At 39.9% G+C, this 71368-nt stretch overlaps 8 protein-coding genes and 1 pseudogene across 8 annotated transcripts; 3 read left to right on the forward strand and 6 right to left on the reverse strand.

Annotated features, from left to right (window-relative positions):
* Nucleotides 1–1759: 1759 nt before the first annotated feature.
* Nucleotides 1760–23219, reverse strand: LOC131679425 (tenascin-like). The gene is made up of 4 exons (XM_058960157.1): nt 23163–23219; nt 3435–4095; nt 1922–3377; nt 1760–1844 (listed from the first exon to the last, which is right to left on the reverse strand). Exons 1-4 carry the CDS (start codon nt 23217–23219, stop codon nt 1760–1762), a joined length of 2259 nt encoding a protein of 752 aa, XP_058816140.1.
* A 1481-nt stretch (nt 23220–24700) lies between these two features.
* On the reverse strand, nt 24701–25872 carry LOC131680738 (uncharacterized). Its single transcript, XM_058961446.1, has 2 exons — nt 25398–25872; nt 24701–25136 (listed from the first exon to the last, which is right to left on the reverse strand). Exons 1-2 carry the CDS (start codon nt 25777–25779, stop codon nt 24964–24966), a joined length of 555 nt encoding a protein of 184 aa, XP_058817429.1. The 5' UTR covers nt 25780–25872; the 3' UTR covers nt 24701–24963.
* Nucleotides 25873–26170: 298 nt separating this feature from the next.
* On the reverse strand, nt 26171–28879 carry LOC131682797 (TBC1 domain family member 15-like). Its single transcript, XM_058964551.1, has 3 exons — nt 28478–28879; nt 27483–28361; nt 26171–27404 (listed from the first exon to the last, which is right to left on the reverse strand). The coding sequence occupies exons 1-3, from the start codon at nt 28496–28498 to the stop codon at nt 26382–26384; spliced, it is 1923 nt and encodes a 640-aa protein (XP_058820534.1). The 5' UTR covers nt 28499–28879; the 3' UTR covers nt 26171–26381.
* Nucleotides 28880–33285: 4406 nt separating this feature from the next.
* Nucleotides 33286–38892, reverse strand: LOC131679426 (uncharacterized). Its single transcript, XM_058960158.1, has one exon. It carries the CDS (start codon nt 38890–38892, stop codon nt 33286–33288), a length of 5607 nt encoding a protein of 1868 aa, XP_058816141.1.
* Nucleotides 38893–41052: 2160 nt separating this feature from the next.
* LOC131681455 (uncharacterized) lies at nt 41053–42216 on the forward strand (annotated as a pseudogene).
* Nucleotides 42217–46678: 4462 nt separating this feature from the next.
* On the forward strand, nt 46679–47887 carry LOC131682807 (KRR1 small subunit processome component homolog). Its single transcript, XM_058964568.1, has one exon. The coding sequence runs from the start codon at nt 46801–46803 to the stop codon at nt 47842–47844; it is 1044 nt and encodes a 347-aa protein (XP_058820551.1). The 5' UTR covers nt 46679–46800; the 3' UTR covers nt 47845–47887.
* LOC131682809 (NEDD8) lies at nt 47871–48523 on the reverse strand. The gene is made up of 3 exons (XM_058964569.1): nt 48376–48523; nt 48188–48318; nt 47871–48131 (listed from the first exon to the last, which is right to left on the reverse strand). The coding sequence occupies exons 1-3, from the start codon at nt 48391–48393 to the stop codon at nt 48044–48046; spliced, it is 237 nt and encodes a 78-aa protein (XP_058820552.1). The 5' UTR covers nt 48394–48523; the 3' UTR covers nt 47871–48043.
* Nucleotides 48524–53363: 4840 nt separating this feature from the next.
* On the forward strand, nt 53364–54832 carry LOC131682826 (uncharacterized). Its single transcript, XM_058964594.1, has 3 exons — nt 53364–53537; nt 53747–54177; nt 54237–54832. The coding sequence occupies exons 1-3, from the start codon at nt 53523–53525 to the stop codon at nt 54586–54588; spliced, it is 798 nt and encodes a 265-aa protein (XP_058820577.1). The 5' UTR covers nt 53364–53522; the 3' UTR covers nt 54589–54832.
* A 12113-nt stretch (nt 54833–66945) lies between these two features.
* On the reverse strand, nt 66946–68676 carry LOC131679427 (uncharacterized protein K02A2.6-like). Its single transcript, XM_058960159.1, has one exon. The coding sequence runs from the start codon at nt 68674–68676 to the stop codon at nt 66946–66948; it is 1731 nt and encodes a 576-aa protein (XP_058816142.1).
* Nucleotides 68677–71368: the final 2692 nt, after the last annotated feature.

Genomic DNA, 71368 nt, shown 5'->3' on the forward strand with positions numbered 1-71368 from the left:
TTCAAGGATCGTTTAATTTTATCCTCGCGCAATTTATAAATGGGGCATGCAGGGAGCTCATGCGAGTTTTCTCCGCACATTAAACATTTTTTTGAATTTTCATTGCATGTATCCTCTTGATGAGAACCTCCACATTTGCCACACCGTGCCTTATTGGAACAGTAAGTGGCTGTGTGGCCAAGCTGTTTGCAATTAAGGCAATTCATTACACGAGGGATAAAAAGGCGAACAGGGAGACGAATCTTATCAATAATGACATAGTTGGGCAGCGCAGACCCAGCGAAAGTCACTCGAAATGAGTCAGACAGTCGATAAACTTTTTATCTCCTTCGTGTGATACTGAATGCAATTGCTTGCATTCAAGTATTTTTACGTCTTTAAGTATGGTGTCTTTGAAACGACCAACCCCATGCTTAATTATGTCATCAACAGTCAAACTCGATTCTGTGATGACCCCATCAATTTCAATTTCCTTTGAAGGAATATACGCTCTATACTCACGCGTAAAAAGCTCGCAAGAAGCAATTGCATTGGCTTGTTTGAGACTACCAACGACAATGCGTATTTTATCTTTATTGACTTTGACGATCTCTTTTACATCCGAGAATCGCGAAGTCAAATCTTTAGAAATTTGAATAATATTTAGCGCCTTTACTTTACGCCTAATAAATACAATCCATGGTCCCGTTGACGACTCTGGGTAAATTTTAATTCTAGTCGGATTTACATTTTCAGCATAAGGCTTAGGGGGAGGGTCTGTTACTCGTTCTCCCATCTCTTCATCCATTTTACCTAGCAAGAAAAACTATCACAAAAAGGAATGAAAAATATACCTGTTATACCTGTAGAACACACCTCATGTGTTACGTTGTAAACTCGGTGCCCGTTGTTTGACAAGGTGACACTTGCTGTCCTTCTTCGTCACGTTGCTTCTTCAGTAGAGAAATAGGCCTACCTGCAACACTTCAAAACTCTCTCCGGTTAAGCTGCTCGTCGGTATCACCACCACAAGCGCGCTCTCTCCGTTTCCACCGCCGCGGTAAACAAATGTGGCTACCTGTGGCTTGCTGCGAAAATCCCACTGTCGATGCGGCACTTTTCGGTGCCACTTGTTTTCCTTATTCGTCGTACCACTTCTGCGGTAGACGAATAGAGCAAATGGGTCTACCTGTGACGCTTCCCCTCTCGTCGATTAGAATTGCCCGACGACACCAATACAATATATTTTTTCTGTGTGTACAGGCACGATCACTGTCGATTTCTGCCACCGCGGTAGGCAAATTCGTCTACCCGCGGTTTGCTGTCAAAACACCGAGGATGCCGTTGACCACGCCTCCGACGTATCAACTGTCGACTCACACTTAACAAACTGGTCTCTCTCTCCCACAAAAACGCATACAGCGTCTCGCACTCCGTCACTCTCTCGAGAACAAAACCTTCCACCTGGAGGCACAACCGTCTCGGCCGGTTGCAAAAACTGTTATGAAGTAAAAGCATTAGAAGGTTACTTGTATGAATTTTGTATCAATAAATTTTACAGCATTGCTCATTAAAGGACGCTGGTTCAGTGGAATTAATCTGGATTAGGATTTCAATTGTATGTTGTGTCGGCTCATGCTACGAACAAGTTACCTATTGGGCTCGCAAAGAACAGTTTTCATCCTTGTGACTATGATTGTCACAATATTGAGCATGTTGTTTGGTCGTATGTGACGCCAGGTCTCAGATAAAAGTTACCTTTGGACTCGAGACCTCTACGTCAGTATACGTAATAAATCGATTTTGAACTAAACTGTGTACTAAGATTTTGATTCTTACAACTGATACGCACCGAATGATGCACACTGTGTAGATATAAGTGTAAAACGCTCAATACAACCTTTAATGATTGATATGGTTTCAATTTGAAACTAGAACTCACCTGTCTACTTTATAGATAATCTCCGGTATTAATTGACAGCTTGTCCCTTCCTCTTCATTCTGCTGATAACCGGCAAAGCATTCACAAACATTTGGAGCAACGCAGTGTCCATTTAGACAACCCTCTTTACCGCAGTCGGCTACGCACATACTTTCGATATCTGTCCTTGCGTAACCTGCTGAGCATTCACACTTTCCTGGTGCACTACAGAATCCATTCACACAATCTTGTTCGCAAATCGGCTCACAGCCATGTTCACTGGTTAATTCATAGCCTTCAGCACACAAACACTCCCCAGGAGCCAAATATTCACCGTTTTCACATCCTTGTGGACACAACGGTTCGCACGTTAGTTTCGATTTGTCCGCATTATGATACCCATCGGAACATTCACATAGTCCTTCGATACAGATACCATTATCACACTTCGTTTTACAAGCCAGCTGTTTCTCATTGGCAATAATTTCCTTTTTCGATAACTCATTTTCACAAACGTTTACACTTCCCGCTTCAAACACATAACCGGGATCACACTTACACTCATTGGGTCCAGCACAATGACCGTTCAAGCATTCATGTTCGCACTCTGGTTCACAAGCGCTACCATTGTCATCATTCCTGTATCCTTCAAAACATCTGCAGCGATTGTTACCAGCACAAACTCCATTCAAGCACGGTCGGTCACAATATGGCTGACAGTTAAATTCGTCACTTGCCGAAGGACGGAAACCCACTATGCAGAAACACTTTCCCTCTTCACAATTACCATTCTGACAGTTTTCTTCACAATGCTCTTGATTCTGCTGTGTCTTAAAGCGTCTAATGTCCTCTTCGTGGATACAAACTGTGCTACTGTGATTGTAAAATTCGTACCCTAAATCACACTCGCAGCGATTGCGTAACACACAACTGGCATTCTGGCACTCAGGTTCACATGCTGGAACGCATCGATGGTTCTGTGCTTTGGGATTCACATAACCCATCGAACACTGACAGTAGCCTTGCTCGCACACTCCGTTACTGCAATCGCTCAAACACAGTTTTTCCTTCAATTGCCTTTCCTTTTCCAGACGAAGTTCTTCAACCGATTGGCACCGCATTCGGCTTCCATCAACGAAGTCATAGCCATCGTCGCACTGGCAGACGTTGGGCTCGATGCATCTGCCATTCAAGCATCCATTCTCGTATTCGTCATCGTCGCCATCATCGCAAATCGGCTCACAAACTGAAGAGTTCGTCTCTGTAAGCCGGTAGTATTCATTACATAAACACTCGCCACCCACACATTCTCCGTGGACACAGCCATCTGGACAGGTCTTTTCACACAAACCAATCATGTTCATGGTGTAGCCGTGATTGCAAACACACTTTGCATCCCCGTTACAGATACCGTTGACACATCTCGCTTGACACACCACAATCGGATCCACACAGGCGTCGTCATCTTTCACGAATCCTTGAATAAAGAGAAAGATTACATCACGTTATAGTCAACTTTGAAAAACGAACTCACCTGGATTACATTCGCACGTGTTTGGCGCGACACAGACCCCATTTTCACAATCATCATCACACACTGGTAAGCATTCAAATAGTGAGTTAATATCCGTATAGTTGAAGCCCGGTAGGCACGTACAGGAGTTCGGTCCGGTACACCGAGCATTTTTACACTCTTCCTCACAAATCGGAACGCAATCGCCATCAATCAGATCATATCCTCGATCGCAAATGCATTCATCTGGACGAACACAGTGTCCTAGGGAGCACCGTTCGCACAGTGGAATGCACTCGTCCGCAATCTTTCCGTAGCCTTTGTGACAAATGCACTTTCTGGGAGCTATACAGTCTCCGTATAAACATCCGTTCGAACAAACCGGCTGGCATAGATGATTCGCTGTAGAGTTAGCATTCGAGTATCCTTCGTAGCATTCGCACTGATTCGGAGCCATACATTCACCGTGAATACATTGTTCGTTACAAATTGGAATACATGTTCCATTGCTCTCCTCGTAGCCTTGTTCACAAGGCTCGGGAGTCGTCGTTGGTGGTTTGTCCACCTCACACTTTCCGGAGTCGGTTTTGATAAACCCTTCCTCGCAGATGCATTCATTGGGTGCAACACATTTTCCGTTCGGGCAACCATCGTCACATTCGGGTTCGCAGATGTCAAAGGGCTATGTACGGAAACTCACAAAGGATGAACTGATGAAAAGTCATGAACGTTCCTGGTACTTGCCAGTGTTCCCAGTCACTAACCCCAATAAGCCTGGAAAATCAGATTAATGTGGGACGCCGCTGCCTCGTCGAATGGAATCTCACTGAATTCTGCCTTATAGGCAGGGCCAGATCTGCTTACTCCATTAACATCGGTCCTGTACAAATTTCGAGAGTTCCGGTTTGCAGTAGCTGGTGACATATGCGAAATGTTTCACCAAGTACGCATTCGCAGTGAAGACCAGCATATCCAGAGGTTCTTGTGGAGAGACCACATTGGCCAAAAGGAACCTAGCATCTACGTGATGGAAGTCATGACCTTCGGCGCATGTTGCTCCCCGGCAAGCGCACAATTCACGTAGAACCTTAATGCGAAACGTTTCAGTGGACAGGCTCCAATGGCTACTACTGCAATAATAAAAAACACGTACGTAGATGACATGTTATGCAGCTTAGAAACTGAAAAGGAAGCGACAGACCTGGTGAAATCGGTTTGCTTCGTTCAAGAACAAGGTGGATTCGAAATCCGCAATTGGATCACCAACTCTGCAGCAGTTCTCTCAGCAATTTGCGGCACCGGAATAGAGGAAAAAAGTCTTGACTTTTCGTCGAATTTAGCCACAGAAAAGGTACTTGGGATGTGGTGGAACACCAATAGCGACTGTTTCACCTTCAAGTTGAATCAGATCAAACTAGGGCAGGACCTGCTGGAAGGGAAACGTTGTCCTACTAAACGGGAGGTTCTACGTACTCTAATGTGTATCTACGATCCACTAGGACTCATCGCACACTATCTCATGTTCCTTCCTTGGTGCTGCTACAGGAGATCTGGCAAACGGCCGTAGGTTGGGACGAGCAGATTAACCAACAATGCTTTGAAAAATGGCAAATGTGTATAAAGCTACTCCCTCAAATCGAAGACTTGAGTATATCTAGATGTTACAGACAGACTACCTCAGCCGATACTGGAACAGAAATCCAACTTCACACCTTCGTCGATGCTGGAGAAAATGGCATGGCAGCAGTAGTGTATCTCGGTTACGTCGACGGAACAACGGTCGAATGTACGCTGGTTGCTACCAAAACGCGGGTAGCACCGCTCAAGTACTTATCAATCCCTAGACTGGAGCTTCAAGCAGCTCTCATCGGAGCAAGACTCGCAGATTCTGTCGTCCGTGGTTTGTCCATCAAAATAAACCGACGTGTCTTCTGGTCAGACTCACGAAACGTGTTATCCTGGCTGCGCTCTGAACACCGTAGGTACAGTCCATTCATGGGAGCACGAGCCAGTGAGATACTAGAGTTGACAAACGCTTCCGAGTGGAGATGGGTTCCAACGAAGTGGAACATCGCCGACGAAGGCACTAAATGGCAACACCAGCCCACCTTAACTAACGACAGCAGGTGGTACAAGGGACTCGGGTTCTTATGGACATCTGAAACTGATTGGCCAGAGATGCCTTCCAAATTGGAGAGTACAGCTGAAGAGCTCCGTGCCACTGTTCATGTACACTTTGAAAGTTCCAACATAGTACTACCAGCGAACAACTACTCAAATTGGAGACATTTGGTTCGCGTTACTGCTTATGTTCTTCGTTTTGCTGACATACGCGGCACGCGAACGGTCGGAGTTCTCACTAGCAAGGAACTTCGCCGAGCAGAACAATTTCACTATCGCACAGCACAGCACGACAGCTACCGTGAAGATCTTGCAATCCTGACAGCTAAAGACCAAAAAAAAACGCTATTTCGAAACGAAGCCCACTCTATAAGTTGAATCCTTTCGTCGATGCGGATGGAATCCTGAGAATGCGCGGTAGAACAATAAATTGCGAGTATGTACCAATGGAAGTGAAATTCCCATAATCCTTCCACGAGATCATGCGGTCACCAAGCTGGTCATCGAGAGTTACCACCAGAAGTTTCACCATCGAAACAACGAGACTGTCATTAACGAGATAAGACAAAGGTTCAGTATTTATAACTTGCGCAGAGTATATTCTAAGGTCAGAACTGACTGCCAACGGTGCAAAATACGGACGGCTCTACCACGTCCACCAGCTATGGCGGACCTTCCCAGATGCAGGCTAGCCACATTCACTCGCCCGTTCACCCACACTGGTGTGGACTATTTCGGACCAATGGAAGTGGCTGTGGGACGACGGCTAGAGAAGAGATGGGGAGTTCTCTTGACATGCCTTACTGTACGCGCTATTCACATAGAAGAAGCAAGGTCTTTGAAAACCGCCTCGTGTATAATGGCTCATGGAAGGCACCTGATACTGTTGATGTTTCTGCTGTACTTCAATGATGTCCATCTAGTACTGAAGACTTCACGACTGTTCTTCGCGGTTTATCTCAAGATATTTCGCTTGATTAGCTTGGTTGAAGATTTCTCCAACATCTGCAGTCATTCGTATTAATATTAATTAATTCTATATAGAAAGAACCGCATGTTTGTAAATCTGAAGTAATGCTAGGTGAGCTCACTCTCACGAAATAAAGATCTGGTTGGTTCAACTATTTGCAGAAATTGAACGCTACCGAAAAGTTAGAAAAAATTTTCCAGGTATGTTCGAGCAGAAAGTACCGTCAAATTGACTTTGCGTCAGCGGAAAGCTGGACTCACGACTGTCCTGGTTTTTTAGTCGTCTGATATGGTCACCCCACTATTGTCTTATATTTTGATTCTTTTCATAAGAAACTACTCAAAATTTCATCAGATCAGAATTAAAGATTGATGCAATAATTTTAAAGCCCGTCCCGATCCTCCTGGCCACGGGCCTTGCTATTGCCATAGACCATTTATACTTCTGCGCACTCCACAAGTGTCATAAAAGACAAGAGATTGTTAGTAAAGACTTGGATAACAATTGTGCTGTGATTCACGAGATATTTCAGAAGTCTTTGAATGTCCGTGCCTAAAATACATTTTAGGGATACAGTAAGGAAAGAAGCATACTTAATCCAAATATTATTTTTACAAAAGACAAACTAGCAAAACGAATAGCACCAAAGAATCTCAAAAAAAATAATTAAATGCAGTAAATAAACTGAGGGTACAACTTAAAAACTATCGGTGGTATTCGCGACGAGAGTTTGAAACAGTTTCAAGCTGCCCAAAATAGGAATTAACTGTACTACCTATAACCTTATTTTGTATGACGGACATACTAGCAATTTCAGGCGCGCCTCGTTTACTCAAGTAGTAGAAGGCGAAACAAGCAGTTTTAGAAAAATTATAAGAACTAATTCACGAATTTAATACAAAAAATAAGAATGTCTTAAAGATGCAGTAAATTAAGAAGAGGGTTCTGCTTTTGTCGATTCTTACGATATGGGAGCAGGAACCCAGTGGATCAATTCTTGGCTTTAGCCGCAAGCAAGATAATGTTATCGAATGTTGTCACCCTACTAGTGGACAGCAGATCCTCCTTTCGAAATTTAATTTTTTTTATTCATATTTATTTTCTGCCAACCTCTGTCTGCACTGACGGCTAGGATTAAACCCAGACCCACTGTAGTGAGAAGCAATCATGCTAGCCAGTCAACAACTGGTGCCATAATTTCGAAATTCCGATCAGTTTTAAAGTAAACTAAACAACTGTCTTATCTACTTCCCAACGATCAAATATGATTCCAACTGGTTCAAATTAGATACCATCAACCCTAGAACAGTTACCGAGCATAAAACAACCGAAAGGACGATGCATTCAGACACATCATTAAAACGCTAGCCAAAGTACCCAGAAAGAGTTCATTAAGTCAAGTTTTAAGTACTACGGTTTGCATTAAATGATTCAATTAAAATCTCAACAAGAATAACATTTTGACCTCTCCCAGACCAAAAAAACGAGACTTCACATCCCACGAACTTGAACTTGTAGATCGACTGCAGCTATTGCCGCATTCAGTTCCCTTCACGATAGTCAAGATGAACTAGAAATCATTGCATCCGGAGCAGACAGTCCCTCCTCTGACTGCACGCTAGCTGTGGCAGGATGAATAACCCCAAACAAGCTTCAATTGCTGTCTTGTTTAATTCCCCCTCATCATCGAATGCGCTATTTTTCCACGAAGCAAATTCTTCTCCGCAGTCGAATGTCACCACGATTTCGCTTCCAAACTATAATTAGCGGTGTGTATGTTTGCTCGTTCGTTTCTGCAGCCTCCCCCATTCGTATGTGCATGCCGTTCGATATAGCCTTCCTCATCCATTAGTTTGCTTAATTTAAATTTTAGCTCTCTCAATTCCGCCTGTCCGTCGTCCGTCTGTCCGTCCGTCCGTCTGCATCTCATTCTACTTGGCTGGATTGTTTTTTTTCTTTCGTTTTTCATCATCAAGTTCATCGGAGTCATTTGTTTTATGTATGATGATAGGGTAGCGGTTCTATTTTCAACCATCACCATCTGCATATCACGCATCTGAAACTGGCTCGATGGGTTTGATCCACAAGAGGAACTGTGACACTAGTGCATCTTCTTCTGTTGAGCTAGGACTTGGTCTATAGAACATGAGAAAAGGCTTTTATATTGCAATAACAGAGCCACGATCGTCAATCGGACAAACGAGCAAATGGGATGTGGCTATGGAGGCGAGGTCTTGGGTATGAAATAAATGGTAATGCCATGGTAAAACAATCCCAGAATCGATGGGGATGAACATCAAAGAGCTACTCATGAGCATTAAAATTGGAAGTGGGTGGGGGGGAGGTAAATGGTGCTGCTGAAGAAATATGTGGTGGTGCGGGTGGCGGCCAGAAACGATGCAAAAATGGAAGGTAAACTTCGTGGTTTGATCTTTTTTCTTGACTGACGAGTGCAAGGTCACGCGCATTGAATTCTGTCCCGGCTCTTGAGGGATTTCTTCCGCTGTTGGCACGATTGATGCTATGGAATCAAGCCGAAGGACTGGGAAAGAACTCTGATGAGATTCTAGATAGGGTAAGGGAGGGTAAAAGGCACCCCGGTACACATTCGACAATCACAGTCAGGATGGGCAAATCGAATTTACTGCATCTTCAATAGTTGAACAATAAAATAAGAAGTAGATGTAGTATTTTATTACACTGATGCAAACCTGCTTAAGGATTTCATAAGTCGCAACTGCACAATTTTGATTCCATTGGACGTTTATGCATGTCATAGGGCATTTTATCATTTTCGTAGTCATATTATTGTGCAAATGGCACAATCTTTCTATATAAAATAATTGAAAATTGAAAACCAGGCAATTTTTGGCGTAGATTAAATTTAGCAAATTTTGTGACAATGAAATTTACATATTTGTTAATCTCCCATTGCCTTATGTTTTATATTTCTTATTTATAGAATTCGATTTAACTTTGAAGATTTTTCCGGCTCATATACCAATCGACTCACCTCGACGATGTCTGTGTGTTTATTTTCTGTCGGTTTAATGTTCCGAAAAAAAACTGTTTTAATCCACCTAGCGGTGCAATTGTGCCTTTCTCAATCATGAACACGAGAATTTTTCAGTTGCTTATATTTATTAAAAGCTTTCAAATGTATACATTACAATTTTATTATACATGACTTGACAAGTTTAAGTTGTTTGACGACTGTTGTTAATTATTCTGAGAATGTTATCGGCTGAATCAGTCAAAATAAAACGGCAAAAACGAAGTATTGCTTCTTAATCCGACAGTTTTGGTGATTTTATTTCACCTTTATCAAGGAGTCTAGAAAATGATGTCGGATTAAGAAAATACTTCGTTTTTGCCGTTTAATTTTGACTGATTCAGTCGATAACATCCTCAGAATGACTTGACAGCTATATACAAGAAAAAAAATCATTATTCGTATTTTAAAATTTTGCAAAAGAAAAAACAGTCACGGTAATATTGAACTGAAAAAGGTGCGGAATCGGCAAAGTCCTAAAAAGTAGATTTTTTTTTTAATTTTTTCGAGATATCATAAAATCTCGACGTTTCATGTATTTTAAAGATGTTTGGCATCAAAAATACGAATTCGATTTCTGAAATTTCATGGGGTCCTCCCTTTGAAAAAAAAAATTGAGTTCCGGCTTATATAAGAATTTCATATGTGACCGGACGGTTTAATTTATATTTCCGGACCCATACGGATCGCTTGTACGAAATTTTATAGACATCTGTGAGGATATTATAGCTATTATTTGGGACTAAGTTTGTGAAACTCGGCCCAACCATTTTCTAGAAACTGATGTGAGTTCGTTAATTTTGAAAGATGGCTTCTCCCGGGCACTTCCCGAACCGTCTATGGTGGTCCATGTGGTCAACGATAGTTTGGTTGGCCGTCGGTGACCTAGAACTGCAAATTTAAGTTGTTTGAGAGACATTTTAGCGAAATTTTTACCTTTTTTGCTTTCATTGGAGTATCGGTTTGAATCGCAATTTGCTATGTGATTGCACCCCACAACCCGTAACTCCAGAACCGGAAGTCGGATATGGATGAAATTCAATAGCCATTTACGGGAGCGCAACACCTTTCATTTGAGACTAAGTTTGGTTGAATCAGTCTAGCCATCTCCGAGAAACCGATGTGACTGTTATTCTGAATTTAGATGCCTCCGCCGGGGCTTCCAGAACCGATGATGGAGGCCAATTTGGCCAAAGAGACTTTGAATGGCTGTTAATGACCTAATACTACAAATCGAAGCAGTTGTGGTCATATTTTGGAAAAAATTCACCTTTATACATTCATTGCAGAATTTATTAAAATCGACATTTTCTGCGTGATCGTTCTCATCACCCTGTAAATCCGGAACCGGAAGTCGGATCCATTAGAAATTCAATAGCAGCCTATGGGAACGTTGTATCTTTCATTTGAGACTAAGTTTGTCAAAATCGGTTCAGCCGTCTCTGAGAAAAATGAGTTTGGTTGCATACACACACATAGACGCACATACACACATATACAGACACACACGCACAGACATTTGCCGAACTCGACGAACTGAATCGAATGGTATACGTCACTCGGCCCTCCGGGTCTCCGTTAAAAAGTCGGTTTTCAGAGCAATTACATTGCATTCTATTGAGAAAAGCAAAAACATTCAAAAACTCACTCATGGACCGGTTAGGGCAGCCATCCCATCCGCTAAACAATCACTCTTACCGCCACCCTTCAGTAGGGTTATAGTACCACTCCTCGACACACCAGCAGTTTTCGACCACCCAGTCAAAAAGGGCAATTAGGGGGCTATTTCAAATGCAACATTTGGGCGATTTACCACCATCATTTTTTGCCGCCCTATCCGCCTCTAAATCGCCCCCAAATCGCCCAGGGAACGCGCCATTTAATCGCCGTTACCAGGTCAAAAAATGCGGACAAATATGGTCAGGCGATTTAAACAGTTTGACGTTTGACTCAACTCGCCTGTGCTAATTGCCCCTAGGAACAAATGCAATTTGCGAATGCGATTTAAAGGCGATTTCAACACTTAGACAAATTTTCTGGCGGCTGAAAAGGACTTGGTTGCTTTTGCGTTTTTCAAACATGGCGGTTCATGTTTGCAATTTGCTGGCAAATTGAAGGGCAATTAGCGCATCCGAGTTGGCCAATAGCCCCCCCTTAGCCAGCAACTTGCCCTTTTTGACTGGGTGGTCAGGCGATTTAAACAGTTTGACGTTTGACTCAACTCGCCTGTGCTAATTGCCCCTAGGAACAAATGCATTTTGCGAATGCGATTTAAAGGCGATTTCAATACTTAGACAAATTTTCTGGCGGCTGAAATGGGCTTGCGCTTGGTTGATTTTAGCGTTTTTCAAACATAGCGGTTCATGTTTGGCTTATACTTAAAATTTTTTAACAATTGGCATGTCCTCGCTTGTATTTTGTTTGTTTAGTGCACTTCATCAAGCCAACGAATGTGGGAAATTGTGCAATCGTGTGTAAGTATAGTAGAACAAGATCTCTGACCTAAAATTTTAATGAACGTCAAATTGTGGTAAGTTTTGGTGTGCAATGCCAATTTCACCATTGATTCTTCCTATAGTTTGGTGGTGATTACCTAGTATACTGATAAGTTTATGTGAGTAGATAATGAATCCGAAAATAAGTATTATTTGTAATTTTCATATTAGGCAATTAAGGGCGATTAAAACTCGAATATTGATCAATTTATTTGGTATAGTTTGAATCGAAATTTTCTTAAAAGCCAATTAAAGAAAACACGTGTGGTCCGAATTGGACCAGGGCTGGGGTAATTCGGACTTTTAGCAATCTTTTGTTCAAGAGCGCATAAACACACTCTAATAAGAGATAGCTTAAACCCGAGCTTAAACCCATCTGAGAAAAAAAATGTGCGCAATCGGTCAAGCTATCAGTTTTCGCAAATTGGTTGACAAGGTTCCATTTTTAGCACAATAACTCTTACTAGGTCCGAATTGACCCAGTTTCCACTATTAAATGCTTGCTATAACTTTTGAAGTAGCATTCGGTAAATTATTGTTTATACCTTTTTTTAGAGGAAACATTCTCAGTATTTGAATGAAGATATTTTTCTTCTATGTTTCTCGAAAAAATGTTAAATCGGAGTTTTGAGGCATTTTGTCCCCAAAACTCCCTATTTTAATAACTTTACTGATCTATTTGCAGTTTTTTCTAATGTGGAAAAATCTCAGAAACCTTGTTGAACATATAAAGTTCTCAGGAACAAAATAGCAACAAATTTCACGCAGAAAAAAATCAGTAAGAATAAACAAATTTTGGTTTTAAATAACAATTTTCCTGTTTGATGTAGTGACACACAAGATTCAGTTTTGATACAATCAATGTAGTGGCTTGAAATTACCAACAAATTCATTTCTTGACTTTTCAATAGTTTCAACAAATATTTCGTTTGAAACAACAAAATCAACGAACAAACAAGTCAGAAGAAACAAAAAAATCTTTAGTATTAATCAAAGGAGAGAACAACTCAAATTTAGGTGAAATTAAACAAAGATTTTGTTAGGTTTTAACAAAAAGAGCATTTCGATCTAACAAATTTTATTTTGTTTCAACACTGCTTCTATTTAAAATGCAAATAGAAGTATTTCTTGAACTAAACCAAATATATGCATTCAAGAAACGCCCATTTCAGTTTGAAACAGTCTTTCGTCAAGTTTGATATTCAATTAAACGTTTCGTTGTTTCAAAAAGGCCCGATTCTTCTGCGTGTATAATGTTCAGAAACATTACATTTTTTGACATTCCTCATTTGGGGTACAAGGGCATTTAATGACAAAAATGTGTTTTCTAGACTAAATGTAAAAAAAAATCGAACGTCTCTGAATTTTCTCGGCAACAAATCAGTTTTTATTTTGTTCCTGAGAGTTTTTCACTTTAAACAAGGTACATTTTAAGAAAATTGATTGAATAATAGTAGAAATAAATGCACGAGAATACAATCAAATTTGACGTGAATGACAAAAGGTGATTATAGTGCCTTTTGTCATTCACATCAAATTTGATCCCATTCTCGTGCGTATATCTCTAATATTTTTCCAATTTCTCGTATCAGGAAAAATGGTCACAAAGGTTCCGTTCCCCAGTTAAGCTCAGCCGGAAACGAACCGGAATTCTGGCTGGTTCAAGTTCGCTTTCCGGCTCGCTCCAGTGACACACCGATTCTAGTTAGAATCGGTTGTGTCACTAGAGCCGGAATGCGCACTGGAACCAGCCAGAATTTCAGTTCATTTCCAGCTGAACTTTACTGGGTCCATTTCTGAGATTTTTTACATTAGACTGGTGCTCCGACGACCCGCGACTGGTGGTGTCTCGTCACGGTCTATTCAGTCTAGTTCCCGGCGCTCAGTGGCACGACTTAGAACAAAAGATGGGCTAAAGTCAAAACTTTGCCGTAGGGGAACATGGGGAGACTTGGCCAGGTTTTCAGCAAAAACTTCATAAATCTCCAAAAAAGCCTTCAATCCCTCAAAATTCGTTGAGATATAATGTGCAAAGTTATTGTGCGTCTTTATGATTTTTTACAGAATTTTCATTTTAATTTTTGAAAAGTTACAAAAGTTTTTCTGTGGTCGTTTTTTTGTCAAGTCTCCCTGCTGCGGGGAGACTTGATCAAGAGAATTTTGAAAAATCATAACAAAAAATATTGACATAAAACATACTGTAATTATTTTTTCCCATATTGTCGAGATCCTTAGGGTAACAGCAAACAGTATAAAAGGATTGTATTTGATAAAATTCGATTTTTTTTTAATGCATTTCTTTTTAAGGATTAACTGTACTGCTTGCATTGCATGTTCACACGTCACGAAATCAGTCCTACTATTGCTAACTTTGTTTACTAATACTAAAATAGAAAGACTTATGTTTGAGGTGGGATTTTTTTATGGCGTGATTAACATTAACAGTAGATACCAAAGCATAATAAATATCAGGAATTTTGTATCTTTCTTCAGCTAATTGCCACTTGGTCAAGTCTCCCCAACATTAGTTATTGCGTTCAATGTCATGCAAATTCTAGTACAGTAGGATTCCGTTTTTGGCAACAATTTTATTTTTTTCAGTTGCCAAAACCGGAACCGTGCCAAAAATGGAACCTTTTTTTTAAACTTTAGATTTTCAAGTTACGATTTTAAAAATGTTTCAAAGATTTTTAATCATATGTTAAATGGAATGAGATGAAAGAAAAAATAAGCGAATTCACTTTTATTCGTGTTTTTATGAAATTCAGTCGTCGTACGGTGGGGCAGAATGCTACTTTCGACGCTCAAAACCTCTAGCACCTTGGGTATATATCCTGGAGGATTAGTGTCTTTAGAAAAAGTATTTTAGATGGAAATGATAATTATTTTGACAACTTTGGTTTTGATCTAGATAAGTAGAAACTGATCAGGATCAGTTCTATCTTTTGACAGAGGTGTTCTATCAAAAAAACTTTCTTCGGCAAAGTTGTTTGTTTGATATTTTTAACAGATGTACTGAAGACATTTATACTTTATAACTTATGTAGATGGCGCTACATGACATTTAAAAAAAATACTTAAGAAAATGAATTTTAACATTTTTTTTATGAAAGATGTACATATCTATAAATAAATGGTTTATTCCTAAATCTTCGCGAAAAATACAATGATAAAAAAAAGCTTCAAAGTGTGATAAATGTTATCATGACATTCGCTCCTGGGATAGTTATCTTTTCTTTCGTGAATATTAATGAAAAGTTTTGTTAAAAAACATAGCTCTTTTCAAAAATACATAAATTTTGTTCTCTATAACTAACCAATCGTCGATCTTCCAATTGGAATTGATAGATTGAAAATCAAATCGCAATGTTTGAAGATAGTTAGGTTTAAAGAAAACCTGTATAAATCACTTGCAACTATCCAAACAAAAGGGATTGAAATATCAGTGCTACTGTGAAAATGTGCTCCAAAAAAAAAAAATCCAAGAATCTCTAGAACAATGCATTTGCGAGAAATTAACACATCAAAAGATAATATAAGCAACCCTATTTTTCAAGAGCCACCCTACCTTAAATCTTTAAAAAAAATCATAACAGATTAACCATTATAGATAGCCTTGTTTATTTAGCAAACTTGCTTCAATTCATTTGTGTTATTATATTGTAGGGCATTTCGCAGGTAAAATTCACACATCTAAACAGTCGATACTTTGAACGCCTCAACCACAAGAACCACCCTAATTCCATTCATTTGAAAAAAAATCGCCAAAAAAACTAACAAATGTTCCAAAGCTAAACCAAACTATTTGGGGGCCATCAGTTTTGTATTCCCAAATAGGTCTTTGGGACGCACCATGGTCAGCTTTCGATATGTACTGAAAATTTAGTGCCAAGTTTTGTATTGATGTCGTAATAATCCAAAGAGAAAGAGGCTCGCAATGTCACTAAGCTTCTATTGAAAATTTTCTCCAGAACTAGTCTTATTATGCAGTGTAGCGCATTCCTCTCTACTTGACTTTAAGTGTTCTGGGTCTTACTACAAAAATTGATTCCGTCAGACACTAGTTACACTGTTACCAGTTATATTATACATAAATAATACATTTCTATACTTATTGTGATCATTAAACACAACACGCATAGTGTACAATATAGTTAACCCTTAAATACATAACACTGTTTCAAAACAACATTGCGAAAAACATCTCAAAATGATCATAGTAATGAATTAAAACTATGAAACAATTTGAACAAAATTTAAAAAAAATAAATGATTTGCCCCTTTGAGGGTTAATATGACTTCCATGTTTGGAAATAAAGTCAAATGTGATGTTAACTGATAAAAAAATATTTATTACACAGTTTTAAAAGACATATTATGTACAACAAGAAGAGGATTTTTCATTCCAAACTTTTAAAATTACCTTAAGGGATCAAAACAAGTATAAAAATATTTTTGAAAAAATTTTAAGAATCGAATAGAAGACGCCATGGCCAAAAATAAAATTTTGCGCTTGGTCAAGTCTCCCCATGTTCCCCTATCGATTCAAATAGGACGGTTTTATGTAGTGTTTGTACACTGATTTAGTTTTTGATATTAAAACATATTAAAAATAAACATTTACTTTTCATTAGGGTGGCTCAAAAATATATATATTTTTTCGAAATCGTTCATAAAATTTTTGTATATTAATTTTAGCGTGCCAAATCGTTTTTGATATTAACACTTGTAAAAAAATCTTCATTAAACATTAGGGTGGTTCAAAAATAATTATTTTGTATTGAAGGTTCAAAAAGCTTTTTAAAGCATTTTTTGTCCGCAGCATTCTTATTTTGGTTATGAAAATAGAAATTAACTTTACTACTTATTAGAGTGGCTCATAAGTAAGTACATATTTTGTCTTTTATAATGATTTTTTCAATAGTAATTATGGTAAACTAAATTTATTTTCCATATTGAAACAAATTGATTTACATCTCATTATGGTGCTTCAGAAATTATTATTTAGTTTTTACGGATCAAATAAGATGTGTTCGAATAATTTTGGAACGTTGAATTCGCTATTGGGTTGCTTGATATGAAAACTACATATCTTCATTTTTAAAACAACTTTTCAGCGTCTTAAAGGAACCTAATTTGGACCCCTACATATTTTGGACCCTGTTAATGTATTTGCCTCTTACACTGCCAAGTTTCTCTGCATTTGTTTGGTTTTAAGCAGGAATTACATTGCTTGGGTTGTCTATTAAGTTTCAATATCATTGGTTTTTCTCTAATTGTTAAAAATTAAACAGAATCCACAGTTTTCAAAAATATCACCGAAAACGTTTCATGTTTCAACGATAGCCAAGAGGAACCGGTGGAAATGATACATTTTTAAAGTGGATTTAAATGCACAATTATAATATTTTTTATCGATTTAATTAGTTTGTCTGATTTGGTATTATGCATGTTACGTGTTTGAAAAGGTTTCTTCCTAATGTTTTATCTAAAAAATCTTAAATAAATGGTGTCCACAATATGTCTTAAAAATTGATATCAACTTATTTTGGACACCCCTCGATTTTCTTTCTTGACAGCTATTTGTTTATCGAGTTAGAATAATCACAAAGTGAAAAATTTCGTAACGGTGGGTCGCCTGCTCTTTTTGGTCAAATTATTTAAAAATGTTCAAACCAATGGATGTCGAAAATTGAGGAACATTTCATTGAAGACCATAATATGACCAAAGAGGAGACTTCTGAAATCCATGTTGAAGAACATTTGTTGAATTCGACGAGCTATATGTTGACAAATCTAAGAGACATATCACAGCTAAATAATGATAATAAGAGTGTGCTTGCTGAATTCCTAGAATCGCCTGAAACACTCACACGAACATCACGATTCAAGCGACGTAGTCCTGCTGTTTTAACATTGCGCCGAACAGTTGAATACCACAAGGCGAAAACTGAAGAAAAACCTGTTTTAATCCACCTAGCGGTGCAATTGTGCCTTTCTCATTTCTCTAAACTATGGCACGGAGGCTTTTTATGTTCAACATAATCGTGGAAATGTCCATTACATTCTTAGTACACTTTGCACTTATACACAATGGCATGCCAGCCACGAACTTGATGAGCTACGTGTCGACGGTGAAACACTTGAAACAAAAAAATATCATACTCCATTAGCCTAATCAGCATTAGATCAATGTTATCTGCTTGCTAACTCATTTTGTCATGCGGGGATGGGTATGTGAGGAGGGCGAAAGTCCCATGAATGAACGACTCCCCAGCTTAAATTGGTATGCTTTGTAATATAGTGGTGGTTTAAAGATGATGGGGTTGAAAGGGAGGGGTATGAGGTGGTGGTCTGAGCGGTGATTTAAGGAGATTTTTAAAGGAGGGGAGTGAACAGTAGAGGGGGGGGGGGTGTAACCCCTCTCCGTAAACCATCAACTACGCCCCTGTTAAAATCCAGAAACCTTATGCGAGTTGAAAAAAAAATTTATTATTAGGTTGACGTTTTTCAGAGTGATTGCATAACCTTTCTATATGAGAAAGGCAAAAATGTGCAAAATCCAAAAACGTGAATCTTCGTCAAATTTTTTTCGTGTTTGCATCAAATCTCGACGTTTTATGCACCTTGAATACATTTAGCCTCAAAAATAAAAATTCTATTTTTAATTTTTCCTATAGTTTTTATGCGAAATTTCTGTGTGGCCGCACTCTGAAACCCGTAATTCCGGAACCAGAATTCCGATCGATCCAAAATTCAATAGCAGCCGATGGGAAGGTTGCACCTTTCATTTGAGACTAAGTTTGGGCAAATCGGTCCAGCCATCTCTGAGAAAAATGAGTGACATTATTTGACACATACGCACATACATACACACACACACATACACACACACATACACACACACATACACACACATACATACACACATACACACACACATACAGACTTTTTCCGATCTCGACGAACTGAGTCGAATGGGATATGACACTCGGCCCTCCGGGCCGGGATTAGGTTGACGTTTTTCAGAGTGATTGCATAACCTTTCTATATGAGAAAGGCAAAAATGTGCAAAATCCAAAAACGTGAATCTTCGTCAAATTTTTTTCGTGTTTGCATCAAATCTCGACGTTTTATGCACCTTGAATACATTTAGCATCAAAAATAAAAATTCTATTTTTAATTTTTCCTATAGTTTTTATGCGAAATTTCTGTGTGGCCGCACTCTGAAACCCGTAATTCCGGAACCAGAATTCCGATCGATCCAAAATTCAATAGCAGCCGATGGGAAGGTTGCACCTTTCATTTGAGACTAAGTTTGGGCAAATCGGTCCAGCCATCTCTGAGAAAAATGAGTGACATTATTTGACACATACGCACATACATACACACACACACACATACACACATACATACACACATACACACACACATACAGACTTTTTCCGATCTCGACGAACTGAGTCGAATGGGATATGACACTCGGCCCTCCGGGCCGGGATTAGGTTGACGTTTTTCAGAGTGATTGCATAACCTTTCTATATGAGAAAGGCAAAAATGTGCAAAATCCAAAAACGTGAATCTTCGTCAAATTTTTTTCGTGTTTGCATCAAATCTCGACGTTTTATGCACCTTGAATACATTTAGCATCAAAAATAAAAATTCTATTTTTAATTTTTCCTATAGTTTTTATGCGAAATTTCTGTGTGGCCGCACTCTGAAACCCGTAATTCCGGAACCAGAATTCCGATCGATCCAAAATTCAATAGCAGCCGATGGGAAGGTTGCACCTTTCATTTGAGACTAAGTTTGGGCAAATCGGTCCAGCCATCTCTGAGAAAAATGAGTGACATTATTTGACACATACGCACATACATACACACACACATACACACACACATACACACACACATACACACACACATACACACACACATACATACACACATACACACACATACAGACTTTTTCCGATCTCGACGAACTGAGTCGAATGGGATATGACACTCGGCCCTCCGGGCCGGGATTAGGTTGACGTTTTTCAGAGTGATTGCATAACCTTTCTATATGAGAAAGGCAAAAGGCAAAAAGGAAAGTAAAGGAAGAGAAACAAAGAAAAACTGAGCTTAGAAAGAATAACAAAAAACCACCTCGTAAACAAATGAATTAAAAATTAATATTTAGTACAAGAAGATTTCTTACGAACTTTGAACCTTGATTTATCATCCACTTGAGGATGTTACTCCATATTATTCCTACAGATGAATTGTTACACGAAATATATCTATACAAACATGTCAAATGGTCCTAAGTGCAAATGAGAGTCTCTATTTGTTTACTTTCTCTTTCGATTATTACGGCGGCATCATAAAACTTTTCAATATTGTTTCAGGATATATCGAAACATTTTGATTTCGACTAGCATGCAGCATGCAGCTATGCAAAGAGTTAAGGAACAAACGTTTAAACGGCCGAGTTATTAGCGAAAGAGAAAGTAAACAAAGAGAAACTGTCATTTGCACTTAGGACCATTTGACATGTTTGGCTAGATATTATTGTTAACTCTATTGAACATTCAATGCTGCTTTGTTAAGTCTGCAGTAACCTAATTGTACCCAAAGTTTTTCTATTTCTCAAAATGATAGAACTAAAAAAATACTTCATGCAGTCAGCCTTGCATATAAAGATTAAGGTACCATTTTTGATTGGCAGTCACTGATTTGCTTATGTTCTTCTTTCATGCATTAAATATACTGCAAAGAGAACGAGTCAGTAGGTCAGTTTAGTAGAAAAAACTTCACTGTTTCCAAAATATATTCAGTCACATTCAGTGTGTCCAAAATATGCTTGGAACACTGTCCAAATCAGTGTGGAAGGGTCCAAAATGTGAATAATTCATGCGGTAAAGAAATGTCATTTGCGAGTTTATGTCAATGTATAAAACATCCATTGACAGTTTTCTTTCAAGAACGGTAATTTTGGAGCAGACTCGTGCATGTATTGCATTAAAAAACATAGGCAAGCAAATATTTTTTGACGTTCACGTAATTTCACTTCTTCTAGGGGTTCAAAATTGGTTGGTTACCCTATACGGTTAATTTAAAAATGGTCCTATTTAATTTGGATAATAACGTGTACCCTTAAGATACACCAGTGCTATACAATTTCTGATCAAAATAGTCTTACCAAATGACTAGCACTCAACTGTGTTCACTCAATTTATCAGTTACTGCTTAAGTTAGCTAGAAATAGTTGCAGAAACATTTCATCACATATTTTAGTTGGTTCAAAATATTTACTGATTTTTAAACATTCTGAATACCTTTACCATCTAAAAACCATACCATACATATATGGGTTTAAGTTCGGGTTCGTCCCACTGTGCGGCGGCGAAGTTCTCCCGATACCGATTCTCCTTTGGTTTTCGCTATTTTTCTAGGGCCAGTCGGTAAGGTGCCATGGTGGGTCCAGCGATTATGGGCGAAGCATGGCGTCCAGTTCGCTGGCGCCCCGATGACCCATACCCGGTGCTATGTCGTGGTCTACTTCACTAATCTGGGTCACCACTCTGTTGACCGTGTTCCTTGTGTTTACGTCGTTTGTTTTTCTGTAGACGACATTATCCGGGTTGGTGTCTTGCCTTCCAATTTCAAGCATCTCCCTGTGTGTCGCTTTGAACCTCGGACATTCGAAGACTACATGCTCCAGTATGTCCTCGGCATTCTCACATTTCCAGCAACAGCAGTGACATTGGGCAGGAGCTGTCAGGTGATTCTATTGTCAGTTCACCTCTCCGTGCTTTCTATTGATCCACGTCGACAGGATTGGGATCGGTAGTTCCATCTTCCTTTCTCCGTATTGTCCCATTCTTGCTGCCACCTAGTGATCGAATCGATTCTCACCATTTTCCTCACGTTTCTGATGTTTCTCCGATTGTAGCTCTCGATATCCTCCGCCAGGGTAATGCAGATGGAGATCATCCCGGCGATAGCGCATGTGGTCTCCAGCCTGTACGTCCTGTTCAGTTTTTTACGTTTCGGTTTCCACCGCCACACACGAGGCAGACCCGATATCGCAGTAAAACTTTTCGCAGGCGTAATCGACGTGGTTACTGAAGCTCAACCGATCGTCGATTAACACACCCAATTGCTTCAGTGCACGCTTCGATACAACCACGTGCCCTCCGACGTCGATCTGCATCCACTGGACTGCTTTGTAGTTGCTAATTAACAACACCTCCGTCGTGTGGTGAGCAATTTGTAACTTGACTTCGTCCATCCAACTCTCGAGCGCGTATATTGTCTCCATCACCGACACCTCCACTTCTTCAAATGTCTCACCCATCACCATTGGTGAACCGTCGTCCACGAAACATCCCGTTCCAAAGAGTTAGACAGAGAATGGAGCCCTGAGAAACACCCGCTGTGACTCGCGTTGACTTACTTAACCTTCATTCTTCTCCCGTACAGTAGCACTCTGCTCTGGAAGTAGCTCCTCAGGATCTGGCATAGATATCGGAAATCTCATTCTGTCCAACGCTGGGGCGATGGCTCCTCAGCTGGCGCTGTTAAAAGCATTCTTCACATCTATCGTGACCACAGCTCAGTATCGATCTCCTCTTTGTTTCTGTGTAGATGCTTCTCAGCACTCGCGAGCACTGTCCGAATTGCCTCCACTATCGATACTCCTTTGCGAAATCCGAACTGCATCTTCAACAGTCCGCTCTCATCCTGCGTGCATTTCGTCATGCATGTTAAGAGTCATTATTTCCAGGAGTTTGCTAAGTGTATCCAGTAGATGTATGGGACTATACGAGCTCGGATAGCCCAGTGGTTTCCCTGGCTTAGGCAGCAACAACAGCTTTTGAACTTTTCTCATTTTGGAGAAGATACTTTCATATTGACAATTCTGCAGCACCATCTTGAACAAGTCCAGGACTGCCAGGATCGCAGCTCTCAGCACCACGTTTGGTATTCCATCCGGGTCGAAGGCTTTTCTTGATCGTTAGTCACCTGCCCATCGTCCGTATTAGCTTCTTCTTGTATGGTGTCGGTGGCCAGTCACTTCCCGAAACACGATTCAACGTGCTTCGGGAAGAGACTCTCAACTACCTGACACAGTTTTTGTGCCCGGTACGGTTGCTTCCGGACATGCATCAGTTTGGACATGTTTCGTCACTCCTTTGCCCGGAGTGTGGGAGTGAGCAAGAGACACTGGAACACGTGATCTTCGAATGCCCTTGGTTCGAAAAAGTTCGAATAAGTAAGCCAGGGATGGCAGTTGACAATATCGTCGAAGAGCATAGGTGTGAAGCTGTAAACAGAGTCTGATGCAGAGACTGTGGCGAAGAGACTAACATAGTAACACCGCCGGCGTGAACTAACAAAACGGGTTTCGGGAGAAATTCCGCCGTTGGGGAACTCTCCGCCAGTATAGATGAGGTCCGCCGCCGAGGACCAGTTGAGTAGTACGCAACGTAGCACCGATTTCGGGTCGTCGGGGCGCCAGCGAACCGGACACCAGGCTCCACCGGAATCACTGGACTGACCTCGACATTCCACCGGGTGCTGGTTGTTCGAGAGTAGAGTAGATCCTCCGCCGAGGATTAGAGCGAGCAAATTGCGTCGAGCGGCTAGCAGTGGGTTGTTGGGGCGCCAATTAACCGGAAGCTACGCTCAACCCGGACGCGCTGGACAGACTTTAGTACCTACTGACTGGCCCGTTGAGTACGCCAGGTCCACCGCTGAGGACTAAATCGAGTAGATCGGGACGAAGCGAGGAGCTAAGACTCACGGAACCGAGCAGGTATCGGAAGAAATCTTCCGCCGGGGAATTCACAGTAGGAACGCGCCTCTGTGGACTATCCGCCTATATCGTTACAAAAATTGGTACTAATTGGCTCACGAAACAGACATCGGTACCGAGAGAAATTCCACCGCCGGAGAATTCGGAGTCGGAGTAGGGTAATTTAAGCGCCGGATAATATATGAGTTGATTTCGATAAAGCTGGGAGCTAAATGGTTCAAGGAAGTGACTATCGGTGTCGGGAGAAATTCTTCCGCCGGGGAAGTCTCAGTTGGAGTAGTGTGCATTTACCACCGTGGACTATCCGAGTTGATCTTGATAAGGCAGGGAGCTCAATGACTCACAGACTATGACTAACAGAAGCTAATTGGCTCATGGTATCAGCAGCTAAATGGGTCACTGATACGAGTGCTAAATGGCGACGTAATAGATAGAAACGATAAGCAAGAGAAGAGTCGAGAGTTAAATGGCTCAAAGGTTGAGCCATTTCATGGATCCAGTGGAGCTCCGAGATAACGGCGGAAAATTCGTGAAACAGGTGCGACGAAAGCACGAGCTCATAACTCCATGATACAGCAGTAAATGTAATTATGTTTTACAGCTTTCGGCTGTTTTATGTAGACAAAACTATGTTAAACAGCTTGAAACGTGATGGCATTATCACCGGCGATTCGAACTACTGAATTACTAGCTCTTCTTGCTTTTGTTCCGTTATTTTTCTTACCCTCCTAAATGAGGTCTTTGGGAGTATGTGAGGTATTGAATTTTCAGGTGAAGAATGTTATGGTATATATCAATTCTTTTTTATTATAGAAATAGAGAAACAGAATTAAGACAATAAGGTATATCATTGCAAACGACGTAGATTGATAGTCGACATATTTTACTACTAGATCACACAAACATCTCAACCAATGTATAACTTAATGAAACTACAAGTAATCTTTTTTCATACATTAACAATTCAATCAAATACCCCGATGGGACTCCGTTGTTTGCCGTTTCCCATGCCCTCTATGTTACGTAAAGCGATACTGATGGATTGGCAAACTGGTCGTGTGATGGTTTCGAAATATTTAATCTGTCTTAATTTATTCATAAATCTAATTAATGAACACTTTCGTTTTTTAACCTCCTTCGTTCCAGGCGATGCCTAGCGGACACTTCCATAAACGCAATAAACTCCTCGTCTAGTAGAGCCTCATCCGCACTTTCCTCTCCCTTCACAGCAGTAGTTCCATGCCTTCGTTGTTGTTGTTGTTGTGCACGAGCTTCGGCTTCTGCGATTCGATTGGAATGAGAAATTAAACAGAAAAGTAAATCAGCAAAATTAAATCATGTGGCGGGTGGATTTAAACTACTATTACGCAACTAGTTTGTCTGCAGGGCGATAGTGATCGCGATACTAAACTAATTCAAAAGGCACGACGACGTCTGCTGTTTGAAGTGTTACAGAGTATGTTAATCTCGTGACTGATGCATATTTTCAAAACCAGTCAAACTCAATTATTTTTCCAGCACAGACATCGACATCTACATACCTTCTTCCTCCTCCTCTGAATCCTGTACAGCAAGACGCCGTCTAAGGCGTGCATTTTCCTCCCGCAATCGTAGCGTGCAATGTTTCCAATAGTTGAGTTGATGTTGATACTGCCATCTAACCGCATTTTGATAAGTTTTTATCCAAACATTTTGTGCGTTTTTCAACTGAACAAAACTTGGAGGTGTGTTAAAAAGCATCGCACTACCTGTTGATGGTGGTGATGGTTTGGGAACGCTAGTTCTCTCACGGGGAAAACTTTGATCAAAATTTGTCTTCAGCTGCTTGGCACCCTTTTTGCGTTTACACTTACGTTTGTTGCGATTTCGAATGGTTTTATCTTTTGCTTGCTTGGATTTTTCCATTTCCGCTGTTTTCTTCATTTGGAAAACCTAAGGAAACCTCTAGCGACAATGGCAATAACACAAAGAAATTACTTGCTGATCCGTATCTGGTAGATTGTTTACAAATTTTCTCTAACATCAATGGAACAGGAACGTCAAACGATAAAAGCATACACTGTAAGTAATTCCAAAAGCAAAACTTATCGTTTTATGTTGCAATCCAGTAAAAGGTGTTGAAACTCCATTTCATACACCAAATAAAATTGTCTTTATTGGGTTAATCCAATTTCATTTCAGCGAAAATAGGGTACATACAAATACTATGGAATAATACATTTATTTTCAGGAGTTGTTCGTTACATATCCAGAATTCGAAAAAAAAAAAAAAAGAGTCATAAGGAATGTCATCTACAATACCAGCAATGTGTAATAGAAATTGTTGAAAATAACTTTAATAAACACCGCTGTACATATTCTACAAAGATTTAAATTTTTACATGAATATTGATCGTAACCAATTTCAGGGGAAAATTTCGATTCAACCTCTTCCTAACCACTCAACTGGGACCAACAGTGAACAAACTTATAAAAGTAGCTTAGCAGCGCAACTTCCGCCTCGTCACTCTTCTTGGTGCATTAGATTAGAAGAACGCATAGCTCATTGATAGGTCGCAAGCCTCGTCCACTTTTCGTTGCAACATTTCCTGATCCTCGGGAGACTTCTCGTTTACAATTGACATACAACTGTCGTCATCCTCGTCACTCGCCGCACTTCCGGCCCCGTCCGGGCTGACTTCCTCGCCGATTAGCTTCTTCAGCTCCACATGGGGTTCTTTGGATGTGTCCAGCGTCTTTTTCACCTGTAGGTAAATGCTTTCGGCCTGCTCGAGAACGGCTAGCAAGTTCAAATTGCCCGACAGCTCATTCACGTGCTTAAGGATTTCAGTGAAAGTGAACTGACCGTTGATGAATACGTCCATTTCCTGATCAAGTATGGCTACACATACGAAGAGGTGGAAATTAGGGCAAGGCAAACCGGACCAAAGCACTTCCCACAACTGCATTATGTCCTTATTGGAAAATTCTCGCTTGAACCATACCAACAACCAACGAAAACAAAAATACATGTTTTCCGATTGGTTCTCCTTCAAATAGTTGTACAGGTCCTCGTTTACGAAGGCCAACAGAGTTCGCAAATGCTCCAATTGCTGCTTCATTCCTTTTTGATCAATATCAAAGTTGCTGAACACTTTCTGCATGAAGCCCACAAAGCACCAGAAACTCTCTGCCTCATTTTGCACCAGACTCAAAATAGGTGCCAACAAATCGCTCATTCCCTGCACGTAACCGAGGTCAAAGTTATACATCACGTACGTCATCAAAATGTCCGACAGTTTGGCAAGATTGGGATTGTCGTCCCCGGCGAAAAAGTCGTACGTCCGATCGGTTCGTTTGACGTCCTTTTCGATCTGACACTTTCGTTCCCGATATCCGGTGAAATTATGTTCTTGAACCGAAGTTATGGTCAACCATTGCAGCTTCATTTGAAAGTATTCCTGAGTTTTAGCTCCCCTTCGTTCGTCTCGCTGCGCTGTGGAATGCTCCCAAATATCCAACCCTAGCAAATATTTCCACACTTCTGCGCGGATGTCCTCGTTGATACCCTGAAAAAAGAGAACAAATTGGTTTTATATTAGAAGTCTTTCAGGATTGCTTCAATTACACCCAATGCAATTACTTACCCCTCGAAAGATGATATCTTTAACCCGATCAGGGTCCATAATGGACCCATTGGGCGCCCGGTATTCCAACCACTTCGCCGCATCTAATGGCGACCCTCGTTGAGCCGGAGGTCTTGGAACTAATTTTCTGCTGACTGTATTTTCCTCTATACCATTGATCGTTTCACCGCCATTGCGTTCACCAACAGCTTCCGTTTCGTTCTGGGGGCTCAATCGGATTCTCAACTCAGACTCTGGTTGTCTACCCAAAGGCAATATTTGATTATGAACATTGGCCAGCTTCGACATGAAATCATAGTACGGGTTTGGGCGTGGACGATTCCGGATGGCCTCGATGTTGAGCTCTGAGAAAGATCTTTGTAGTTTATCGTTGTCTGCCTCTGGAAGGCAGTGGAAGAATTGCTTTCGTCGGGCACTTTTTCTGATAAATTGCTTCCGCTCGAGAAAATCCACAAAAGAAAAAGGCGATCCATGATGGAACAGATACAGACTATGAATGCTTAAGTCTTGATTAAAAAATCTAAGCTCATTTCGGCTATATTCGATTCCCTTCACATCCCGGAAGAGAACTTGAATGGAAATTTTTGGTTTTTGTGAATGATGTTCTGGAATCCAGTTTGTGTCGGTTGGGTTATTGCTGTCATCGTTTGCTGCTGGGATTGGAATCGACGAGGTAGATTCGATCGTATCGACTAGGGACCAACCACTGTCTTGACATTCAGTATCTAAAACTTCGCATGTTTCCGCCTGTTTCCATTCGAAAAAGTGTAGATCACCTTTTGAAAATCGACCGAAAGTCAGTACTCCCTCGGTGTTAAGTGCCGAAAGATAAGTAGCGCTTGCTTTTTTCAGCATAACACCATGCTGCATAAAAATTTCCTACAATCGAAACAGATATTATTACTTCTTGTGCGGAAACCCCGAAGGTCGACATACACATACAGTTTAATAAATTTAAGAATAATGAGTTTAACACATGAAGTTATCGCACATACCTCGACACGTTCGGTTTCCATTGTCCTCGAATTTCAGGACTTGGCCGGAACCAAAAAAAAATCTTTGTTATTTTGATTGGTGCTAAGTTAGTTTTATTTGCTGATGACACTTTCCACGAAGAAGGCGAAACAAAAACCCCCTTCTGCTTCCTTTAGATCCAGCTCAAACACAAAAGCTACACAGACTAGGGTGTTTTATTGACGACGAATATGTTTGCTAGATATTATTATTATACCGGATATCCTCAAATTTAAAGTAAAAACATGAATTGGCAAACTCTTACTAGTTTTTTAACCATTCTGCCTGATTTTACAGCTTTAAACACTCAAAATGGGAGGAATTTTCACTTGCACGCAGTTGCAAAATGCACAATGAACTCGTAATTCGTAATCAAAAGTGATCCAAAAATATGACAAACATGATTTTGACATTTAAACGATAAGTTCGCACCGTAAAAAATGTTCATTTTGATAAATTAAAAAATTAAAGGGTTGTGTACAGGACACGACCACGGTGACATTAAAAATGTAGCATTTTTCAAGAGCGTGCAAATGAATTTTATCTATCACACATATCGACTCACGTTCTTGTTCACTCGCCTGTTTTCATATGTTACAATTTGCTATATACCCTCCCCATCAAAACATAATTTTTTGAAGGTCTTTTAACGGTAATCTATTAATTAATCAAGTATCTCACTAGGTGATTGGCATTGTTTGGCTGATCCATCTAGTAAATATAGGCTGGTCTGTCCAGAAAATATATTCAAAAGAAAAGTTCCATATTGAGAGCTGTGATGAGGAAGCCCACGCCCGCCAACGGAAATATACAGATTCTCCATGAAATATGAAATTTCATTTTCCATTTAAATTTTCAATAATTTACTAATGAATTTAAGTAAGCAATCTAACGTTTAAGTATTTCTTGATCGATTAGTGGTGGAAAAAATGAAATTATTTGATAAATTACATTGTTATGCAACGTTCGCACTACCAGTTAAAACAGGTTTTTATGCTATCTTGGTGACATTTTTCTTGTTGCTAATTATTAAAACGTGTTATAACTCTGTAGTGTAAACATTGTATTATTAAACCAATTCTGCAGCGTTTTATGTTATATAGGTGTTTTATGTGGTAATAGGAGGACATAATTATATCTTCAGTACAGCGGTTTGTTTCATGATTTAAAAGATTTATTTTAAAATTTAAATTAGTATACCCAACCGTTCTATTTGTTGTATACTTTAAAACGCAATTAGAACTGTGTTTTAAATATATAGGGTAGGACAGATATTCTGACTGGATAAACTGGGAAAACAATTTTAAGTCCAGTAACGCTTAAGACATTGCTTGAATTTGAATCGAAAAAGCTTCAAATGCTGCTGGGACGGTAAGTTCTGTTTTAAAATTTTCCGTTGTGTGCAGTACGAAACAAAAGTGTTTGAAATTATAAAACAAAAAGTTCTGCTGGGAATGTGATTGTTTCCGCTGCAATTACACTCAGAGTTTTCACGCAGGGGATACAGGCCGTGTAAATGAAAACCGCGTAAATTTAAAAAAAACGCGTTAATGAAAGCCGCGTAAATTTCAAAATCCGCGTAAAAAAACCTGAGTGTACTCTCCTATATAAAATACTACGCTGCTGAACAGTGCAATAACTACAGAAGCACGTTGTCAGATGCCTTATTGATAAAAAACATATAACCGAAATATGAAACATAAAAAACCAATAGGCTCTTTACCCTACGCAGCTACAAAGCGCCGTAAACATGGATTAACAAGTTACAACGCACACGCATGCATAAAAATAAATATATTTTTTTCAAACGCAACGCTCTTAAGCAGCACACACCGTATAGAATTAAATCCAAACCACCCCTCCCACCCACTTTGCAAATCATTCTGTGACACCGCGCTGGTACCCGAAAAATCCGCACACGGCCACCGCTGCCGAAAATGCATAGCGTCTACCGCTTATTGTAGTGCCCAGACGCTGCAGCCATGATCTTACCCGTTCGAAATAAGAACAAAAACTGATTCAAACGGGTACGCGTCACCTTTATTTATAAACTAACCGTATATGGTTTAGTCACTTAGGTGCGAGTGTGTGCAAATGCCAACGTTACCGAAAATCGATAGCGCTTATTGCATCGCCCGGAGACGATGTTGCTCATATGGGATAAGAACAACAACTGATTTAAACGGACATGCGTTGCTTCTATTTATGACTTTTCGTGTTTCATTGAGCAACTAAGCTGCCCTCTCTTGACGGCTGTGTCTGAGAAATCTGCCTCACGAATGGTAATTTTCCCGTTTTTCGTGAACTTTTTAATTTTACCAATTTCCAAAAGTCTACTTTTATTGGGGAGATATTAAATTATTATCAATATTTAAGTTAGGTGTTTCTGAATCGGTTGGTGTATGAATGATTAAAATCCATCTAGTAATATCGGAGTTATAAGCGTGCAAACCTTACATAGTTTCGTTACATGGGAGATAGTTTAGATTTTAGAATGACACCTAGCCCCAGATAGTGGAGTAAGACATTTTTAATGTCAAAAATATTTTGCACTGATAAAATAAAGTACACGGAAAAATAAAAGAACCCAAAGAATAAGTTCTTTTAACTTACTTTTGAGTTGTGCGTCGTTTTCGCACTTATTTGTGTTGTCAAAAACAAAACGAGAGATTCGACTCAGTCTAGTTCTTCCGTGGAGGAAAGTACTTTTGAGTTGTTTGGGATATACTCAAAATTAGGTAAATTCAACGTAAATTTGAATATAAAATCTGCTTAAAATATAAAGACACGCGGAGAGAAAACCCGCAAATTTGACTGCACGGTTTATCAAGTTATTTTATCTGCTAGTTCTGGCAACCAGGAATATTATGTAAACATCAAGTGACTTCTAGTTTTAATGAATGCTTGACGAATTATTTTTTCGACATATTTTGCAAAATACTCAATCAATTCGAAAACGCATTGATTTACGTTACGGAACCTGTCTACTTGTTTTTCATTGAACTATAGAGGACATATTCGAGAATACAGTTGATGAGTAATAGCAATATTGGCTACTTTGCTGATGCAATTCTAAATTAATATTTATGACGAAGTTTTCAATTTTCAGACTTTGCTTCTAACAGCAATATATTGTCGCGACAGCACTAAATCGAACTGCCCGGAGTCCAGTAGCGAAACAGTTGGCACTTGCGCATTTTCTGTCAAAATTTGTTAAACGTCCATTTCGGTCAGTGTATCTGGTGTTGATAAAGCTGTTTGTTTACACCGAGCAAAATTTACATTGAATTTCCATAAAAACGTCTTATGACTTTCAGACATAAGGATTTTAAATGGATTTTATAAGTCTGTCTTATGATTTGGAGGGGAAATTTTCCAAATCCATCTCTTATTATTTTCATAAGACAGTCTTACGAAATTTATGAAAATGTCCGATTGAACGCCATAGGTGCCCATTTATGAAAATTGCTGACATTTATAAGCAGAAAATATAGTAGAAATAATGATTTTCATAGAACAGTCTTATGAAATTCATCACAATGTTCGAATGAATGCCCTAAGTTTTTTATTTATGGATATTATTGTGCATTTGCATAAAAATAGAACATGGCTGACATTTCTCGATCGTTTTTAGTAGACAAAAAATCAACAGTAAAAACAACCTTGAGAGGATATTAGGCTTTACACCAACCGACATAACCCCACAAAATGAGCCGGGTGAACGTCGTTTGACAATTCTCGGTGGTTTGTTTACATGGGAGTTACGTGAGTTTTACTGTAACAGATGAACGCCAGTTGCACTCAAACTCACGCAACTGACAAAGTAAACAAACCACCGAGAATTGTCAAACATGAACGTCATTCATCATGAGTTTATTAGTGTGCTCATCTTGTAGAACTCAATTAGGGACAAATGAACCGCCAAGTATAGATCCTGTTGACAGTTTCAGTCAACTTGCTTTTAGGGATTATTCCGAAACTACAATCTCCAGTAAATAAAACAACCGACGTATGGTTTCGATTAGACAGAGAGAGATTGTAATTTTCCTGTATAGGATCAAAGGTTTTAACATGGTAAGTTCGTTGGTAAGTTTCTAAATTTTAGTTATATATGTTGTTTAGTTATAAACTTAGATATAATTGTATATAAGAATAATCATTAAGATCATAAGTTTTCGACTTACGTTTAGTTCCTTTTAAGGTGTTCGTAGCCGGATGTCTTGCCAGCAATTCAGGTGTTTATTGGCCACGGACTATATCCTGTAGTTTGTAAGTATTTAGTTGTAAGTATTTAGAAGATATTCCAGTAGTTTTTAGTTAGTTTCTCACCTCGTAGTAGCGCAATGATGAGTAAATGTTAGGTTAGAGCACAAAATCTCGTGCGGGCAGTACCCTGCTAGTTAGATAATTGTAAATATATGAATATATCCCAGAATACCTATGTTTTAGAGTTTTACCTAGCTAATAGTGTCACTCCTGTGGATTTAATGTTATCGATATTTAGGTAGTATTTGAATTTTAAACTAAACTTCTATCTCAAAGGATAACGAACCTCACACGGTGTTGAACTTGGACTTTTTGCTTACTCACCCTGGGTGACAAATCACATAAGTCTATACCTGCCGAAGTGACACTTGACAGGTGTCTATACCTGCTACGAGCCCAGTGGGTTGGCTTTCTACGGTTCGATGCGTGCAGAGTGCGGACCAAGGCATGTAGCAGTAGAGGTGCGCGCGGACCAGTTGTGTCCGATAACACTGCCCCCCCAGTACGCCATCCTGTGGTTGGCTTACTTCCCGTCGCGCCGAACATCCAGCACAGCAAGCTTGGCTACAGGCCGCTCGTACACGCCATTCACCGTCCGTACAGTGGCTGACCGTATCTGACCGTCTCTGGACTTGCAGGTCTCGATGATCTTTCCCTTCGGCCAACAGTTTCTCGGCAGTTTCGGATCGACGATGACAACGACGTCCCCTACACACACGGGTTTCGTATGGATGAACCACTTCGTTCTTCGGGTGATCTCTGGCAGGTAATCTGTTAACCAGCGCCTCCAGAATTGATTGACTAGCGCTTGCGATGCGCGCCAGCCTTGATGCAACACGATGCCGCTGTCGTCGTTTACAGTGAGTGGCTTCGTTCCATTCGAGGAACCGAGCAGGAAATGGTTCGGAGTTAGAGCGGAGTCCGATTCATCATCGATCGGAACGTGGGTCAATGGCCGAGAGTTCACTACGTTCTCAATCTCAGTCAGAAGGCTCCGGAGTACTTCATCGGTCGGTTTCTTCGTCGGGCAGATGGCGGCCAGATTCTTTTTAACAGTGCGGATCAGGCGTTCCCAACTGCCGCCCATGTGCGGCGAAGCTGGAGGATTGAACAACCATTTAGTTTCGGAGCTGACGAACTCTGCCATTATCGCTTGTTGGTTGATAGCGGACTCGGCATTCCGTAGTTCTCGACTTGCGCCGACAAAGTTTGTCCCACGGTCGCTGTATATCATCCTGGGCGAACCGCGCCGGGCGATAAAGCTGCGTAGAGCCATGATGCATGAGTCCGTGCTAAGTGAGTGTACCAGCTCAATGTGTATCGCACGAATGGTTAGACAGGTTGCGAGCATTCCCCATCGTTTTTCCACTCTTCTACCGACGACGACCTCCATTGGCCCGAAGTAGTCGATCCCAACGTGCGTGAATGGACGTGAGAATGCCGCGAGCCGTGCTGACGGAAGATCGGCCATGATTGGAGGACGTGGAACTGAGTTATCATTTTTACAACGTTGACATTGCCTTCTGACTTTAGCGTAGCAAACTCGTAGTCGCGAAATCTTATATTTCTGTCGGATTTCATTTATAGTGGTTTCATGGTTCTGGTGGTGGTATTTTTGGTGGTAGTATGCTATGATCAAGGTGGTTAGGTGGTGGTCGCGAGGTAAAACAATAGGATTCTTTGCGTCTTCTGTTACGTAGTCGCAGAACCGTGTTCTACCCTTCATCCTGATGACGCCCCGTTGATCGAGTACAGGCGTTAGCTGGTACAGTTCGCTGTTCTTTGGAATTTGCTTGCGTGGTTTTTCCGGGAATTCCTGTGCCCTACGCAATAGGGTCACTTCTTCTTGGTACGCTTCCAGTTGCGCGTGGCGATGAAGGTAGCTCTCTGCCTTCTTGAGCTCTTCTGTTGTTGGTGGACCCGAAACGATCGGTTTCCCTTGGAGTTGCAGTTTGCAGTTGGCTGGAAGGCGGTATACATATCCGACGATATTGACGAGTCGCTTCCAGCTGGAGAACTTATTCACATCGATTACTGCTTCAGGGACCGTGTAGTGTAATAGAAGATTGGGGCGAAGCTCTGCGATTGTGGAACCGCTTTTGGCCGGCGATTGTGGCCACTCCGCCTTCGGACGCCAAAGAAAATCTGGTCCTTTAAACCATCTACTGTCGGGAGTCATATCCGGCTGACCAGTCCATTTGGTAGCGTCATCGGCTACGTTGAGCTTGGTGGGCACCCAACGCCATTCATTTATCTCAGTGATTTCGAGAATCTCACTAACTCGAAACGCTACAAACTGGGAGTACCGTCGATGATCCGAGTTTATCCAGCACATTACATCCCAGGAATCAGTCCAGAAAAAACGGTTAGAGATTGGAATAGAAAGGGATTCTCCAATCGATCGTGCTAATCTTGCACCTACAACAGCTGCTTGGAGTTCAAGCCTCGGAATTGAAGTGAATTTCAGTGGTGCCACCCGTGTCTTGGCCGAGACTAGAACGCACTCCACGATCTTGTTCTGGACAAAGCGTAGATATACGGCGGCGGCAAAGCCGTTCTCACTGGCATCGACAAATGTGTGCAGCTGTACTTCATAATTTGCACTGGAACTAGTCCGAATGCGGTAGCATCGCGGGACCGTGACCTGTTCCACTCGCGGAAGAACCTGCAGCCACCGCTTCCACTTCTCGAATGAAGATTCGCTGATCGGGTCATCCCACTGAACGCCAGATCGCCAAACTTCTTGCAGTAAAATCTTCAGGAACATCAGGAAGTTAGCAATCAGTCCAAGTGGATCGAAGATCGTCATGAGCACCCGGAGTACTTCCCTTTTAGTAGGATACCGTTGGCCTTCTAGCAGCGCTCGATCATGCCGGCTCCAGCCGACCTTGTAGGTGAAGGCGTCCGACGACGTACACCACCACATCCCTAGCACCTTCTCGGGGGCCATCTCGGATGACAGATCCAGATTTTTCTCTTCGATGGTTTCTTCCTTCAGGGCTGCCAATACACGACCAGAGTTGCTAATCCAGTTACGGATTTCGAACCCGCCTTTTGAGTGTACGAGCTTCACTTCCTGTGCCAAACTGATTGCTTCCTCTTCTGTTTCTACGCTCACCAGCATGTCATCCACGTAGTGCCTTTTCGTTATGACTTCCGCTGCTACCGGGTGAAGTTGTGCGTAGCGCTCGGCGTTGGCATTTTTAACATATTGAGCACAGCTCGGAGAACAGCAGGCACCGAATGTCATCACACGCATAACGTATGTTGCGATTTCTCCGTTCTCGTCTCTCCAGTAGAACCGTTGGCACTGCTGGTCTTCTTCTAGGATATCCACCTGGTGAAACATTTCACGGATGTCTCCTGTCAGTCCAACTCGGTGCTCCCTGAACTGAAGAAGTATGGAGAATAGAGAACAAAGCTGATCAGGACCCTTCAGTAGTCCGGAATTAAGAGATTGGCCGTAAGCCGTGGCCGCTGCATCCCATACGATTCTCAGTTTCCCAGGCTTGTTTGGGTTTGTTAGGGGAAAAACGGGAAGGTACCACGTACGAGCGTATGATTGAGCGAGCTCCAGACTCGAAAGTTTCCTGATATATCCTTTGGTAATATAATCTGCAATCTGTCGGTTGAGGGCTTTGGCTAACACTGCATCCTTCTCCATGCGTTTCTCAAGAGAGTAAAATCGTCGAAGTGCCATCGCGCGGCTGTCAGGGAGGCGAAGGTCGTCAAATCGCCAGAGTAGCCCCGTCTCGTATCTACCGTTTCTGAATTTTGTAAGTGACTGTAGCAGGTGTTGTGACCGACGATCATCGGTAGATAAGAGTATGTTGTCCGGTTTCGATACTCCGAGACTGTCCAGGGCGAAATACTCCTTCATACTACGATGTAGGCTTTCGTCCATCTGTTCTTCTGGGTGGTGCTCGTGAAACGCACATTGGACTATATAGGGAGCTTCTTCGACATAACCACCGTATACAGTCCATCCTAGCCTTGTCTTAGCTGCGATCGGCTGATCTATTCGACCCTCTCTGCTTTGCAAAACCAAACCGACCCGTGCATGCTTCAGTCCTATCAGGATACGCGGCTGTGCCTCATGATACGGTTCTATTGGCAGACCTCGTAAGTGTGGGTACAGTTGCGACAACTCGGTGATGTCCAGAGTTTGGCGTGGAAGCTGTAGTTCTCCTACCGTTCTTACGTTACGCAGATTAAACACCTTGGTGTTGCCGTTTACTCCTGATATTCCTACGTCAACGATTCGAGAGCTCTCTTCGTGACGCTCTTTACCTCCTGTCCACCGCAGACACAGTGGACTGACTTCACCATCTAACTGAAGCTCGTCAGCCAACCCGCTGTCGAGAAGTGTAAGTTCTGAACCGTCATCGAAGAAAGCATAGGCATGAACGGCCTTGTTGATTCCTTGCAGTACTACGGGTAAGTATCGGAACAGTATAGCAGACGACGATGCTCGATGATGGTTGATCTCATGCCCTTGGCTCGGTCCAGGTTGTACAGACAAAGAATGCACGGTATTTGGTGGAGGACGCTCGTTTTTCTGGTCGTTGTGTAATAACTCGTGGTGTCTGACGATACAGCCATTTTTGCCGCAGGGTTTTGCTTTGCAGTTCCCATTGTGACGACGTAAGCATGTTCGGCACAAACCAAATTCCCGAACCGCAGCCCATCTCGCATCTCGAGATAGTTCCAGAAAACGCTTGCATTTGTCTGCCGCTTTACATGTACCCTTGCACGTTGGACAGTCGTAGTTGACGCGAGCTTTGGGCACGAGTGGCGCCCTGTCGTTGGCGTCTGCGTTGGGCGTCTTATATGCCGGAATCTGCTCAGGTGATTCAAGGTGAGCGTTCAAGAAAGCGTTGCCCTTCTTAGGACCGCGTCCTTCATTACGTGCAGGCTTATGCTCCTGTGCAATCGAAGGGACGGCCACCGTGCTCACGGCTTCAGCAAGAGAGTAGACCCAGTCCCCGAAGGTCGCCAAGTTGACCCTGGGTAGAGCTCGACGATGGCACGCCCAGTCTAACTTTATCGTTGGCGGCAGTTTATTGACGAGTTGCTGAAGTAGTGAGACATTGTAAAGGTGGTCCTCCAGCCCACACGCATCCACTGTTGCACAGAAGTTTTGTACATTCACCGCAAAGTCGACAATAGTCTCTAACTTGTCCTCCCTCAGAGGTGGTAAGGCATTGATCTTGGCGATCAGAGAATATACAATGGCCTCAGGTTGCCCAAACATCATCTTCAAAGTCGCCATCACTCCTGGAACGTTAGAGGGGTGCATCAGACGGCTCTTCACCGCTTCGTATGCTCGTCCTTTTAAGCTCTTCTGCAGCCGGATAATATTCTCATCCATCGTGAATCCGCACATCGCCGTTGTGCTGTTGAACGATGACAGAAAGATCGGCCAATCTTCAGGATTACCAGAGAATGTAGGTAAATCCCTTGATATTGCTTGTCGAGCTGCAAGCTGTGCCCGGGTGGGCTGACGAGCTTGTTGTGGTTCTAAAGGGTTCCGATGTATAATGGATCGACTATACTTCGATGCGCGTTGGTACGTCAAGCCACTGTCCTGTGGAAGTTGCTGCTGCTCCGCTCGGTCCGGATTGGTGATCGAATTGGGTCTGTTGATGCGGCTGGGGATTCGAACGGATGATTGACTGTCTGGACAGGGGCCACATCTTTCCGAATTCTGTACCGAAATTGGCCTAGAATGTATGCTACCGTTGTCAGAAATCCGAGAATACGATTGGTTACTTCGATGCGATGCATTTTGTTCCGAACACTGCCCATTCGAAATATCCCGATGGTCTTCTGCCCTGTCAGAAGCGTTGTGCGTTGAATTTTGTTGTGGGTTGAAGTGTTTTGGAGCCGAATCGACCATCTGTCCTTCCTTCTGAAGCTTGTTGACATCATTTATCCAGTCGTTCACGCGACTCAAACCGTCGTGGGAGTACACATTCGTCCGGCTTGCCATCTGTTGGAGAATGTTGTATTTCCTATCCACGTACAGACGCTGCTTCGCTGCTGCTTGTTGATCAAGCGCATGCTCCTCTTCCAATTTCAATAGCTCCAGTTTCAGCAGCGAGTTCTTAGAAGATGCGTATGAGACCATTGAGAGAGATCCTCTGGGTGGTTGTTCCGAAAGAGCCTTCTGCTTGACCGACTTGCTTGTTTTATTCAGTTGCTGCTGTTCTCGCTGCTGCAACTGAGGGGTACTGGAAATTAGTTGGTTCTGGCTGGCTCCTGGTCTCTGCTTTATGCTGTCTGTGACTTGATTCACTATCGCTGGAGTCTGGTTTGAAATCGTAGATTTTCGCCGGATCCCTTTTGCCGTAGTACAGTTGGGACAGCTCCAGCTCTGGTTCGTGATCTCCTTCGTTACCCCCACGCAAGCGAAATGATGCCACTTGTCGCACTCGTCGCACTGAACCATGTCGTCGGTGTCCGGACCACCGCATATCTTACACGCCTGACCGGGAAGAGTTATATCTGGTTGTTGCTCTACCTCCATATTCTCTTCGACCACCACTGACACACCACCAAACGCACCATCTTCCACTTGTATTTCACTACCACTTTCAACTCCGACTTTTGCCTTTGACCGCGAACCTTTCGAACCACTTTTCGCGACCGCTTTTGACCGACCCGACATTGCTCAATTTAAACTCAATCCGTAAACGAAAATTACAAGATGTTGACAGTTTCAGTCAACTTGCTTTTAGGGATTATTCCGAAACTACAATCTCCAGTAAATAAAACAACCGACGTATGGTTTCGATTAGACAGAGAGAGATTGTAATTTTCCTGTATAGGATCAAAGGTTTTAACATGGTAAGTTCGTTGGTAAGTTTCTAAATTTTAGTTATATATGTTGTTTAGTTATAAACTTAGATATAATTGTATATAAGAATAATCATTAAGATCATAAGTTTTCGACTTACGTTTAGTTCCTTTTAAGGTGTTCGTAGCCGGATGTCTTGCCAGCAATTCAGGTGTTTATTGGCCACGGACTATATCCTGTAGTTTGTAAGTATTTAGTTGTAAGTATTTAGAAGATATTCCAGTAGTTTTTAGTTAGTTTCTCACCTCGTAGTAGCGCAATGATGAGTAAATGTTAGGTTAGAGCACAAAATCTCGTGCGGGCAGTACCCTGCTAGTTAGATAATTGTAAATATATGAATATATCCCAGAATACCTATGTTTTAGAGTTTTACCTAGCTAATAGTGTCACTCCTGTGGATTTAATTTTATCGATATTTAGGTAGTATTTGAATTTTAAACTAAACTTCTATCTCAAAGGATAACGAACCTCACACGGTGTTGAACTTGGACTTTTTGCTTACTCACCCTGGGTGACAAATCACATAAGTCTATACCTGCCGAAGTGACACTTGACAGGTGTCTATACCTGCTACGAGCCCAGTGGGTTGGCTTTCTACGGTTCGATGCGTGCAGAGTGCGGACCAAGGCATGTAGCAGTAGAGGTGCGCGCGGACCAGTTGTGTCCGATAACAGATCCCTTCAGAAGATTGAAGAGAAAACTCTCATTAAATATTAAAATTTGCAACGCTTCGTCAATATTTCCTGGAAAACTGGGCTTAGATAACTGGGAAACTGGACTTGACAACTGAAGGATAAATAATGTTATTTCTCAAATGTTTTTGATAATTATAAAATACGCGCCAGACACTAATTATATGCACAACTTATTTCATTTCAAATAATAGAATATTTTCTGTAAAAATCAAAGCCACGTAAACTGATTTAATGCTCACAGTAATTTATTGAATAACATAAAAAACAATTATTTAAAATTTTGTTGCAATTTGACTAAAAATTTCACTTCTTTTGTTTTAAACAGCGGTAACCGAAAAGTGCTGGACTGAAACTATTAGCTCCTGGTTGACCTCCAAGCCAGTACTGAATTCATAAGAAACAATTATGAACTTTTCACAAAAGAGATGTTTATGAAAAACAAAATATAATATTATAGAATCATTTACAGATCTCATATGGGTTTCATGAGAAAAACTTATGAAATTCTTAAACGCATATATTGGAGCGAAGTCATAAGACTGTTTTATGAAATACATTATTTGTGCGTCTATGGAGTGCATGAATAAAGATAAATGAATTCATAAGCCTGTCTATGACATTCGAAAGCGTTCAATGGCATCGTCAGAAGGCTGGTTCATATGCCGAGACTTATGAAATTCTCAGATGCTTTTTGCTCAGTGTATGTTTACAAAAACAATAAAGATATTGATTTTTTTATTTGCAGTTTAAAACATACTATTATTTTTTATTATCCTCTAATTATATTATCTTGCCTATCACAGGCCATCTCGGTACATAAGTACATAAGCTTCATCAAGGTAAACAAATTAATAACGTTGCATTTAAAGAAAGTTTTACTTTCATTGCTATCTTTAATTTTATCACAGGAATGGCAAGCTTAATCATCCAGAACGTACGTTGGCAGCACGCCCGTACAAATGCGGATTACCATGCGTTGTATTGACACTTTTTTCTCGGCATTAGTAAAAAAAGCTAGTCGAAATGTATGGCAAGGCTCCCTCAACGATTTCTGAATGGTGTTTCAAATTTATTACTGACGGGTCAATTAATCGGAAGAAACGTGTACAGGTATACAAAAAAATCGGTGTGGAAAAGCGGATGTGACTGCTTCAATTGTATCAACGGCAACCCATACTCTTGTTAGACGAGACGAAGCAACTGTTCCTACTGAAGTTCAAAATACCAATCAGTATGTCTTCCGCATGTACAATTTTACATGAGGCAGGGATGACTTGGAAGTATATTGAGCGTCGGGCAATCCAGATCCGGGAATCAGAAATCATCCGTTACATGGCAGAGCTATTATCGTTTCCGTGGGATGTTTACAACCTCGTCTTTTTAGATGAAGTAGGTTTTGATAATAGGGACATTCTTCGACAAAAAGGATACGGTGTTGTAGGAAAAAAAGTGATCTATCATTTTTGTGCTTCCTTGGCGCCGAAGGAATCTTGGAAAGCTTTTGGACTGAGGGCACATCCCCTCGGATAAAATTTGTTCAGTGTTGCCGAGATTTCGCACTTCGTAATCATCAGGTTCGAAGCTATCCAGGGTTTCATTCTGTATGGATAATGGATGGCACTAGAATTCACTGTCATGCGAATATCATTAAATATCTTAGATCCATTGGCATTTTGCCTGTGTTCTTGCCAGCTTACTGTCCGTTCTTCAACTCCTTGGAGATTGTTTTCGGACTGATTAAGAAGAATCTTGTACGGAACTACCAGGTAAATAGCCGCATTCGCAATGAGGTTTGTGACGCAATAAACCAATTCAGGATTTATACATGTTTAAAACTTTTTAAGCATTGCGGGTACTACGCTGGAGTAACTTTTTTTTGCCAGAGAAAGGTTTAGAATAAGATCCCAAAATTATTGATTTTAATATTGTACATTAGTTAGACTTCGTTTTGTTTATTTCAAGAAATAAAAATGCTACATAAAAACATTGTGGTACTGTTATGAAGAAATCTCGACAAACATAGGATTACGGCCTAAAAGCCAACTGTCAAAATTTTCTTTGAAAGGAAATTCCGGACAAACCGTTACTGGACGAATACAGTACATAGCAGTTAACGATAAAGACAACTTTTCTCCTTAATCTACTGCCAACATCTGTGATTTGTGAGTTACGGTTTGTCCGAAATTTCCATTCAAAGTGAATTTTGACAGTTGGCTTTTAAGCCGTAATCATATGTTTGTCAAGAAATAATATTCAGATCAAGTTTGCGGTTCACTCCCGTTTCACTGATGATCAACATCACTGCAATCGGTTACATGTGAAATTAGACTGCGGCTCAATAGGGATCTTTGGGGGTGTGCGGGTTAAGGCATATTCTAATGCAGATTAGTACCGTGAGTTAATATCTCAGTCCTTTTCCAATTTTTAGGCCCGAAACTATTGAAAAAAACATTTTTTTTTTAGTTTGTTTCCTTTTAGGACAATAACACATCCAAATTCATGCGACTTGCACGACTCTATAGGTTGCCTTATCAGATCTACCATAGTTTGCAGATGAAACTTGGAATGGCAGGCTGTTAGCGGATTGACAAAGTACCAGATCATGCTGTGTGGGGTGCTGTCCCGGTTAACAATTAGGCGAACGAGATATTTGCTGATACGTCATTTAGTCGGACAACTGTCAGTTTGTTGGTTGAATTTAATTTGTTTTTTTTTTAATTTAAAAATCAGAAAATAATAATTAATGTTTAAGAATGATATGAGTGTACTCGTAAGGACACCTGCTATCAATAAATGTGAAAAACTGGCACATTTTTTCCAAATTAAAGATCCCTATTCAACTTCCTCCGGTTGTACAGCTGATTGCATGGCAGTGATCAAGTCTGAACTCACTGTTGATCGCGCTTCCAATGTTTCGATACATTGCGCAGCACCTTGCAACAATGTTAGAGCCATAGAAACATTATCCTTAATTTTTTTAATTTCATTTGCCCAATGGGTGTTAAACGTTTGTACAACTTGCATACCTCTATGCACCGACTGCAAACGTGCTGCTTCCGAAACCGCTACTCAGCGGAAATATTCTGAAATTTCAATGGGAGGATTAACATCATTTCTCATGCTTTCACGTTCATGCGCTTCTGCAGAGATAATATAATTGGCCCATAACATCCAGGAGCTGTGGAAGCCTTCCAAGTACGGATGTTTTTGGCATAATTCGTTTCCCAACATTGAATCATCCCGTGTTGAATTCGCCTCCGCCCGGTCTGGATTTTTTGGAGTGACTAATTACTTTAGCACTTGTTGAAATTGTGCGCTAGTCTCGATATTGGTAGAATAGGTATAGACAAAAACTTTAATCGTTTTATCTCTCCATCTTTGAAGAAGTCTCGGAGTCAAGGTCGTAGTACAGTAATTTTTTTTCTTTGCTTGATGCTGGAGGGTAATGATTGACGACGCGTCTTCGACGGAAGGTTTTTCCTTCTCCGACCACTGTGCTATCTTCATTGAAAATAACCCGACGTTTTGCCAAATCTTTTCCTGCTTCCCAGAGACTTTTGAATTACTTCCGCAACTGAATCACAGACTAACAGACATAACACTCAAAAACAAAGCTTCGCCCGCTTTAACGGTCATTTTAAATATATTTTTAGTTGGGACTGTGGCCACATTTGAAATTATGGTGCCACTGACATATGAACAAGCATATAGGGGATAGACCACTAGTGAAAAATTGTTCCCAAACCTGAGGAGTAACCCACCAGTAAATGAGTGATTGAGATTGTGAATAAAAGGTGGAGCTAGTGTTCTGGGAAAATTGTCGGATCGATGTTTTTTGAGGGAATTCCCTCATAGTGTTATGTCTGTTAGTCTGTGACTGAATTACCACAAATTTCCTTGATGAAGGTTTCCATAGGTTGAAATTGATTGCGGAAGTGGCACTGGCAAAATACACCTTTAAATGAGTATATGGTCGGCTCCGTTTCGACAACTTCTTATTCACTTGTCACGGCTACTTTTTCGACCGAGAAGCATTCGACAGCATTCTCCTACTCCTCTTCTATGAATGGACCGTAGTCCATTACGCTGCAGTCAACCATATTTGTAAATATGCGAACATAATAGAATTATTGAAATTAGTTTACCTGCTTCCGTGGGAACTCATCGTAACTATTTTTTATGCGAAGAAAAATAAATAATAGAATACTGTGTTTTGACTTGCTGAAGTACGTTTAATTCGACACGTTCGCGTTTAAACATTTCAAAAACAAATATTTATTTATTTTTATCTGTCTCCGATGGAAGCTCCATTCATACACTGAACGCAAAACAAATCAAAATTGCAGTGTCAAACTTAAGGCCAATGTCAAATCGATTGCGCCGATATTTCGATTTATTTCCGCATGGACAATATTTACCGGAAACGTACCTGTTATACGATAATTTTACAAATTCGATCAATATACTTACCATTCAAAATCTTCAAAATATGTTGTGGAAATCCTGAAATAGTTCTGGACCATGTTCTGCATGTTTTACGCAGCCATGTTGCCTCAAATTGATGTTGGGAAAAGTGAACTTTTATTTAAGTGTTTGTACACTTAATGTTGCCGCAATTGTTAGCAACCATGGATTTCGTTAGAAAAACATTTATGATTTAATACGTTGACACTTAAAATTTATGTTATGCCAGCTGATCTTGTCACAAGATAACACACTTTATTTTCAAGTGTAATTTTATTGAAGGACAAATGGAAAATTCTTGAATTTTCAGTATGGCTCGAAACTTAAATTTTATGTGTCAAATCTATTCGAAAAAAGTACATTATTTCGGTGATGGGCAAAACACTTGTGATTTAATATGATGACACTTAAAATTTATTGGCGATAGCATTCGATCATGTCATAGGGTGGCACATTTAATTTTCAAGTGTTATTTTAATAAATGGCAAGCGGAAAGCTCTTGGATTTTCAGTGTGGCCTCCCGCATAAATGTGTACCATATGCCAACCATCGAATCAAACGTTGAGAAACCATTTTCAATTTGGTTCGTTCAACAATAAATCAACCATTACCTGGTATAATAGCGAACATAACCAGCGTCGTTTTCCCATGCTCGACCATACAAACAACTGGTCGTTAAGAACAGTCACCATACCAAAACAGGCTGTTTTCCATATACATTTGGACAACATACCATTCAAGAACTATACAGATTATGGTGACATGCATATTTTAGATCTAGCGATGCATAAATATTACGTGGAGAAAAAAATATGTTCCCATTCACTTTTCAATTCTATCGATTGATGAGGTTTCATCTTGTTACACGCTATCTTCTGAAGAAGAGAGGTTCGTTGGCACTAAGTGGACTGACGCTTTATCCAATTGAGCTATCGCCGTAATATTGTAAGGCGAGGATTTTTGATCATATTAATCTAAAGGTTTTTGGAGCAGCATAAACAGATGCACATAATATAACAAAGACCAAATCAATATAACCTCTGGCGCAAAAGTACAATCTCGACAAACATATGATTACGGCCTAAAAGCCAACTGTCAAAATCCACTTTGAATGGAAAATCCGGACAAACCGTTATACGCCAATCACAGATGTTGGTAGTAAATGAAAGAGAAAAGTTTTCTCTTTCATAAACTGTTGTGAACTGTGTTTGACTAGTAACGGTTTGTCTGGAATTTCCATTCAAAGTGGATTTTGACAGTTGGCTTTTAGGCCGTAATCATATGTTTGTCGAGCAATGTAGTATACAAATCTCCAATATAGGATACGTGGAAGATATTGGAAATGGTAACTAAATAAGTATGGTAGTATAATAGTTGAATTATAATGGTGGAATGTATCAGTAGTATTCCCAATATGGTGAGTATTATATGAATAGTTAGGAAATGGTTCCGAAGATTTCTAGAATGGTATTTATTTATACGGGCCGGTATTTAAATTTTAATTGTCGAATCCCTTCGAAGAAAAGTGTACATTATTCACAGTGTAACAACAATTTCCAATATTTCCAAAGGGCACGTCGAAGGGGAACTGGATTCTACAAAGCTGTCATTTCTTGTAAACAAACCTAAGCTACAGAGATGCCAGATTTGCAGACAAGTCTGCAAATTCGCAGACTTTTAATTTAAGCTGCAGATTTTTTCGATGACGCAGATATTTGCAGATTTTCTAGTTTGGTTGCAGATATTTGCAGATTTTTTAGTTTTGTTGCAGATATTTGCAGATTTTTGAATATAAAGGCTTTTGGTTACACTAGCTTTCCTGACATTTTTGTTCTTCCCAGACTTTTAAAATTATTATCGCAGACATTTGAAAAAAGTACCTGGCATCTCTGCTAAGCTAAAAGAAATAAACAGAAAAAAATGTGCGTTTCTATCCTGAAGTTTTTGTAATAATTTCGTTCTAATTAGCTGACTACTGTTCTGTCCCTAAATCTAAAAAAGCTACATATAGAAGGCAAAAATGAGTGATTCCGAATCGGACACTAACGATCAGGCCGGAAATATCGAACACTTCAACGGCCCGGTTGAAAACGCATGGCTTCTTAAGATTCCAGAGTTTAAGAAGGAGGACAATCCAAATGGTGTTCTGGAAGAGAGCTCATTTTCCTGTCTGTTTCCTAAATATCGGGAAAAGTACATCAAGGAGTGTTGGCCACTCGTCGAGAAAGCTCTAGAGGGCAATCATCTTAAAGCGGAAATGGATTTGATTCAGGGAAACATGACCGTGAAAACGACCAGAAAGACGTGGGATCCGTTCATCATTCTGAAGGCAAGAGATTTAATCAAACTGTTGTCCAGATCGGTTCCTTTCGAGCAGGCTGTTAAGGTTTTGGATGATGAAATCAGTTGCGATATCATCAAGATTAAGAATCTTGTGCGAAACAAGGCAAAGTTTGTGAAACGAAGAAATCGATTAATCGGTCCCAACGGATGCACTTTGAAATCACTAGAGCTGCTGACTAACTGCTATGTTCTGGTACAAGGTGCAACCGTCTCTGCTATTGGTCCGTACAAAGGACTTCAGTGCGTTCGGAAGGTCGTGGAAGAGACGATGAAAAACATTCATCCAATTTACAACATCAAGGCCCTAATGATCAAGCGGGAACTGATGAAGGATGACAAATTGAAGGAAGAAAACTGGGAACGGTTCCTACCCAAGTTCCAAGCGAAGAATACGACCAAGCGTAAGAAACCAAAGGAGCAGAAGAAAAAGAAGAACAAAGAGCAGACGCCATTCCCGCCTCCGCTGCTGGAGAGTAAAGTAGACAAACAGTTGGCTTCCGGAGAGTACTTCCTTACCGAAGCTCAGAAAAGTGTCAAGCGCAACCAGGAACGGAAGGATAAAGAGAAAAAGAATTCCCAAGTACAGAAGACACGTCGCGAAATGGACTTCGTTGCTCCCGATGAGAGTAAATCTAAGATGGAAAACGTTGGGAGTGGTAAATTAGATGTTAAAGCCTTGAAGAGTAAAATAGCGAAAGCTAACAAAAGAAATAAGAAGTAACCTAGAAAATAAAAAATACTATGAAATAAATAAAGAAAACATTACTGAGTTTATTTTTCCATTTTGGAGCAAAATAAGTTTGAAAAACAATCAGAAAAAATGAACGCTTTAAATGTACGGTAATTAGTTTGCCGGTCGAGTTGCTATTAAAGAACCAATTTCATTTCCTGCTTATAATCGAAAAGGACATTCTACAAGTTTACTGCCCACCACCTCGCAGTGCCAATACTAAATGCAACACGGAACCCCCTTGCACTTTGTAGTCCTGTGCCGTTTTGTCATCGTTCCTGCAAAATATTACCAATTATTATACAAAATAGCCAGTTAACTCGATTTCTTTTACATTTGCTTGCCGGAAAAGATGAGTCGCTGCTGCTGTGGAGGAATACCTTCCTTCTCTTCTACCCTTTCCTTGATACGATCCACTTTGTCCGTGGGCTCAATATCGATCTCGATTTCCTTTCCGGTTAGGGTCTAGAAGTGGCAAACAATCAGCATCCATTAAAGCTAAACTAACGATGAAGCACTTACCTTAACTTTGATCAGCATTTTGATGAGATTAGGGTGCAGATAACACAATCAAATTAAATTTTGAGGCTTCAACTTTTTTTGTTTTTCGGCTTCTTTTTTACTTCATGTACGACGGTGTCGACTGCAAATGACAGCCGTTTTTCGTGTAGCGAGGGGCTAGCATATGTGTACGACAGCTGCTAATGAGGCTCCTATTATTGGATCGAATCAGAACTCGCCGAAATGTCAATTGACAATAGGTTCATGTGTATTTATCTAGCGTTGTCAATTTTTTTTTGATTCCACCTACAAAATGACGACGCGAATGAACTCATGATGAATGAACTTCACGTTTAACAATTTTCGGTAGTTTGTTTACTTTTTCAGTTGCATGAGCTCGAATGCAACCTGTACTCATCTGCCATATTCGAATTCACGTAACTAATATGCGGGACGCATGCATGTTTACATGCATTTAAACAAACCACCCACAATTGTCAAGCGAAGTTCATCCGACTCATTTTGTGCGGTTATTTATATACAGTCGTGATTCGCTGTCGAACGAATTTGATTCGTTTGTTGGACCGACTGGCAGATGTCAAAAACTCTCCAAAGGAGACGTTAGTAGTGTAATTGCATCTATTCACATCTCTAATAACTGTCAGATGGATTTTTCAAAGTAAATTTGAAATAAGCTTTTGACATTCAGATGCTTTTTAGTTGGACAATGGTCCAACAAGAGGAGGTCCAACTAAAAAGCGGTCCAGTTAAACAATGTCCAACCAGCGAATCACGACTGTATATATATGTTATCATAATGACACACCACTCCCGAACAATGTTGCCAAAATAGCCGAGCCGCATATGGCACGCTTATATAAATTGGTCTACGAGGTTGATGAAACCTTCCCTACCCTTTGCGGTGATGTATTTCTGCTGAGTGCCACGCAAATGAACTTATTTTTCAGTTTTCACTGTAAATATCCGGTATAAATACGAAATGACCTACACTTTGTGATCTAGATGACGCTATAACTTTAAAAGCCATAGGCGGCTATCTAGTATTGATCCATCTAGGGTTTCCGGAGAGAACAGCAGAAGAAAATAAGTTGGTACTAGTTACTGACGAGATTAATTCGAAACACAAAAAATCAAACTTAGGTTCGCTTGCTTCCAACAGCGTGTCGGCGGCCACCTCCCAGCAAACCAGTAATCGTATATAAAAGTTTTCAATAAATTACAAATAATGACAGACTAAATCAAAATTACAAATAGTGCAAACAAAAATTATGTTTTGTTGTAAAAAGTTCACATAAAATGCAAATCTGTGATCGAAATACAATTTTGACTTGAAGTTATTTATTAGTCCACTACAACTTAAAACAAAATTGTACATGTGAAAACTTTGAAACATTGTATAGAAATTAATTTGCAATTGGATTAAACTGCAAAATCGTTCAAAAAAAAAGTCACTTCCTTATAGCACTTCGCAAATTCTCTGGCAGACTAGTACAATATTTGAGCAATAAAAAATGGCTTGAGTAAAGAATGTAGGTTTTGATTTGACAGGTATAGAAGATATCATTGGAGGGCCATATTTAGGTTGGATTATGGTATTTTTAGATCGTAATCACAAAGCGATAAAAATGATCAAATATAATCGTTGCTTGACAGTGTATAAATAGGTGAGTACATAACGGCTATGCTGGGAATACGAAGATCTCAGGTTCGAAACTGTGGAAGTAAATAATTGATGTTCCAGTAACTCCAAACTCACCTATGAAAAATAACATATCTACCAGTGTGGGCGTAACTATGTTTTATAACAGAATTATAGAAATTTCATCCTGATTTTTTATTTTCATGTTATTTTTAAAAAAATACTCCTTGTTAGCACATTGGGGACCTTAAGTTGCATAAAACTTCATGTGTGATTGCAAAGTTATAAACAGATAAGCTAGATTATTGTATAATGCTTCTGATGAGATCAAAATTTGTCGTAAATCATATAGTTCTACTATACCGATTTGTTGTACGTATATGACTTCCACTTTTGTTCACATAGAAGGGATCTGTGCATTTTATACAATCATCGTTTAAGAGTACAGTTAATCAAATTGCAACTTATTAAAGTGAATGAAAATGTTGGCTGGGCTCGCTCGGCGAATCCTCAGCGGCTTTGCGCCGCTTCGGTTCCTAGGCATCGCGGTTATGCGGCTCAGCCGCATCGTACTGGTTGACCTTAAACAGGGGTTCCTGAAAGGAATCAGATGGTTACCGAAACCCAGTAAAGTTCAACCGGAAATGAGCCGGAATTCTGGCGGGCTCTAATTCGTATGCCGGCTTCTGTGACATAGCCGATTCTAACTAGAATCGGGTTTGTTACTGGAGCCGGAATATGACTTAGAGCCAGCCAGCATTCCGGCAATTCTGGAAAACATCGCGGATTTTTAAAATTCTCCATACCAAAAATCCGGCCGGAAAGAATTCGACATGAATTGTTTCCAATGGGAAAAATGATGTTTGAATTACGTTTGAAAATCTGTGCTGTTCTGAAACAACTGCTATTTTTAGCAGCATCAGAAGCTTTATTTTGACAGTTTGGAGAGATAACGGCGGAAAATTATCCGTAATCAAAATCCGGCACAAAATTCCGGCCCAAATACCGTGGTCAAATTCCCGAGGTTTACAGTAGCCTCAAAGGCTACTGCACAGAGAACAGACGTCCATCTTCAGCATTCAACTTGTGTAAAATCTCTAACGGTTTCGAAGGTAGTTGGAATATCCAAACCAGGTGCGCTATTGTCGTCATGTTTTTTGTGGCTGAGTTCGACAGAATTGACAGCGGTTATTCCTCTATCCAGTCAAACTAGTCCGGAACCGGTTCAGACTACCAGCATGAATTCCAGCTCAAATGCATCAAGCGATAGAGTCGGAATCGGTTGTTTTCTTTGAGCAAGATACTGAATCCATTCAGGATTTTGAACCGGTTCCGGAATGGATTTGACGGATAGTTGGGATAGGTTGGTGTGGTGGCGCTAGTGTTTATCGCATATTAATTTAAATGTTTACACACGTTTTTTTAAATATTTTTGTTCGATCATGGATGTCTGTTCTCTCTGGCTACTGTACACTTCGGAAATTTGTGTGATGGAATAAAAGTGTACACAAAAAATCAAGATTTCTGAAGTGTAAACCCAATTCTGGAAAACGTAACGGATTTTTAAAATTCTCCGCACGAAAAATCCGGTCGGAAACAATTCAACGTGAATTGTTTCCAACGGGAAAAGTGCTGCTTTCAATTCAGCTTTTTGTTGGTGGCTGCGTCCCCAAATGCGCACCCCACTTTGACAAGTCGTCCGTCCAATGTCAATTCATCAGTCTTGTCAAATTTGACAAACCGTCCTTCAGATTCAATTTTTTGATCGTGGTAGGCGTTCACTTCTGCTGTCAACTAAAATTGAACGTCAAAAAAATATTGTTTTTCAGTTGAAAAATTGATTTCGGTACGGATCCGCACAGTCAACTGTAGTCCCATTCAACAGCGGCACTCAACTCGAAATGTGGATACAGAACATCTGCTATTCAAAACTATTCGCTACTCGCAATCGGTATACAAAAATCGGTCGACCAATATGGCAGTTAATCAGTCTTATAATGTAATTGGGCAATTATTATACTGAGGAAAACCAATCAGCGATACTCAATCTAATCGAAACTAATAAGTCAGGTGGATTGCAACCGATTTCTTCGGTAAACGCAGCTGCAGCTGACAATTGTCAATTCTTGGTGCTAAATTTTGCTACAAATTTGTATCCAAAATCAGGTGTGAACAAACATTGTTTAGGTCTATGTTTATGTACCGTATCGTTAGAAGATGCTTTCCGGGTAGTTTAAAAGCAAGTTTCAGGTGCTATTATTTGTCATAACTTGTGTGATGAATTTAAGTAAGAGCAGAGGTTCAAATCTCATAATTCTCTCGACACTTTCAAACAGCTGAGAATATGCTTATAAATAAATTCGCGAAGAAATTAAAATCATCGAAAAAGGTGTTTGAAAATGAACTAGCAAATTTTAAATTTGACGTTTAACGTTTAAGAAAATAAATAAACAGGATACATGATAGCCGTGAAACTCAAGGCTGATGAGACCGCTTGTCAAAATTGACACTGCTGACGAGTTGTCAAAGTTGACACTGTACAGACGACTTGTCAAAATAGAGTGCGCATTTGAAAACGCAGCCACCAGCAAAAAGCTGAATATGTTTGAAAATCTGCAATAATTCCTTTGTATGTGATAATAATTTTTGGGGCCCATATTATTGACTCGAATCAAAACTCGTCGAAATGTCAATTGACGATAGGTTCATCCGGAGTGTTCATTTGTGTTTACATTTTACTAGCGTTGCCAATTTTATTTTGTGTCCAGCACCCAATGTGGCTACGCCACATCGCTTTTGTGCGTGCTGTCCGACTTCGCTACCGCTCAGTCGGACTTAAACTAGGGATAGCCCCTATGTTTGAGTAAGCCGGGCAAACGAGTGGGTCACAGGTTCGCTTGCTTCCGACGGCGGGTCGGTGGCCACCTCGCCCTCTAGGCCTCGGTTATGCGGCTAAGCCGCATCGAAATGGTACCCCTTAAACATTCTAACTTGAATCGGTTGTGTCACCCGAGCCGGAATACGAATTAGAACCAGCCAGCATTTCGGCTGAGTTAAACTGGGAAGTTTAGTACAATTTGATCTGGAAATAAAAATTTTCTGGCAACGCTCCAGCACTCCGTTGATTTCACCACCTGGGCGCCAGGTTGACGATATGAAATGAACTTTGTTTACTTTCGACAAGTTTTGATTCGAGCCAACAACATCCAGCCTAATTTTTGAGTTTATCAAAATATATTTATTTCGACCGGTTTTGAGTCGAACCAATTGAGGGGACCGATATTGTTCCCACCTCTATCGAATTTATGTCTTTTTCGACTGTATTTCCAACTCCAATAGGATTCCTGTTTACTGTTGTCAAACAGTGTGGCATGTAAACAACTCGTAGCAAAAACTTGTTTTTTACGTTCCGGATGGTCCAGGATAGGATAAAACTCGAAAACCCAATGTAGGACACTTATGAACGTTTGCATTAGCATTAGACGTCTTAAAACCGATAGCCTGAATCATGGATGCGGCTGAGGTAAGCCATCCAAATTTTGCGTTCTGTTCTCTAGTCCAAATGGTTCATCAATTTTCTTCCCGAGAGCCATTTTCTTTTCCAGCCGTAATTGGCTAAAATTGCTTTTAATTTGATAAATTGGTTAAATTCGATATCGACGTGAACTAAGCGCATTCAGACGCCAACAGAAAATGGCAACTGATCACGCAAAATTTATCTCCTTTGACCAGTATCACTTTTGGCTGCAAATCGAAAAACTAGTGGGACCGGTTCCAGAGAACATTAAGCTGTTGTTGCAGTTCTCCTGTTTCTGCAACTCGTCCATCGCGGATCTCGATGACGAGCTAATAGATCAGATCGAGCAGGAAGCCAGAACGATTCCGACGGTGCTGCGGATTGCTACCAACGAGAAACTTATAAAGAAGTATTTTGGTGTTTACTGTCACACTCCTAACGAATTCCGTTTCCGATCGGGCGAGCGGAGAATGTTGAAAAACATTTCCGTTGCGGTGAGAAAAAAAGGTTTGGATAGCTTCATTCAGTCATTACGAACAATCCAGCATCACACGGAGGCGAGACCGGCCGTTAGTGTGATGTTGCAGAATTATGATCCCCAGACGCTTAGGCAAATGCTTCGCGAGAAGGTGCTAAATGCGTTGAAGTATGTAGCTTCAAGTATGCTTGCATTATGTACATGTTTGAAAATACCTTATATTTCAGCAACAATCACGCGGAGATTCTACCAGACTATCTGAAAGTCATCCAAGATAATTTGGACATACAAATTGTCAACGAGCAAGGCACCCCGGATGCGTACGTGTTCTGTCCACTGTGTAGCACAAAAGCTAAATTGTCCAAGGATCGTACCGGTAGCATTATTGTATCCAATTACACTCTTCATGTGCGCAAATATCACGGGTTCGGACCGCTCAGTCAGGGGGTAAAACGAAAAGTGGACGAATACGGGATGTCCGAATATATTCCAGAGCACATGCTAGATCAAATCATCAAAGAGGAACCAGATTCTCGTGGGTACGAACAAGGTGCCTCTACTCCGTACTATCCGATATAGGAAATAAGTGTGCATTCGACGATCGAGCGATTTTAAAGCATATATATGAAAGTAACGCGAGATTATATGCTGGGAATGTAGGTGTAACATTCCAAATATAATGGAATTATTTAAGAATGAATGTTAAGTAAGTGCAATACGTTCGAATATTGTGTGTGTGTAGTTTTAATCGATTGCTTCCAATGTTTATTCTAATGTCCTGGAAGATGATTCAATAAATACGAAAAGATTGACCTTTCATGTACGATTGCTTTTTGTTGTTAGACCTGATTCCCATTTTATTACAAACTTAGTTTGCAGGTAAACTCAGATACGCAAGCTGTTCTTGAATGAATGACGGTGATCCTAGTTATGTGCTGCATTTTTGCTTTACTATCCTCTGTATAATCTTTCAATTGAATATACCTCCCGTAATTTCTATCTCTTCGTTCGTATGTTTTAATTTTTTAATTTGGGTTGAGCTACAGACCCGACTATAAATAAACTCTTCTGACAAAAAACAGCTGATGGTATCAGACCTGTTTGCTCGAAAGTTCGCCCAGAGAAGCTCAGAATTGTATTATTCCTAGGGGCAGATCACTCTAAGAGTGCATCAAATTAGAAAAAAATGCATTTAATTTCCATTTTTGCATCAACTTTGCACTCCCTCGCAGAAAAGTTTAACAAACGTCCAACGCTGATTCATTTTGTTCGACGTTTTGTTGAATGCAGGGATGGTTTTTTCTAGGGTTTTGACATCTTACACGCCACGCAAAATACATTATGAATTTCCATTTTGATGGAAAAAATGCATTTAATTTCGCCGATTTTTCAAAATGCATCTCAAGTGATCTGCCCCTAGTGTTATTCTGACAAGTAAATTACGTTACTGGCTACAAGCCTTTTATGAAGGACTACCGTGTCTACATGCCCGCTCACAACGTTGAGATCGACGGTGCAGTCACCGAGTCGAGTTTGTCATGCCTGGATCATTTCGTCTGTAGACAAACTTTCGTACACATTTTGAAAGCAGCGAAATAAATATTCTCACGTTAAACTGCACTAGGGACAGCAAATAAACAAACCGAACATCTGATGCACAATCCTAGAGAGGACGTTAAATGTTGTTTTGTTAGCCACCGCAACAACCAAACTATGGTAGAGCGGTGTAAGCATATTTTCATCTGACAAAATGATTTTTTTGTGAGTCTATTTAAGCTGTACGCACACGAGGCGACAGGACACACGCCACAAAAATATTGACTATGGATATTGTTCTACCTATTCCAACGCGGCAACAGCAACAGCGTTGTAATTGGTAGAACAAAATCCATAGTGAATATTTTTGTGGCGTGTGTCCTGTTGCCTCGTGAGCGAACTACGGTGGTTTATTCATTGCAATTCGCTGAAGTTTTCCCAGAATTACCTTGCGGAAAAACGATGCTTTGTTTTGTCCAGGGCCGGCATAATGCTTTTCGCCCGAGTGGGTAGTTCATGTATTACTAGTGAGGGTTCCTGTATTACTAGAAATTTGTCGCATTTTCACCATATACCTATACACTTCCATTACATACGCATAAAATCATTCGCAACGTGTTCGTTCGAATTAAATCGACCCGCATGCTAGCATTGGTTAATGGTAAGGCATCTCCGACGACCGACATCCCCTCAGGCTCAATGAAGGTCGATTTGAATAATTCCCATCGATGACAAAAATAATGCCGATAAGTCTCCTTTTTGATACTAATCATATCCATCTAATATAACCGGCATCAGGGTGGTCCAATTCCGGACCAAAGATTAGCTAACTAAACAACAGGCGGCCGTGTACGAAGAAGTATCCAGTATCTTGTCTACATGCTCGCCCGGGAAGTAGAGAGTTATGGTGTAGTCTCCGACAGGGGCCTTTGCATCAGTCAGTGAAAATTCTGGATTGCAAGCAACTGCATTCAGCAAAAATAGAGAAGTAAAATGAAACAAATTATCTTCCATCAGCCTCATTACGGACCTTTCGCCAGATCTGCTCTTCCAACAGGTTCGTCTAACTGTTCACCTATCCATTGCGAATCAGATCACTTTTCTAACTCATCTTTAGTTTAGAATTTATCGTTTATAGGCCTAATAAAAATAAATCACAATTTTCTGCATTTTGTGATGATTCACAAAATGATTACACGCATTTCACGCAATCTGCCATATCTCAAACATTATTTTTGATTATTTTAAATTCCTTCAACCTGTGGATGTATTGAGGTGTCCTTTACAAATACCAGGTCAAATTTCGAAAATCGACCTATATTTATGGTAATTATGCCCCGAAAACAAAACTACGTTCACAACTCCCCACCGTCCCCTACGGGTACACAACTTTATAAGTACTATTCATAAAACCAAAGGTTGACTCATGTCATTATTCATAGATTTAGGAACGTTTATTCATAAATCAAAACAGTCTGGATAGTTTTTCGTGAACTATTTCTCGAAACGCGGAATTTTATTCAGAAATCCATTCAATCCTCGTAAATAAATTCATGATTCCTAATATATTAGTCACGATTCAATATCCGTGTTCGAGAAATAGTTCACAAAATCATCAAATATTATTCATGCACTCGCGAACTGGTTCATGATTCTTAGTATAATACAGCGCAAATTCGTCAGTTGGGTGTTCGCAAGCTGGGGCAAGCCCCAACAAAAAGACACTCTTATGTCAAAACTGAAAGTCAAGAACTGATTGACGTTTGAATGTCATTGATTTCAAGGGGTTCATTGGTTGATTTCTGTGGCAATCTAGGAAAAAAGCATACTTTGAAATTCAATGGAATTTTATTTTTTGAATTCATATTCCGGAATGTTTTGAGTTAAATAAATGTGTTAAATGTTTCGCTTCTTCCATTCAGCATCAGTTAGTTTGCGTCGCAGAGAGGTTAGTTTACTAACTTTTGAAGGTCATATCTGATGTATTCAATCACATTATCCACTATTTTTTAGCTACCCGGATAGAATTTTACAATAGCATTTACCCTACAAACAATCATAAAATAATAAATATTATAGTTATTACTGTTTCAACATTGTTCGATGCCTAGATCTCACAGTAGATTTACAATAAAATTTCATGTAACAACAAATTTCACTGTTCAGCAAAAAACTGATACAGTGCATTCACATTAAGTTTTACTGTTTTCGAGAAAAAAATGTATGGAGAAAAATTGATTTTTTTAATGTTAAGATACATAACCACCCCCCTTTTCACTGTAAAAGTCTATTTTACATTGAAATTTACTGTATAAACAATAAAGTTTATTGTTTTTGTATTGTAGCATAACACTAAAACTTACTGTAAATTATTGTAAAATTACTGTACTGTCACAGTGAAATTCATGGTTTTCTTACTGTACATTTCTATTCGGGTAGTGGCAACGTAGTATCCATTTCCTGTTTTGTGTGAAGGAATTTATCAAAAAATAAAAATCAAAAAGAACACTAATGACATAGTTTGTCACAAAAAACAACTTTAAACTGGAAGGAAACAGCCAACTTTTGCGAATTGTAAATTATTTCTGTTTATTTTTTATGAAAGAAAACAAAAAATCGGCGATTCCCTTGGGTAATTTTTGTCAGCTGTCAGTTGCCCCAATTAACGGATATGATTCGCTAGTTGGGGCGCAGTCGCTATCCAACTAACGAATTTGCGCTGTATAGAGGTGTGCGCAGTGCCGCCGCGCCGCACCGGCGATTGCAGGTAAAAATAGTAAGCACGCCGGTGAGGCGCGCTTACTATTTTTCTCTTACCTCAAATCGGCGGCACGGCGCACAACTCTTGTATAGTAGTCCCGACTTACCATTCGTGCTGGTGAAGTAGTTCACGAAATCATGAAATGTTATTCATGTATTCGTGAACTGGTTCATGATTCTTAGTATAATAATCACGATTTACCATTGGGGGACGTGATATGGTTCACGAAATCATAGAATATTATTCATATATTCATGGACTGAAAGTCACAACTTACCATTCGTGCTCGTGAGATAGTTCGCGAAATCATAAAATGTTTTTCACGTATTCGTGAACTGGTTCATGATTCCTAGTATAATAGTCGTGACCTACCATTCGTGCTCGTGAAATAGTTCACGAAATAATCAAATATTATTCATGTATTTGTGAACTGGTTCATGATTTCTAGTACAATAGTCACGACTGACCATTCATGCACGTAAAATATTTCACAAAATCATGAACTATTTATTATTCATGGGCTCGTAAACTAGTTCATGATTTCTAGTACTAGAATCTATCTTGCGTGCGATATTTGGAAGGTATCCCTAATCATTTTCAATTTCATACAACATGGTCATGAAATTTTCACAGGAACTATTTCACAAAATCTAGAGTATTATTGGTAGAATAATTTTTGTTTCATGCACTATTTCATAAAATGTAATATGTCCAGCTGCCAGCGACCAGTAGAAGGCACGAGCAGTAGATATATGAAAACTATTAGGACCTAGAACATCGTTATTCCTTTTTTTTATTTCGTTTATTTGACACGGCTCATAGCGGTAGCTTAACGGAGTCGTGGATCTTTAATGTGTTTACAATATGTAAAAAAAATAGAAACAAATATTATTGATTGAGACCTTCTTTCGCGGCTCGCCTACTGCGTCATGGGGACCATTTAATTCTCTCCTGTCCTCCATATCAAGGTCATCATCGTTAAAAGTGCCTTGGTGTTCGCGACCAGATGTTCTTTCCTGCTTCTTGCACTTACGGGTGACCAATGTAAATCCGTCGTCATTGTTATTATCTTCATCACCGATGTTGCTTACAGTGGTTTTTGGGGTGCTGGATGCTGCTTTGGCAGTTGTCAATATGGACTGAACAGCTGCCACAAATTTGGCAACCGTTTGTAGTTCAGGTATTGGTATTGAAAACTCTTTTTTGGGTTGGTTTGCCGTGGATGCGTTGGCAATCGGTAGAGATGCATTCTCCTCTGTATCTTCCGCGAAAGGTTGTCCGTGCTGCGCTGTCTGATTACAATACTTGCACGTAGGAGTTTGCCTCTCATGGGTGCATAAGGTAGTTTGATTAATAGTAGCTTCGTGGGTTTTGAGTTTTATTGTCAAGTGGGAGGGGATAGATCTTTCGATTCGCATCCTCACCACAAGAACACCGTTAGGTGTACCCGGGAAGAGATTTCTCCACGTATAAGGTGTAACGGATTCTACTTCTCCGTATTGCGAAATGTATTCTGCAGCTAGATCAGGAGGGTTACGTGGTGATAGGTCGTGTAGCATTACATCTACATGGTCTTTTTCTATTTACACGGGAATCTTAATTCCGACTTTATCACCTTCAGCCACGTACTTCAAGTAGTTCTGCAAAACGAAACGTTCGACTCGGGCTAACGTGTTGAATGATATAAGCACTACATTGCGAAGATGATGATACTGTAGATACATAACCTCCTTGAGCTTAAGCTGCATCTTCACCTTCAGCAGGTATTCACGAAAACTCAATCTTATTGAACAGAATTTAAAGTCAACGACCGCTGTGTTGGATCGGAGCAAAGATTTTTCGTCAACTTTAGGGGAGAGTGAGGACACTTTATCCTTGGGGATATTTAATTCCCTGGCCATATCTCCTAATCTATAGTCATAAAGTTATCACAATATCAAAAGGAAATGAAATATTTGGTCGTTTATGATGTTTAAAAAACAAATCTGATGAGTTACATATGGTTTGGAAAAGTTGTGTAATATTTTAGAAAATATGTGTTTAAATCCATCTCGAAGATCTTTCCACAACGGTGAACGGTTGTATGAGATCGTCGAACTAACTATTTATGAATATTTTCAAGTACGATTACTTTCTAAGTACTTTTACCTGGAAAAACACGTTATTCGAAAAAAAAAAATTCACTATGCATACAAAAAATAAATAAATTTTGTTCGCCTTATGCAACAGGTATCTTTGATCCCTGTAACACTGGGTATTCTTGATCCCTATTATTAGTTCTCTCAAACACTTTCGAAATTGATAGAAATAGAAAAACATCGTTCTCTTAACGTACCTGGCACTATTAATTGGTCTAAAATGTTTTTTCCGTGAACAAATGATGGTATAAATTATTGAAGGTTGGAAAAGCCAGTTAAACAACACTGATTTACCGCAAATACTTGTCTTGACTTTCTACTGTGGTTAAAGTTTGACGTGCATCTAAAAAGCTAGTCTTATTAATCAATTTGTCAGGAGAGATGATTAGCTGAACTTTCGTATCTATAGGTCATAGTGTGCTTTGTTTCTTTAGCCCTAGTGGGCGGGGGATCAAGTTACCACACGTTTTTACAGAAACCTCGTTTTGGCATGATTTTCAAAATTGTTCATATTACTGACAGGGCATAGTGTTCGGGTCTATATATTATCCATAGCTCTTACAATTCGAATTGCCTACAAGATGGCGTATTTTGCAATTGAAATTCTTATTTCATTGAAGTTATGAGAAAAAAAAACAAGAGTGGGAACAAGCGTACCCACTCTCCCCTACTCATGATGGCAAGAATAAATTAAAGGTTTCCTTTGTTCGAGACAATGCACACTAGATCGAGAGGTTTCTAGTTGTTGTTCACTTGGTTCGATTGTACGGCTGACTTGGGTAAAATTAGAAAGTAGACTCCATCGTTATTCATTCACTCAAAAAAAAGTAAACGTTATGCCTATTGATTTTACACATAGATTTTTGCAATTAACGAAGGCAAATAGACACTATTTGCTGGCACATAAATCTAATGTGTGTATTTACAAGAAATATTAATCTTACATTCACATTTCATAATTATTAGGCACATAAAACTCCATTCTATAACAATATGCACATATAACTTATGTGTGTGCATACATAGTTTATACAGTTGACACATAGAAGGTATGTGTGCGCGTGATAACAATAGCATTTCTTCTTCATATGAATTTTAAGCGGTTTGAGGCAAATAGAATCGACGTTTGGATTTTTTTCAGTGTTTGATAAGGTTCAGTTTTTATGTCGCAACAGAAGAAGAAAACTGCACTGAGCACCAAAAATACATTATAGAGCCACAAATCGTGTTCGTTATATAGTTTATGGAACAAGATCCCGCTTATTAGTCACACAATTATGTTCCTGTTTATATTGTCACAAAATCATTCCGGGATAAGAACTAGCCCTTCAGTACACGGCACAGTGGCGGATTTGCCTAAAAACCTGGCCAGAAGTCGAAAATTGCATGGTAGTATTCCGGGTTCTAGTACATATATTGTCCTTCAGATGGTGCTGCCGCATGCTATTTTGAGTGAAACGCTCCAAAATTTCAATATTTGAGGTGTTGACATATCCAAACCGTTTAAACTATCGCGTTTTGCTCATATTTTTTATCGAGTGCTCGAAATATCAGTATTATTCAAATGTAGCTGAATTTTGATAAAACTGCCGGTTTTGAATATGGAATAATGGAAATTTATGCTGAAGGTATGTGCTTTATTTATGTGTATTGATGTCAAAAGATATTATTTTGTTTGTTTATAGAAAATGTCAATAACTTTCACGATTTTGTAGCAGACGGTTGCAGTTAGGGTTCGCAGTACTGACCCTTTTTGGCGAGAACCGGTACTACGGTACTGAAGCCCTCAGTACCGGTAGTACCGGTAAAGTACCATTACTCGAATATTTAAAAAAAATCGAAAAAAGCTTCGAAGTGAAACTGAATGCTTAAACTGTTGACCATATTCTCAGATGATTGATTGGTGCTGATGAAAAAAACATGTTCATTGTTTTAATTGATTCAGAATGGCATGACTCATTACAGCAGAAAATATTTTTCGTATGCGACACCTTCTGTTATTTCAAAATCTAGGTCACTATGAAATTAATAACTGCTAAGCGGTGCGACTTTTGTCGACTTCAACAGATGGTAAATGTAAGAAACACGATCAACAACAGTAAATCAAAGCGAGAATGGCAGTAAATCCGAGCAGGTTGCTCGCATTTCCTCTCTTGATTTTCTGTAAATTGATTTCGACCGGCATACCAAGGCTTTCCTGTAAACTATGGAGTATTGCTTAATTTTCCGATCATCAATAATTACAAATCGCCCCATTTGGAGTAGTTCACCAAGTCTAAAATTGTTAGGTACTAAATCGCTGTTCGTTCTTTTATAAATAAAGGTTTAACCCTTTATAAGGCCCAGCGTTTGGGGCTATTAATGAATGTTATATTAATAGAAACACGGTTCTCTCATTTAGTTTAGATTATATTTACATTTATTTCGTAATAAATTTTTTTTTGAAAATATACTGCTACCACCCGTTAGAAAAGGTCAGTCTTTGTAAGGTTTGATGTATTTCCAATGAGATTGGTGTAAATATGAAGACATATCGAGCTGGATCAAAAATTTAAAAAAATTTGGTGAGTTTTAACCTGATTAACAGTAGATAACCCCTGGATTCTGAGGATAAGTTGAAAAATGAGACCAAAGATTACAGACGTTTTATTTTTTTCTTTGCAATTTTTACCACTCATAAACCAAATTTTCGAATTAAAAATAGATGTTTTTACAAATTTACATCACCAACTTATAGGGTCTTTAGTATTTTTTCAAAATCGAGCTAATTTTATTGTCCAAAAGGAAATCGCCGTATTTTTTCCCAAAAACTCTTCACCAATCTGAGACTTTTCACTGTATCTCAATAAAAAGTAATAAGAAGAGTTGTCAGATTCCTAACAAGTAAATTTCATAAGATTGGAACACTTCTCACTTCATACTCCTGCATTATATTCTGGTTGCAATTGAAAATCGAAAAATTGAATTGCGCCTTTCGTTTTTTCCCTATTTGCAGAGTGGGCAACTAAAGCGCATCTTGTGTACATGTTAGAGAATCAACTTGCGCATCATCTATACCAGTTGCGCTTTAGTTCCGCACGCTGAAAATAGGAGAAAAATCGAAAGGCGCAAGTTCACTATTTCGATTTTCAACTGCAACCAGAATAAATGAAACGACAAGGTGGCAATATAATTGCCATTGCCTTATAAAGGGTTAAGAGCAAACCAATGATATGACTTAGACCATAGTCTCATAACGCGCTACCCAGTGAATAATGGAAACCAATCAGAATGTCGCCAATACAAAAAATTCAAAGCAAATTTTTAGTCTCTTACGCTAGATGCGAATATATTGAAATTTAGTACAATATCGTTAAAATTTAATTTCGACAAAATAAAGCAGGAATTTAAACATACCGTTTAGTACAAAGGGAGCTAGTAATGTTCAACTTATAGAAGGTAATTAATATAATTAAAAGTCATCTTGCAGACCGATATATTGAAACAGGTCCCCCTAGAGAGTCCACATATTTTCATAAAAATACCGGTACTGGCTTTTGTTTAGTACCGGTATTGCGGTACCAAAAACGGGTCAGTATTCCCGGGATTTTCGGTACCGGTATTATCGGTACCACAACCCTAGTTGCAGCACACATTTTTGCTACATTATTGAAATACTGTTTTTTGTCCACGTATGTCCAATATGTTTCAAGGCAATTTGTGTTCCTTGAACGATTCTTCATTTGGAGCATTATAGAATTCTTGCCCGAATTTGCCCGTTTTTGAGTAATCTTTGGTTAAGTGGAGATGGAGACGGATTATAAGATTTTCTGTTTAAAATATAGACTCGTACTTTTAATAACTGCTGCACCTCGGGTTGTCGTAGCGAATCAGACAATACTGCATTTTGAACAGGAAGAATTGTGTATTTAGTGGCGAAAGTTTCATCGAAATGCATAAACATTTTCAAAAGTTATCAAAAGTGAAACGCAAAAACCGTAAATAATTTTGGTCGTTCATATTGAAAGCCTGTACTCAAACTACTAATAAATTGAATCTATATTATAGAGTGATATTTGTAGGCTCCTTTGTTACCGGAAATTAAACACCACTTATATTTTTATATTTCACCGTTTATTATTGTTCGTTAAAATCTATGCCCAAGTAAATTGCGTTGCGACTGTCGCGTTCGGCATCCTACTTTTCACTGCTCGCTTTCCATGGCGAGTTGTACATTCTGCTCATTCTCTCTCTCTCTCTCTCTCTCTCTCTCTCGCATCCATAGATAGCTCTCTTCAGAATGTGTTCGTTACACGCAAAAGTATATTTAGTCAAAACCCTACAATCCCCCCTAGCTTTTATAGAATTAGTATGATATATAATCTTTGTGTCGAGCTGGTTCAGCTCTGGAACGTGTTGTCTTCCTTGGGACAGGTTCATGGGAGTTTGAGATTGATACGTCAGGTGGGTTTTCCAACTTCTTTAAATGTGTAACATTACGACGAAACTCCTTTCCTGTAGAGTTTGATCGTATGGTTGTGTCGCTTCCCTGTTTGCGAACAACGTCAAATTCTTCAGGTGCAAATATTGTCTCGAGCTTATTATCCCTCCTCATACGTTTAGCTACTACACGATCCCCTATATCGATGCCACTTCCTTGAGCATTTCTCTTATTATCGGTGTATAATTTCCCCTTCTGCTTGTTCATTCTATCACGGTCTCTAATTTCCTCATCTTCTAGTCTCATTGGTGGCACTAGTGGCAGTTTGTTCCTAATCTTTCTACCGAACATCAATTCTGCTGGTGGCTTTCCAGTTGTAGAATGGTTGGTAGAATGGTAAGTTAGAAGATATTGTCTCATCTCTTCCCTCCAATCTTTTCCTAGTTCTTGCGCAATCCTCAATCGTTTCAATAATGACCTATTCTGCCGTTCTACCTCCCCATTCATAGCTGGCCAGTAAGGGATAGTATTCACCAGTTTTATGCCATTAACATCACAATATTCTCGAAATTCTTCACAGTTTTCAGTTAGTTGGGGTCCATTATCAACACGCAATGTCAGTGGAAGTCCAAATCTGGAGAAGATTGTTGTCAATTCAGATATTGTGGCAGCTGCTGTAGTTGAGCTCATCTCGCAAACTTCCATATATCTACTGTAGTAATCTATCACTACAAGTAGATGCTCTCCTTCCGGGAGAGGACCAAGGAAATCAGCTGCAAGATCCATCCACGGTTGATTTGGTAATTCTTTTCGAATAAGTGGTTCTGGTGGATTTGGAGCTGACACTAGAGTACACCCTTTGCATTGTTTGACAAAAGACTCAACTTGTACGTCGATTTTAGGCCACCAAACATTTGCTCTTAAATGTGCTTTCATCATACGCATACCTGGGTGCCCTTCGTGAGCCAATTTCAAAACGTGTGCACGTAAACTTTTGGGTACAATAATTCGATCCACTCGCAGTAGAACATCACCTATGGTGCATAATTCATTTGAAATAACTTTGAACACCAGTGGCAAATCATCCAAATTTCCTTTTTCCAAACAGCTTTTGATCTCCATGATTTCCGTGTCCTTACGACTTTCTTCTACAATTTCTTCCCATTTTAGTGCCGCGGAAGTTGCAGCAAAAACAGCTATTTCACGAATGACAATTTCTTCATTTGGATCGAACGGAATAGCGTTTGCCGTAGACAATCGAGAAAGTGCGTCAGCTATGTTTTTATGCCCGGGAATATATACTATTTTATATTCAAATGCCTGCAATCGCAGAACCCATCTTTCGATTCGAGCGCACGGTTTCGATTTTGGTGTAAATAGATATTGTAGAGCTTTGCAATCTGTCAGAAGGTCAAACTTTCTACCATATAGATACATATGAAAACGTTCTACACTCCACACTAACGCTAATGCTTCCTTCTCGGTCTGACAATACCGGGACTCCGTTTCTGTTAATGATTTGGATGAAAAACATATCACACGTGAATCTCCATGTTGATTTGTTTGTAACAGCACAGCCCCCAAACCGACAGGACTTGCATCTGCCATGACACTAGTTTGATCCTTGGCATCGAAAAACCCCAACTGAGTCACTGCTGCCATTGAATTCTTAATTAATTCAAAAGCATCTATTTGTACTTGGCCCACACGAATTTTGTGTCCTTTTTTGTCAATTCTCTTAATGGTTCTGAAATCGTTGCCAGATTGGGAATGAACTTATTCATGTAATTCGCTAGTCCCATGAAGCTTCTTACTTCTGATTCCGTCGTCGGTGACCGAAATGACAAGAGAGCGTCAACTTTCGCGCGAGACGGACTAATCCCTTGCTCTGAAATTTGATGGCCTAAAAACTCCAGCTCCTTCACACCTATCAAGCATTTTTCAGTATTCAATTTCACACCTCTATTTTTCAGAATTTTTAAGACCTACAATAACAATAACACATAATATACCACATCAAGTGAAATTTTTTTTCTCTCTAAGATATCAGTATGCATGACATGAACTATAAAATAAACGCTTTATTTTACCTTTTTCAGATTTTCATCATGAATATCCTTCGTTTCACCCTCCACGATAATATCATCTAAATAATAAAAAGTTCCCTCGCATCCTGATAGTAATTCTTCCATTATCCGCTGGAAGATCTCAGGAGCCGTCACTAACCCAAATGGCAGTCGTTTGAAACGAAAAAGACCACGACTTGTTATGAACGTCGTAATATCTCTCGATTCCGGTGCTAACTCGACCTGATGAAATGCTTCGCGGATATCTAATTTGCTCCAAATCTTTCCTTTGCCCAGTCGAGCTATGTATTCCTCCACAACGGGCATTGGGAAACGCTCTCGTACCACAGCCTCATTGACACGTCTCAAATCTAAACAAAGTCTAGGTTCTCCGGATGCTTTCCCAACAACAACTAGTGGTGACACCCACGTAGTTGGTCCTTGTTTTACTTCAATGCTATCTCGTAACAGTAGTTGTTCGAGTTTCCTATTAACTGCATCTTCCATTGGAATAGGCACTCGGCGCAGTGGTTGAAAAACTGGTTTATATTCTGGATTCATATGAATGCGTGCCTGTACACCTGATATCTTATTAAATGCAGCAAGTGATTTGTCAACAACTTTATTAACTTCTATACCGATCTTCAATACACCAAGCTGTTTTGCAGTGAAGTATCCCAACAGGTCTTTCTGTCCACCGTCGACTACAAAAAATTCTGCAATCACTTGTCTCTTTCCGATGGCAATTTCCGCTTGAAAAGTTCCAACAATTTTCAAAGCTTTGTCGCTTCCATATCCTTTCAGGATTTTGGCTGAACCTTTAGTTGAGCTAATGATGTTTACTTTCTCATGCTTCAAAACTTCCCATGTTTTCACTGTAATGAGATTAGCATCCGCGCCTGAGTCAACCAGCATACTTACTCTAATGCCGCCAATCATAGTGGGCAGTACATTAATATCGTTTCCTCCATAAAACGCATAATATACCTTGTCTTCTACTGAAACGTTCCTCTCGGGAACACTATTAATTTGTTCTACTTTTGGTGGTTCGACATTGTATGCTCTTTTCAAATTTGACGCTACGGGCATTGTCCCTCTACGTTTAGAACCTTGTTTTAGACACACTGCTTCAAAATGTCCCAGCTGTTGGCACCTACGACATGTGCGACCTCTTGCCGGACAATCCATCGACCTTGCAATGTGCCCGTCCTTACCACAAGAAAAACAAGTGTTCGGGCGAAAATCCTTTCCAGTTTTGCTAAGAGCTGGTCGTCTTTGGTCAAATCTGTACGGATTGTACACAGGAACAGGGTTTGCCGCCTTGCTTCTCCTGGTATATCTCACATCGTAGACTGCTTTGTCGCGCACAGAATCGGTAGTATCCTTTAAATCTTTTAACTGTTGTTCTGTAGCCTCGATTGTACCGGCAAGCTCTTCAATCTCTCTCAATGATCTGTCTCGTTTCAAAATACTTTTTTTCAGTGCATCTGAATAGCAATTTTCAACCACAACATCGATGAGATAAATCTCCTTCAAAATCTCGCTGACTTCTACCGAGTGCTTTTCGAATCCACAATTTATTGCTTGTTGACGTAGACGCATCATAAAATGGGAAAACTTTTCACCTTGCTCTTGCTTGAGTTTCCTCAAATTTCTTCTCTCGATTATATCTTGTCTACCGCTTTGGAAGTACCCATCTAACAATTCAATCGCCAAATTGTAAACTTTGGGCTCTAGCGTTACCATTGGTACTTTATTGTGATCAGGTAAACTTTTAAAAATGCGTTGGAGATCTATTCCTCCGAGGTGCAATAACTTTGCTTTCTTCATTCGCTGATCTTCGACTCCGTACGCCTCAAAATAACATTCTAGGGAACCTTTCCACACCTCCCATTCTCGCGAAAGCCTATGCTTCTCAATCGCCTCGCATTTGAAAGGTGGAATTGGTCGCGACTCGTCCATCTGCAATTTTTTTTTTATTTTAATTATTTTTTTTATGTGTTTTTTTAATATGCGCATTCATTTTTTTTATTGATTAAAAGAATAAAACAAAATAAATGGAAAATGACGGCAGCATTATTAGTCCAATCTTCCCAAATAAATAAAAATGTCAATCAATATTTGATTTTCCTGTTTCAAAATGCACATTCAGTCGCTTCAATGCTCAAAACCTTTTTTTTTCATTCCAACATGTCTTGCAGAGCTTTGGTGAACGCTTCTGGTTCTTTGACTTATTCCGCATTTTCCCAATCGATCACTTTATCCTAAATGCTCTTAAATATCACTAACTACAGATTTACAAATTTCTTGATCATTACTGGTTTACATATACCGTGAACTGTACTGGTCTTGCATATCATGAACGCTACTGTTCCATAATCTCATAAATGTTACTGGTTTTCATACAGTTTGAACGCTACTGGTTCCCCAATTCATGAACGCTACCTGTATCCACACATGCCATGATCGAGATTGAATATCCTGTTCATGAACGCAACTAATATACCATAAACGCTACTGGTTCTCAAATATGTATCATGAACGCTACTGGTTCGATGCTTCAAGAACGCTACTGGATCTCAAATATATAACATGAACGCTACTGGTTCAATACTTTAAGAACGCTACTGGTTCACACAAACCATGAGCGAAACTGGTCTCACTGGTACGCAACTAATCGATATAAATCATGAACGCTACACACATACCATGAACGCTACTGGTTCACCCATTTCATGAGCTAAACTGCTCTCATTGGTCATGTACGCAACTAATCCATATAAATCGTGAGCGCTACTGGTTCACACATACCATGAACGCTACTGGTTCACAAAAAAAACATGAACGCTACTGGCTCGATCATTCCATGGACGTTATTGATTCACCTATTTAAACGGCACAATTCGTTTTTTCTAAATATTGATTCAGTTTCAAAGGTTTACTATTCCGTAACGCATTTTTTGTTGTCTGTGAATCCATATAAATCCTAACTTGTTGCTATGCATACAATGGATAACAAATATATAATCAAGCACGTACCTGAAGCTGCAACAGTATTGTTATACAACAGTAAAGTTCAGCTTAGATGTATATGTTTGGCGTCATTTCTGCTCCCGTCACCAGCACATTCATGTTTGTTTTTCTTCGCCGTGAACGGCGTCACTAATTTTGGCCTTTAATCTATTGTAATTTCCAAACGAATCGATACAAAAACTTATCGTGATCACAAGCTTAATCAAATCAGCATTATTAAACCTCACCGCGTTTCGCACACGATCTGTTTCTTCATTTCTCCACTATATTCAGTCACTCTATTTTCCATTTCTTGCCGCCACCATCTTCCATTATATTTTTTTTTCTTTGATTTCACAATAAAAAAATGCCACTCAATTCCACTGCTTACCATTTCACTCCTCGTCGCCAGATTGTAGGCTCCTTTGTTACCGGAAATTAAACACCACTTATATTTTTATATTTCACCGTTTATTATTGTTCGTTAAAATCTATGCCCAAGTAAATTGCGTTGCGACTGTCGCGTTCGGCATCCTACTTTTCACTGCTCGCTTTCCATGGCGAGTTGTACATTCTGCTCATTCTCTCTCTCTCTCGCATCCATAGATAGCTCTCTTCAGCCCAGTTAAGCTCAGCCGGAAATGAACTGGAATTCCGACTGGTTCCAGTTCGCATTCCGGCTTCAGTGACACAACCGATTCTAGCTAGAATCGGTTGTGTCACTGGAGCCGGAATACGAACTGGAACCAGCCAGAATTCCAGTTCAGTTCCGGCTGAACTTTACTGGGAGAATGTGTTCGTTACACGCAAAAGTATATTTAGTCAAAACCCTACAATATTATTACGCTAAAAGTACTGCGGCTAAAATGATTAAAACGTACAAGGAAACTCTTGCAACTGTTTACAAAATGTATCAGAGTGAAACCTTTTATCGTCAACTGCGGTTGAAGACCATTCAGAAAATTTGGTCTGATCCTACAAAACTGAATAAAAAGTAAGGCAAATCCGTCTCCCAGAAGGCTACTACAAATGTCACCGGGTAAGTAAGCAACCCAACTGCAGCATTAAACAGCAAACAGTAACCAGAACTCGTGCGGTGCCAGAAGCTATACAAATCTCGATGGATGTGTCTTGATTAGAGTTACCAAATGAACTGAGAGCAAATTAAGGACATCCCTGCCAAATCTATTCGGAATTGGAGCCTGAAGCAGTGGTCACTTGATCCAGAATTCTGAAAAAGTCAGGATTCTGGCGTATTTTCCAGCAGTTGAACTGGGACGTTGAATCTTGATCGAGACAAATTGGAATGGTGTAGTGCCAATATTTAACGAAGATAACGCCTTTGGCCAAACCTCATATCGAGCTATCCAACAAATTTTGGTTACTTTTGAGTAAAAGAACTTTTGGTTGGAATGAATAGCAGAGA

Source organism: Topomyia yanbarensis, chromosome 2 (genome assembly GCF_030247195.1).
Source record: "Topomyia yanbarensis strain Yona2022 chromosome 2, ASM3024719v1, whole genome shotgun sequence".
Lineage (NCBI taxonomy): Eukaryota > Metazoa > Arthropoda > Insecta > Diptera > Culicidae > Topomyia > Topomyia yanbarensis.

What these genes read in the sequence shown, in the direction of transcription:
- LOC131679425 (XM_058960157.1), bottom strand. Translation starts at nt 23,219, where the DNA reads ATGTCCAAACTGATGCATGTCCGGAAGCAACCGTACCGGGCACAAAAA. An exon ending in GGGCACAAAAACTGTGTCAG is followed by an intron (nt 4,096 to 23,162) that starts GTAGTTGAGAGT and finishes TTCCGTACATAG; the next exon opens with CCCTTTGACATCTGCGAACC. An exon ending in CACGTGCGAATGTAATCCAG is followed by an intron (nt 3,378 to 3,434) that starts GTGAGTTCGTTT and finishes TCTTTATTCAAG; the next exon opens with GATTCGTGAAAGATGACGAC.
- LOC131680738 (XM_058961446.1), bottom strand. Translation starts at nt 25,779, where the DNA reads ATGAAGAAAACAGCGGAAATGGAAAAATCCAAGCAAGCAAAAGATAAA. An exon ending in TTCAGAGGAGGAGGAAGAAG is followed by an intron (nt 25,137 to 25,397) that starts GTATGTAGATGT and finishes ATCGAATCGCAG; the next exon opens with AAGCCGAAGCTCGTGCACAA.
- LOC131682797 (XM_058964551.1), bottom strand. Translation starts at nt 28,498, where the DNA reads ATGGAAACCGAACGTGTCGAG. An exon ending in TGGAAACCGAACGTGTCGAG is followed by an intron (nt 28,362 to 28,477) that starts GTATGTGCGATA and finishes TTTCGATTGTAG; the next exon opens with GAAATTTTTATGCAGCATGG. An exon ending in AAGATATCATCTTTCGAGGG is followed by an intron (nt 27,405 to 27,482) that starts GTAAGTAATTGC and finishes CTCTTTTTTCAG; the next exon opens with GGTATCAACGAGGACATCCG.
- LOC131679426 (XM_058960158.1), bottom strand. Translation starts at nt 38,892, where the DNA reads ATGGTCTCATACGCATCTTCTAAGAACTCGCTGCTGAAACTGGAGCTA.
- LOC131682807 (XM_058964568.1), top strand. Translation starts at nt 46,801, where the DNA reads ATGAGTGATTCCGAATCGGACACTAACGATCAGGCCGGAAATATCGAA.
- LOC131682809 (XM_058964569.1), bottom strand. An exon ending in ATCTTTTCCGGCAAGCAAAT is followed by an intron (nt 48,132 to 48,187) that starts GTAAAAGAAATC and finishes AATATTTTGCAG; the next exon opens with GAACGATGACAAAACGGCAC.
- LOC131682826 (XM_058964594.1), top strand. An exon ending in AAGGTGCTAAATGCGTTGAA is followed by an intron (nt 54,178 to 54,236) that starts GTATGTAGCTTC and finishes CTTATATTTCAG; the next exon opens with CAACAATCACGCGGAGATTC.
- LOC131679427 (XM_058960159.1), bottom strand. Translation starts at nt 68,676, where the DNA reads ATGGTAACGCTAGAGCCCAAAGTTTACAATTTGGCGATTGAATTGTTA.